Below are 72,089 nucleotides of genomic sequence, written 5' to 3' on the forward strand. Positions count from 1 at the left end.
CGTCCTATCAGCAAGTCTGCTTTGCAACCGCTTCAACTACTCGTCTGACAATCCTTCGGTGGAAGATAATAGGGTGAACAATGATGAGATCTCTGCCTCTCATTCAGTCATCTCATGAAATTACTTACAGATCGCCTTTGCAACCAAAGTTTAATATCCTTAGCTAGGCGCAAAAGCTTCTTTTGATATCGGATAGCAGTCCTGTCTTCATGAACCCTCGAAGTCCATGACCTCTCAACCATTGAATGAAAGTCTGGTTCAGTTAAGCACCATTGCTCGAAAGAAAATCGATGAGTTGATCTAAAGCCTCCTCCCCATTGCACGATCACCTGACCATGGTCAGACACGGTTGAGAGAATAATCCACCCCTTTATATCTGGGATGATTTCGAGGAATCCAGTTGAAATTAAGACTCTATCTAGCACCCTACAACATGGTCGTGTCCATCGGTTAGACCAAGTAAACCTTTCTCTAGACAATGGCATGGGGTATAGTTGATTTGCGACAACGAAATCTTGGAATCCTCTGATCGACGAATTAGGCATCACTAAATTTTTTGAATCTTTAATGAACAATAAACAGTTAAAATCTCCCAATAGAATATGGCAATCACCAGCCAAAGTGAGCACTCGATTCAGATCCTCTCATAGCAATAATCTTCTAGAAGCGCAATTTGGGCCATACACCACAGTAAGCACGACCATACGGTTTAGAGCTTGGACAGTGAAAGCGATGAAAATAAAAAACTGACCGAGGTCGACCTGAGCTGCCCCTAATGAAGACTTCCACAACATTAAAATACCCCCAACATGATTAACCACCGCTTTAAAACAGAAGCTTGCACCCCTCCACAACTCTGAAACCGAAGCAATAAAAACCTCTTGCATCTTTGTTTCACAAATAGCAATCACATCCAAATTTTTCTGTCTAATCCAATTAGACAAGAATAAGCATTTTGTCGGGCAGTTTAGGCCTCGAATATTCCAGCAAGCCATTTTCATTGGACATAATATGAAAAAATCTGAGATCTGTGTGTTCGGGTGAACGACGTGACGAGACAACATCTCTCCTTTGCATGCGAGATATAGCGGTGCTGACATCCCTTTCATTTCGTGTATACCCCAAATGAGAGGACGTTGAAGATACATCATCTTGAGAAGGCTAGTTAACTGATGAAACCACAGTTGTAGCACAGACTGTAAGATCCTTCGAGATTTCATGTAGTTGCGATTCAGATAACTTGATACCCAGTAGTTGTGTTGCCGTTGTGACATTAAAGCTCATCACTTGAGAAATCAGTTAGTCATCATCCCCCTTTTTCCTAAAGATTTCTCTTCATTGACTTCGTGCACAATGTCTATTTGCACCGCTTGAGGAGCCTCGAAAAAGTCGCGGTCCTGACCCACCTCCCAGCACAAACTAATGCAGGAGTTATATCTGCCTGATACGGAAAAACTCTTGTTCCAAAACAAGAAGTGAGAGAAAAGATGCAAGTTGTAGGAGTTTCCAAGATGATCTGAAGTGGTTCCATGATGATATACTTTATATTGTCAACCAACGAGAAAATGACATGGCAACCGACATGACATAAAAAAGAAATATCTATGCTCAGGTAAGTCACCGTAAACCTGATCCTCTAACGCAGACCTAGAGAGAGAGAGAGAGAGAGAGAGAGTATTGGAATTAATCAAAGAGCAAGAGATATGTTGGTTGGTCTTAACCGTTTTCCGAAGAGAACCCATCTATCATTTGAACTACCAAAGAGGCGAGAAGCGTGCTCCATCCACAATGGCAGCAAGAAGGCCTCTCTGACGTAGAGAGATCTTTACAGGCTCCCCCACGTCGGTGGAGTCTTATTCCCCCATCCTCCCTCAATCCCCTTCGGGAATCACCAACATCTCCCCATCATGTCCCTCACCCTTTAGACCTCAAAAGAGAGATAAAATCAAAGGTTTTTTGGTGGGTTGGGTGCTTTTCTCAATCTGGGCAGGAAGGAAAATGGACGAGAAGGCATTGGATGTAGTCGTAGAGCAGCAGGAGCCACAGAGATCAGAGTCCAATGAGAAAGATGTGCTTCAAAGCTTGTTTGAGATTGAGGAAGCCATTGATGCTTTTGGGGACTTCAGGAAAACGCAGAGGAAGGAGTGCTTCAACCTTGTTAGAAGGATGAAGTTGTTGGTCCCTCTCTTAGAGGAAGCTCGTGAGAACGAAGCCCTGCTATCGAAGAAATCGATTGCATGCCTCAGTGACTTGAAGAAGGTGTTCGTTTCCGCGAAGAAACTGTTGAAGACTTGTAACAGTGGAAGCAAGATCTATTTGGTTTGTTGTTTCTTCCTTCCCCATTTTACTTTTTCTTCCCCCTCTCTGCGAGTTTTTTGTTTATTTGTTTGTGCTTTTGTTTCGTTTTGGCTTTTAGGCCTTGGACAGTGAGGGGATCGCGGCGAGGTTACGCGCGGTGTATGAGAAATTGAACAGAGCCCTGGAATGCCTTATGATGAGTTGGGAATCTCTGATAAAGTGAAGGAACAAGTATGTTTTTATATGGATTGCTTCATTTTTTATTTGGTGTATTTATTGCAACAAGATGATGGTGGTTCATTGATTTTTAATGTGATTTTTTGTTGAAAGACAACAATGATCATATGCTTGATAGATCATCTATGCTTTTCCTCTTCTTTACCTCGTTTTAGCTTGAGTGGCCTGTTGTATCTTTCCTGCTGGATAAATTTTCTTGAACTCTACCCAAAAATGAGACTTTATGCTACTAACAAAATTCTTTGTACTTTTGATTTCTTGATGGCTATCAAAGATAAAATTGATGCTACCAATATTTTTTTTTACTTCTGTGAAATGACTGGATATCCTTGATGATAAATTGTTATGTAGGTTGAACTAATGTGCTCACAACTTCAGAGGTCTAAAAGAAGAACAGAAACTCAGGACATGGAACTGGCCATAGACATAATGTTTGTGTTCTTGAAGAAGGACGATCGCAATGCGGATAGCGCTATACTAGAAAGGCTGGCAAACAGGGTGGAGCTGCATACGATTCTAGACTTGAAGGAAGAAACAGTTGCAGTAATGTAATTTGTGAAAGGAGGTTGGGGCCAGTCTCCAAAAACGATCGAACAGATCATAGATGTCCTAAACAAGTTTAAGCAAATTGCCAGTGTTAAAGACGCAAGCGGAAGCAACAATGGGGTTGAAGTTGCTTCAGTGCCCAAATGCTTAGAAAAATGTCCATCATTAGCCATTCTAAATGACTTCCTCTGCCCAATTACTCTGGAAATCATGACAGATCCTGTGATCGTTGTAAGTGAGCAGACATATGAAAGGACAAGCATACATAAATGGTTGGATTCAGGGCGCAGGACGTGCCCGAAAACTCGACAACCTTTGTCACACATATCTTTAGCGCCAAACTATGCGCTCCACAACTTGATTACACATTGGTGTGAGATGTATAATGTGGAGCTTCCCAAAAAAGAAGCAAATATCAACTCACAGAGCTCCTCCGAACAAACACAAGAAATATCTACTATAGTCCAGAACCTCTCCTCTGATCAACTTAAGTGCAAAGAGCAGCGGTCATTGAGATAAGTAAACTTTCGAAAGAGAATCCGGATAACAGAATATTGATTGCTAAGGCTGGCGGGATCCCACGTTTGATAAGCTTGCTCTCATACTCAGACTCCAAAATCCAAGAACATGCAGTCACTGCATTGTTAAACTTGTCAATTGATGAAACAAACAAGAGAATAATTGCGAAAGAGGAAGTTATCCCAACCATAATTGAAGTATTACAGAATGAAAGTGTGGGAGCTAGAGAAAACTCAGCAGTTGCATTATTTAGTCTTTCTATGGTTGATGACAACAAGGTCGCTATTGGTTGTTTAGATGGAATTCCTCCACTTGTAGATCTACTTCAAAATGGAACAATCAGGGGTAAAAAGGATGCTGCTACTGCCCTTTTCAATTTATCCCTTAACCAAGCAAATAGAGGGAGAGCCATTAAAGCTGGTATTATAAAACCCCTACTTCAATTAGTCATTGAGAAACAATTGGGAATGGTTGATGAGGCTCTCTCCATTCTGTTTCTTTTGTCATCTATTCCCGAAGGAAGCAATGCTATTGGCGAAGTTTCATTTATTCAGACACTTGTAGAACTTATTAAAGAAGGTACACCCAAGAACAAAGAGTGTGCAACTGCGGTCTTGCTTGAGTTAGGAACAAACAATTCATCTCTCATATTGGTTGCACTTCAGTTTGAGGTATATGACTATTTAATCGAGCTAACAAAGAGTGAAACTAATAATAGAGCACAAAGGAAAGCCCACTCACTTTTGCAGCTTATGAGTAAATGTGAACAGATTTCATGAAGTAAACTTGTGGATATTTTAGGATTCGTTCAATTAGAGATGCTCAAGAGGTGTTTCTGCATAAAATTCTGGCCACTTCTGCTGTTCTATCATCTGTTTCATGCACATAAGGATGAAATTTATCATAGTTTTTGTTCTGATTGTATCCGTTTTTGCTTTTTTATTCTTTTGATTCATGTAAAGGTTTATATGGTGCAAGTCCTACAATACTCTTGAGCAGTATCTATGATCAGAGTTTGCTAAATAAGGAATTAAGGTGTAGCAATCATAATAATGTCAGATATACACAACTCTGCCCAATGGCAGGTTAATTTAATGGTTAATACTATCACGTAAGTGTATTATTTATTTGTGGTTGCAATTTGTTGAGGTAATTTTGTTTGTTCTTTTCAAGTTGTACATCCCTTTTTAACTTTTCTGACATTTCATAAATGTTATATATATATATTAACTTTTTTAATTTGCTTTAGTGTTGAGTATTGAATATACTAGTATGCAATTTTTTCTCCTAGAAAATTTGATGATTGGTTGAGCCTCATTTTCATTAAACTAGACACTTATTTCATCCAGGACACTGAAGTATATATAATTTTTTTACAAAAATAGGGGCATGAAGTGATCAGAATTTTGTTGAATCTGGTTGTAATGCCAGCAACATTCTTAAACTTTCATATGGATTTGACTTTGTATCAGGCCAAAAGTAGATGCAGATTTGAATCAGATTGCATAGCACAATAATCACATCTAGCCCAAATTTATGAATTAGTGTAAAAAATAGGAACTACGATTTATATCTTAAAATAGCATATCTAGGATTCTAGAAGAGGTTCAGATCTATTAGGTTTTAGACTAGGGTACGTAGGATCAGTGCTCATACAAAGCTAAATCTGACAAACTGTAATTGTTCTGAACTGCTTAAGACCTTACACGTTAGGTTCTTTGTATGCCATTCAATTTGAAAGCTTTAAACATCATATTGCCTTTTAGAATCATTAAGTTCATGGGTTTAAGTTGATCCAATCTTTGTCAGCATTTAATAATCAAAGTCAACCTGGTCACAACTCATTAATTCTTACTCATCAATGTTTGGAGATTTCTTTCATTGTGACAACATGTTTAGAAGTCCATCTTCATTGTTGTCATAATGGATTGCTTGTTTTTACTTTTGCAAATGACTCAAATCTGGCTTTCTACCAGTCCATAATTCATGAAGTGTAAGCTCTACAATTTTAGAAGGAACCTTAATTAGGATATACATGGCAGTGCCAAATTGCTTCTCTCCAAAATTTCTTAGGAGGATTTGCATGTGCCAACATGAACCTTGTCATATCCATTAAGGTTCTATTCATTCGTTCTACTACATCATTTTATTGTGGTATATAAGGCGTAATTGTATAAGGAGTTATATTATTATCATTATAAAATGTCTTAAACTCATCAGAGTTATACTTACCTTCTCTACCAAATCTAATAACTTGGATTTTTCTTCTTAGTAATCCTTCAACTTCATGTTTACATACCTTAAACTTTTTTAGAGCTTCAAATTTTTTAAAGATTGGGTGCATGTATCCATACCTTTAGTAGTATCTATAAATGTGTTGAAATGTGATTTTTTTTCATGTGTTTCTATTGTTAAGGGTCCACATATATCAGTGTGTACTAAAACTAATAAGTTGCATGATCCACTTCCCTTAGGAAAATATTTTTTGATCATTTCACCTGATATGCATGGTTCATATTTTTCAAATTCTACATTTTTAAGAGAAGGTAATAATCTCATGCGAATTAATCTTGTCATTTCATTGACATTTACATGCCCTAACCTTAAACAAAATTATTCTTCTTAATAAAATGTCAATGGTCAGAAATAATTATTCTTCTCAATATAACCAGAAATATTCATTACATTATTTATAGAAGGAGTTACATTTAAACAGAAAAGACCATGGTCAACATTAACATCATAGCGACCTCTTCGCTTCACTTTTCCATCTTTTTCAATAGTGACCTTATCAATCTGGAAGTGAATTTCGATGTCAGTTTTAGCAAAATCTCCTACTGCTAAAAGATTATTTCTTATAAAAGGTACATAAAGTACATTTGTTAGTAGGACACTGGTCCCTTCTACTTGGAGCCTGTAGGTCTCTATCCTGACCACATCATTATAGGTGTTATTTCTCATATACACCTTATGATTTCTAGGCTTTAGCTCCTTCAACTCCATAAATCCTTCCTTTGATTTAGATATATGTCGCGTCACACCTGAATCAATTCACCATCTTGGGAGATCATTATCTACGATCAATGATTTAGACACAATGCATACTATTTCTCATTCTCCATTTACTTGTTTTTCTAAATTCTCTTACTTGGTTCTATTTGAGCAATTATTCTTGAAATACCCAGCTTTTCTGCAAGAAAAACATGCTCCTCTGGTTGCACTAGACGCTTCTTATTGAATTTATTATTCTTAAATTTTTTGAAGAATGTGCATTTAGGCTTAAACTTGTGAGAGGTTGCTAGGAAGGATTCTTGGGTATTCATAACTCTTCCCTCCCTGTCTTTTGGCATGTGCTCTTGCTCAAGGGTTAATTGCAGAGCAAGCTCAGTTAGAATAAGGATTTTCTGGTTTAATCTCATGGCAATTGACATCATCTTTCAAGTTTGAGGAAGGTTGTTCAGTATAGTGGAGATTTGCATTCACTCAAAAATATCATTTTCAGCTATGGCTAAGTCCTTCGCCATTACCAACATTCGATTCACATGATCGACTATGTTGTCTGACTCTTTAATCCTGCATGAATTGTATTGCTCTAAAAGAAGTTGAATGTGGGTTTCTGAAGTCATATCATACTTCTTTCTAACTTCTTCTATCATTCTTTTTGTAGTGTTAAAGTCTTCAAATACTCGGATGAGGTCATCTTGCATAAATGTTAGAAGAGTCGCTCGAGTAAGTTGATCATCTTCGATAAACTTATTATGAGCTTTTATTCTCTTCTTCACTCAATTTATCAGTTAGTGAAGATTTAACATTATTCGATACATATAGAGTGTCATGTGTTAATGAATATTCTATCTTTCTTCTCCACATTCCAAAATTCATCCCATTGAGTTTTTCAATTTTTGACAACTCAACCATGGTTATTCGATTTGTCATATTCCTAATTATAAACAAATATTAGAATTAATAAAGTTTATTTCAAATAATATTTGTAAATGTAACTAGTTTTGATCATTCTAAACAAATTTAACTTGTAATAAGATACTTAAACGTCCAAGAATATGCACAAAAATGCTAAATTCTAAAAACTTTTAACACAAATAGCACTAGGTGGTTTTTAAAAACTCATGACCACTTTTTTATAATTTCAGAAAACAAACGAAGAAGCTTTATGTAAGCAAAAACATATAAACCTCTTTATGCAAATTTTTGAGTTAAACAGAAAATTTGTAACCCTCTTTCTATAATATCAGAAAAGATTAGATGCTTTGTTCTACAAAAATTCAATAAAACAGAACACTTTCTGAAATTTCTGAGTTTATCAGAAATGATAAACCACCTTTCTGTAATTTTCAGAAAGGCAAAAGCCTTTTTAAGCAAAAACAAAAACAAAAATAGAAACTTCAAATTAAATTTTTGTTTAGTTAAACAAAAAGATTCAACCATCTTTCTGTAATTTTAGAAAACCAAAAATCTGTTTCTGCAAAAATCAATAAGCAGAGGCTTCTTTTTTAAAAAATAAAAAAGTAAGCTTCTTTCTAAAATTTTCAGAAAATAGACCCTTTGAACAAAAATTTCAGAAGGGTCCTAAAAGGAATTAAGTAAAATATATGAATTTAAGATAAAAAATATATATATTTTTTACTTTATGTAATGAGAGAAGAAGGGTTCTCGACCCTTCTTTCTTCTCGAAAAAGGCCTTGCAGGTTCCCCTTTTCTGGTGATGAGGCCACGCTTCAAGTGGAACCCAGCGACCAGTCCGACGGCAGCACACCGCACCGGACGAGGTGACCGATGATCACCGCACGACCTTAGAGAATAAGGCCTCCGCCAATGAGGTTTTGAGGGTTGAAAAAATCAGGCAAATTAGTCCCCGACAACAATGCCACTACTAGGACCTTCGACGGGGAATCCGGCCACCAAATCGACCGAAAAGATGAACAGGGTTCTGGGCCCACTATTTTTTTTTGTTTTCCCTTTTCTGTTTCAATGGCTCAGCCGACGCTGATGTAGGCAATTTTTGGCAATGACCCATCGAAAAGGAGGACCCACTCGGTGCATTGCTCGCAACACTATGTCGCACCCCTGATGGCAACGATGAAGGGAACCGCCTTTTTTTTTTCTTTTTTCAGCAATGCACCCCTGTCGTGAAACTAGGCGATCCTGCCCAGGAAGAATTCTGTCGATCGACACACAAAGAGGGAGAGGAAGACCGGGCCACCACTGGTGTCCGATCACCACCAGTGGTGGTGATTTCTTCTTCTCTACTCAATAACCGAAGAGGGCCGAACCCTCTTCATTTACTCTGGGTTTATTTTATTTTTTTTGAGTTTTCGCAAATCGAGAACCCTTGGTTCACCGATTTGTCTAAAACAAAAAATAAACTGACTTTTTGCTTTTTTCTATTTTTTTTTTATGTTTCTCTTTTTCGGCGATGAGTCCCTACCGTGAAAAGGGTGTTTCGGTTTGGCATCGGTCTGTGTCAATACACCTGCACATACATGCTACTTTCGTCACTATCAGGGATCTGTCAAACCCGCTCTGATATCAATGTAGGAGCTTGGATGCTCGGATGCAGAATTGCATTGAGGTGAAAACACGCTGTTACACTCAAAATTGCCAGGGAGGTCCACACTATTAACTCACAATTTGAATGTCTTTCTAGTAACCATAATTGTACTTTTTTAATATATGTATTCATACCCTTTCACTTCATTAAGAAGTTTATGTTTGAAGCACTTTTCTAAAAGAAATTCCTTCATCCTCAAAAGACACATCTTTTTGTATTTTGAACATTATGACCGTTGGAATAACTGTCTACGTAGCCTTACACATCTTGGCATTTCCGGAGACAGGAGTGGTGTCCATGTTAAGCCCATCTCTTATTTCAACAGCAGCAGCGACTTGAATCCTTGCTGAAGCGAGAAAAACCCTGAGTAAGTCCCACGGCCACCCTGCCAGCACCAGTGTCGCTGCATAGAAATTGACCTTTATGCTTACATTAGACGTGAATGATTGGGAATGCAACTTACCTTTATAATCTCTCATACTTCTAATACTTTTAAATTGTAGAAAAGAAATTAATGCACATATAAATACAGCAATACTAAGCATTATTTATGCATTTAACCAAATACAAGGTGATGAAAAAAAAAAAAGGCCCCAAGGGGGGTTGGCGTAGTGGGGTGGGGGGCTTTGGCTGCTAGATGTCTATCAAGGTTTAATTCTCATGGGCATCGCCGTGCAAGCCAACACCTTGGGGGCAGGGGTCTTAGCCTTGGAGCTTTGCATTCCTACCTATTTTTTGAAAGAGGTTAGGCAGACCACTACCAGATATCTCTTAATCCTCATGTGGCATAGGGATTTGAACCTGGGCCTTAAGCTTGGCACAAGACCCTTTGTAAGACCTGCGTTTTTTATGAAAAAAAATGTAATGTATGAATATATATATATATATATATATATATTTAATTATGTGCAAAAACATAATAACCGTACCAAAAAGATTTATTACAGAATCACATCATACATTGCATTTTCTCAAAAAAATCACAAGTCTTACCCCCTCTTACTGGGATACGGTATTCCCACCAAAGTTTTTGCCTAGAGCAAATAACACCCAGTTAACTTCGGTCATTTATCTATTAAAATATCCATTCTACCCATGCAGTTTTGGGATAAATCTAAGGGTGTCAATGGGTTGGGTTTGACCCAAACCCGACCTATACCAAAACCTACAGGGTCAGGGACTGGTGATAAAAGAAGAGGTCAAAGTAGAATTTGGGTCAGACCCAAAAGGCCTGATTAATATATGGGGCTGGGTATGGTTCATGAAATTATATACCAGACCTGGGCCCAACCCAAGTTTCGATTAAAACCCGTGTTTTTCCAATATAAAAAAGATAAAAAAATTATTTTAGTGGTCATGGATCGGGTCTTGTTCATGTAATTCTTATAGGACCTAGGTATGGTTTTTCTTGTGACATACCCATTTGAACCCGAGTCCAGACCCGTAACCACACCTCAAAGTCAGATCTGGGTTCAGACTCACATGGGTCCAAACCAGATCCGACCCGTTGCTGCCCCTAGATAAAACTTTCTCAAATAAGAAAGCCTGATTATTAGGAAACTGGCTATGCATGGTTTCTTTGGCTTCAGGTCTTCCATGAGATAACTGTATATTACACAGACCCAATTAGCTCCACCAGTTATTGCACCTATATCTTTTCACGTTAGTCTGACCTCTACCAGTTATTATTTATAGTACTACTGGGGTTTTGAACCTGCAACGTCCCACAGCAGGGAGACATGCACTGACAGCTCCTACCAACCACGCGGAGCCCGGGTAGGTAATTTTAAGTCAATAGTTGGTTTATCTAAGATCAGACATACCTTGAATTGCAGCTGTGATTGGACTCATGAGTAATCATAATCAAGCATGGAAAAATTTCCTGTTTTGAGTTTAATTGATATAAAACTAAACTAGTAATTTGAAAACATGAATGTTAAACCCAAGGAAAAATTAACGGCTGAATGAAGTCAGAATCGGGTGCAATCACATGGCACACAATTTATGCATTAAGCACCTGATCGCTCTCTGTCAGGCCTTGGGCTCCGCAACTGACAGGCCTGTGCGCAAGATGGAGGGTGATCAGGTGCTTAATGCACAAATATTTGTGCAATCATATTGCACTTGATCTTTTCACTTGCGAATGGAAGCATTTGAGTAATAGCGATAAACCCTCAGTGGTAAATTGAAAACCCCCAAAAGTTTGGGGTGCACATGAATTAGGACATGCCATTTAGGGGGCGTTTGAATAGGATGCACGTGGACAGGACAGTGCATCTTGTCTCATACAGTTCATGGACAGGACCTATCCTGTCGATGCACCCTTAATTTTTTTTTTCCGTCAGGGGTTGTCCGTCCTCTGCTGTTCTGTGAGGGGGTACGGAACAGAAGTGGGCACCATTTTTTGCTTCTGCAGAACACATCAGAAACACTTCTGGGCGTCCGGCATTTGCATTTGAATGCACCACCATGGGGTCCACGTTTTGCAAATATGACACTACAAGTATTTTTTGATAGTATTTTTTTTAATAAAGGAATGTAAATTTTTAAGCTTGAATATTTATAAAGCATCGATTTTCAAACCTTATAAAATCCTACCCATCCGTCCGAAACGAACGGTCCAAGAGTCGGCTCCTGTAACATCAAGCATGCAAAACATATCTGTACAGTAAGATTTCTGAAAATTATGAAAAACAACCTTTAAAAGCCGGGTATGGTGGTGGTAGGCAAGTATCAGAGTTAGGGGTGGCAAAATCTGACCCGACACACCAACCCGCTTCTTAGCCGGGTTAGGGTTTGGCATAAACGGGTTCGTGTCATAAAATGGGTTGACCCGCCTAAACCATTTATTAAACGGGTCGTGTTCGTGTTAAGGGTTTGCCAACCCGCCAACACGTTTGACCCTATATATATATATAAAAACTTATCTAACCCTAACTCCTAACTTTACACTTTAGTTACTCACCTAACTCCTTCCTACTAAGCCGCAACCGAAAGCCCGAGACCTCTTCTCTCCACATCGTTGCCATCACCAAACAGGCGCACACGACCACCCTTTTTGTGTTTCTAATTATGTTATTCGGATTAGACAGGTTATTCGAGTTACTCGGGTCAGTTATCGGGTCGACTCGTTTAATAAACGGGTCGCCGTGTCGTGTCGACCCGATCCGTTTATTAAACAGGTTAAACATGTCATGTCGGGTTACCCGTTTAATAAAAAGGTCGTGTTCGTGTTTACCACATCTGACCCATTTAATAAACGTGTCGTGTTCATGTTGAGGTATTCTGACCCACCAACCCGTTAACCCGACCCATCAACCCGCCGACCCAATTGCCACCCCTAATCAGAGTAGACAGTTGCATGATTATTTATAAGGTTTTAAAACCGACGGTCAATTTTTACAAATGTTTAAACTAAAAAAAAATCACATTTTTCATTAAAAAAACATGATTTAAGTATCATTTTCTATGAAATCGATGGGAGAAATCAGATTCGCGAAAAAACAACCAAAAAACCCCCTGTTCTCTCGTAGTATGCTCTTAACTTTGGCAGACACCTATTCCCCCACATTCACTCTCTCCCTCTCACTTTCACTTGAAAATATATCATTTTACCAACTTTCAGCCAATCCATTACCACATGGTATCCGAATCCGATCCTGATAAGAAAACGAGCCCACTCATCAAATTCTAGATCCATTGTGTGAGTCGATGTTGACCTGACCCATATCCCATACGTTTGCCTTAGGCCCACAAAGATCATTTCGATTCGATTTGCACAATTATTAATCATTTAATTTTTAGAAAATTTACTTGGGTTGGCTAGCCCATATGTGCATCCTACATTACTGAAAAAAAAACAGAAAAATATCCGTACAAGTTTCCGACGAAAAAATATTAAATAATATCAAATCGATTTTTTCCTCCCAAGAGGTGTGGCATAGTGGCATGGAGCCTAGACCTTTTGACGGGCAGTCTAGGTTCAAATCCCCCCGGCCCCGGTGTAAGCCAAAGCTTGGTGACTCCTTGCGGTTGATGAGTAAGCCCTCAGAGTTTTACACTGACATGGACAGAAACCCGCTGAGCCAGCGCAGCTAGGTCTCTACGCCTGGCGCGGTTTCGCCGTGTTAAAAAAAAAGTGTTTGAAAGGGTTGCAAATGGTTCAGATTTCAGATCAAAAAATACTTTGGGGAGTCGGTTTGATTCGGATCCGAGACAGTCAAAATTTGCAAAATCACCACCCCATATCCTAACAATTTGCAACTGGGGGCAATGTTGTCAGAATCGGTATAGTCCTGAATCGGTTTTCAAAACAATTCAAAGAATCAGATCGACTCAGACTCTGAACCGAATGGGGCTGAATTAGACAATTTTTAACCAGTAGATGACACATATCAGTAAAATGCTAACATAATGTTAAACAATATTAAAAACATTTTAATTTTTTTTTGAAAATAAGCATTAAAAAAACTGAATCAACTTAGGTCGATACGATACGAATAAGCCTGAATCGGTTGATTTGCAACGATACCGACTCTTGCACCAATGAGCTCATAAGTCGCAAGTGAGAGTGGTGGTTTTCTTTGGTTACTCCCCGAGAAGAAAAGGACGTTTTTTGTGCAAAACCCATATTTTCATTCATAGGATCAGGTTGAACTGGAATTCAATTCCATCAAACACTTATGCCGATTCTAATGGAATTCAATTCCACCCAATCTCATGAATCCAAACATGCAGCACGAAAGGGTTGGGTATGACTCCATCCCAATCTCTATACATATACCGGGTCTAATAGGTTTCGGGTTTGGTAATAAAGAGGGATGTTTGAATAAGAATCAGATTGGACAATAAGATTCGATTAGTACATATATGAAGCTAGATATGGTTTCTGAAATTCCATACTAGACCTGGTCAGAGTCGGACCCTGAGTTCCGATTTAGATCTGCAATTTTTCAATGTAAGAAACATAAAAAATATGGATGATCGGGTCTGGCTGTATAAACATTGTAGGACCTGAACATGGTTCTTCATATGGTAGGTCCAGTCAGACCCAGATTTGGACCCAATATCAGCACTTCACAGTCAGTTCTGGCCCCAAATCTACCCACGTCTAGTAAGGGTCCGTCACCTTGTCAGCCTATGTCCAGGCCCGATAGGGTTGATCACATTGGATCCAAATCGGTTAATTTGAGCTGAATCAAGTTGGATATAGGCCCATCCAAACCAACCAGGCGTTTCTAAGTATAAGCTTCGATTCAACCTCATTTCCAACTTGTTCAGCATCACCATCCAAGACCAAATTCTGGTCCAACTCAGCATTGAGATTCGGTCGGGATCCATATCCAGGTGAGGACGGATCTGGAATTGGACCAATTGCCATCTGGCTCTAGGGCAGCAAACATATCGGATATAGTCGGATATCCGATCCGAGTCCGGCATGTTATTTCCAGACATGGATTGTTCAAGTAAAATCCAAATGCGCATTCAGAGTCTGTTTAAATTGGATCACTTTGGGATTTGGATCAGATTTGTGTTAGCATTTTAAGTCGGATCTGGAGTTGATCCTAATCAAAATCCCACCCAATTGGGTATTTTACATATAAAAATCTCGTTTTTGTGCTATTTTTTTCCAGATCAAGTATTATCATATGTATTTTGGAATCGGATTCAACCTTACCTCCTAACTCCGCCTGTGTAGTTATACACTGCCGGTCCCAAGCCCGGATAAAGGAGGAGGGTTGCGGTAGGCCTGTGACAGCCAGCATAAAAACTGTCATATCCTATGAAAATGAACCAATATGAGAATTTCGTTGGGGCGTTCCCTACTGAGCGACGCGCTGTACTCTCTAGGCCCGGAGGCAGTGATAAATGTGCAAGGGTTGCTAGGTCGTCGCCCAGAAGCGACGCGTCACACCGGCGCCCGGATGTGGTGTCAAATAGGCAAGGGTTCCCTCACTTTGTTGGACGGGTGGGGGTAAAGAAGTTAGTCCAAGACCATAAAATTAGGTTAGCCACTTGGAACATAGGGTCTTTAACTGGTAAGTTGGTAGAGTTAGTAGATGTTATGTGTAGGAGAAATATTGATATTTTATGTCTTCAAGAGACCAAATGGGTAGGTGAGAAAGCTAAAGTGATAGAACCTTGGGGATATAAGATTTGGTATACAGGAATAAATAGGAATAGGAATGGAGTAGGGATTGTTATGAGTCGTCAGTTTATAGATAATGTAGTTGAGGTCCGTAGGAAGGGTGATAGAATTTTACTTATTAAATTAGTATTAGGTACGGATATTATTAATATTATTAGTGTTTATGCACCTCAAGTAGGTTTAGATGATTCCATTAAGCATCAATTTTGGGAAGATTTAGATGGAGTAGTACAAGAGACATCTTATGGAGAAAAGCTTTTCATCGGCGGTGACCTTAATGGACATGTAGGCATTAGTAGGGATGGATTTGAGAATATCCATGGAGGCTATGGTATAGGAGAAAGAAATGAAAGTGGAGAAAGGATTTTAGATTTTTGTTTGTCCTATGATATGATCTTAGCAAACACTTGGTTTAGGAAGAGGGAGTCTCACCTAGTAACATTTAAAAGTGGGGTTAATACGAGTCAGATAGATTTTTTCCTACTTAGAAAGAGAGATAGGGGTTGTTGCATCGATTGTAAGGTTATACCAGGAGAAAGTGTAGCTACACAACATAGAGTCTTAATTTTAGATCTTAGAATTAGACAATGCCGCAAAAGGGATAGACATAGGATAGATCCTAGAATTAAGTGGTGGGCACTGAAAGGAGCTAAACAAGGAATGTTTGTAGAGCAGGTAGTTAAGGAAGTTGATTGGTGTCTCGAGGAGGATTCAGAATCAATGTGGAATAAGATAGCGGGTGGTATGAGAAAAGTAGCTAAGGAGGTATTGGGTGAGTCTAAAGGCGGTGCACCACTAGGTAAGGATACATCATGGTGGAACGAGGATGTCAAATTAGCTATTAAGGTTAAAAGAGAGTGTTATAGAAATCTAAGTAAGAGTCGTGATAATGAGAATTTGGAGAAGTATATGATAGCAAAGAAGGAAGCTAAAAAAGTTGTTCGAAACGCGAGGGCTAAGGTATATAAGGAGGTTTATGACGAGTTGGATACCAAAGAAGGCGAGAAGGATATTTATAGGCTTGCAAAGATGAGAGATAGGAAATCGAAGGATTTGGGTATGGTTAGATGTATCAAAGATGAAACGCAAAGGGTTTTAGTCAAAGATGAGGAGATTAAGGAGAGATGGAAAGATTATTTTGATAAGCTATTTAATGATAGTCATGCTCAAGATCTTGGAGACTTCTCCATTCCTTTTCATGAGATAAATCGTGACTTCATGCGCAAGATTCAAAAGAAAGAAATTGCAGAGGCTTTGAAGAAAATGAAATCAAGAAGGGCAGTTGGCTCAGATGGTATACCTATCGAGGCTTGGAAATGCTTGGGAGAGAAAGGTTTAGAATGGTTGACAAATCTTTTTAACTTGATTTAGCGAACAAATAAGATGCCTAATGAGTGGAGGAAGAGTACTTTGGTGCCTTTATATAAGAATAAGGGTGATATACAAGATTGCACAAACTATCGTGGTATAAAACTCATGAGTCATACTATGAAACTTTGGGAGAGGGTGATTGAGTCTAGGTTGAGGAAGGTTGTCATGATATCGGAGAATCAATTTGGTTTTATGCCTGGAAGATCAACTATGGAAGCTATACATCTTCTTAGACAACTTATTGAAAGATATAGGGAGAGGAACAAAGATTTGCATATGGTTTTTATTGATTTAGAGAAGGCATACGATAGAGTACCTAGGGACGTTCTCTGGTGGACAATGATGAAGAAAGGTGTTTCTCTCAAGTACATTAGTATAATTAAAGATATGTATGAAGGAGTAGTAACCAATGTCCGCACTTGTGGAGGGGTGACAATCAATTTTCCGATAACGGTTGGGTTACATCAAGGATCTGCTTTAAGCCCTTTCGTATTTGCGATAGTGATGGATGAGCTTACGAGATCAATTCAAGAAAATGTACCGTGGTGTATGTTGTTTGCTGATGATATTGTTTTGATTGATGAGTCTAGAGCTGGGGTTAATGCTAAGTTAGAATTATGGAGACAGACATTGGAAGCTAGAGGTTTTAAGTTGAGTAAGAGTAAGACTGAATATATGAAATGTCGGTTTAGTAAGCAACGAAGTAGTGATGGGAGTGTAGTGAAGCTTGGTGAGCAAGATATACCGGTGAATGATTATTTCAAATATTTGGGATCCATCATTCAAAAGTATGGAGAAATTGATGGAGATGTAAATCATAGGATAAAGGTTGGGTGGATGAAATGGAAAAGTGCTACTGGAGTGCTGTGCGATCGTAGAATGCCATTGCGGTTGAAGGAAAAGTTTTATAGGACGACTATTAGACCCGCTTTACTATATGGTACGGAATGTTGGGCTGCCAAGAGACATCATATTCAAAAAATGAGTGTAGCTGAGATGCGGATGCTTAGATGGATGTGTGGAAATACAATAAAAGATAAGATTCGGAACGAAGAGATACGTAAGAAGGTAGGTGTTGCACCCATTGAAAATAAGATGCGAGAGAATCGTTTACGGTGGTTTGGACATATTCGGCGAAGGCCTAATGATGCTCCAGTTAGAAGGTTGGAGAAATGGGAAAATATATTAGTTAAAAGAAGTCGGGGTAGGCCTAGGAAGACTTGGATGGAGATGATAGGAAAGGATATGAATGCTTTGAACCTCACCGAGGACATGGCGTTGGATAGAAATGATTGGAGGAAAAGGATTCATGTGGAAGACCCAAAATGAATTTCTTTTTTGGTTCATATCGCTGACCCCAATTGTTTTGGGATGAAGGCGTAGTTGTTGTTGTTTGTTTGTATTCAACCTTACCTCCTCAGATCTGAATACGGATCCTGATCTACTGTTTACATTTCGGGTTCGAATCTGGAAAGATCCGGCCGGAATCCAACCGGTTTGCACTCCCCACTCCTCTGTAGGTTTTTTTTTTTGTGGACGAAAAGAAAGTCAACGAATCGAATTCCTTCTTCGACCTTAGCTGATCCTTTTCGTCTATTTCGGTAATTTCATGCTGAGAGAATTAAAGACTCCCCCTCTGGATTGCCTTCTCATTCTCCCTCCTTTTCTCCTCTCTTTCTCTGTCTTTTCTCTTCTGCAACGAAACCCTCGCTCACGTAGATTTTCCTTTTCGCAAAGTCCCGATTTTGTCCTTCATCTTCCTCACACCTCCGGAGGCGGCCGCTGACGAGGACGCCCATAAGGTGAAGATCCGGGCGTTGCTCAATCTAGGGTTAGGGTTTCGTTCTTCCGCGAACCGAGGAGGGGAGCCATGGGGGGCGACAACGATTCCGGAGAGTCGACAGCGTTGGCAGGTGATGCCGCCAGTGATGGCGGTGGCGGCATCGTCGTCAACATCCGGTGCTCCAACGGCTCCAAGTTCTCGGTGCGTGCGGATTTGGGATCCACTGTTGCCGCCTTCAAATCGGTCGTGGCGAAGAGCTGCGAGATCCCGATGGATCAACAGCGGCTCATCTACAAGGGGCGAATTCTCAAGGACGATCAGACCCTGGAGAGCTACGGTACTCGCTGCATCCCGTTCAGTTTTTTAGGGTTTAGTAGACGGTTGCCTGATCGCTTAATTTTCTTAAAAAAAATAGTGCCTGATCATGATTTTATTTTGTTTTTTGGCTATATCTGATGTTAGATTGTTCCATTTCTTTTTCGTTCATTCATTCTTTTATCGTGATTTTACTAGATAATTTGTTTCATGACGCGTGACTCATTCAGAAAATTTGAACTAAATTTCCCGAATATTTTAAGGGTCGAGATCTGTTCGTTAAGGCATACCTTTTCCAATTAAATTGTTACATGTTTCTGGAAAATTACGTTCTTTGGAGCCTCTAAAAAATATGTTTTTCTGTTTTTTCAGAAAATTTCATCATGTGATTGCATATGTAGTTGTTGTTATTATGACATCTGGTATTTTTGCCCCGAATTGTTTAGTCTGCTTTGGTTATTTCCATGTGTATGCAGATTATGGTTTCTGCTTGTCTGCAGTGTTCATATTAGCTTATGATTTCTTCGAGCGCGTTGCATTGTTGGTCCTTCATTTTTTGTTTCCTTTCATTTCTGTCGCCTCTACCCTTCTTTCGAAGTCTCGTGAATTGAATGACTATATTAATATGTGCAAAAATTTTATGAGTTGGGCATTGAGTATTGACTTGGTACCCGTTTCCCTCTGTGTCATCGATAGGGATAGGCTCCTGATTTTGGTTGTGTTCTCGAACTTAGTCATCGTTTTGTGGTATACTTAAGAAGAGAAACATCACTCTTAAATGTCTTCTCTCACTCAGTTAGTATAATTAAGGCTACCCGGTATCGCTAAATTGGAATTTGTTGAGCTAGTGGGTGGACCTGGCTTCATTCATATGTCCCAGACTTAGCAAATTTATGCTTGAATCATCAGGACCATTTCTTCTTCATCTTCTTTTTCTTTAATCCGAGTTCTTATAGATTTTCTATGTAATCAATAATTTTTTTTTCAGTTTTAGTTATTTTTTCTCATGGTATCAACTCCTTTAGTTAGTTTTAACACAAATTCAGATGGCTATGATTGAAGATGTGGTAGACTAAGTAGCATTCTTTAATTTAGCCCCTTGGTTTCTGCTTGCAAAATTTTCAAAGGGTATCTGTGGTATGTTATCATGGTTATGCATGCTTGGAACTTCTCAATAGACCATATATATGTGGAGAGCATGCCGGTGAGTTGTGTGCCTATATCTTTACCATCATGTTGGATTGCAGCTCCGATTATGACCTTCATTCCTAATTTCATGGAGGTTCCTTCTCAAGGTCCCAAAAAAATATTATCGATGGGTGGTATCTTTCATGTTTATTATAATCAAAATCATCTTTCTGTATAGATATGACCTTTTTGCCCTTTTCAGGTTTAACCAAGACGATGAGGAGGTTGGATGGGGACAATGTTGTCAGTATCGGCTTGAATAGGCCTGTATCGGCCTATACGTATCGTATCAGCAGAAAATCAATACGATACTAGCCTGAATTGGCTATTTTTTAATAAATGTAAAAATACTTAAAATTAATTTTAAATATTATTTTAATGGTTTTAACACTTGTCACGTTCTGATTGACACAAAATATTTTTAATTATTTTTTAGCCGATTTAGAACGATTCACTTGAGAATGATTCAGGGTCAACACCGATACTGACAACATTGGATGGGGCAGCACAGTAGGAAATAAAAAAACAAGAATTATCTAAGGAGAGGTTGCATGCTATAACATGAAAGGGGCTTGTATATCCGTTTGATGGTTGAGCTTGTCAGTGGTTTCCTACTTCAGGAATATTTCTATATAATTGTATCTCTGGTGGGTTCGTAAGTAAGGAGCTTTGTGTATCTAAGCTTCTACTGCTGTATACAAAGTGTGTTGACAGTGTCAGACTGGTCCTTTTACTTCACAAGAATGCTTGAATGGCCACTTGCATGCGACCAGCTTTCCTTAAAAGGGTTCCTGACCTCAGATAATGCTTGTTTCATGTGTTCAAACTTGGAGTTGCGATGCATGGCAAGATGGTGGTTTGGCAATTGGAGCATCTCCATGGCAATGTGAAGACACTAAGATTTTTTTTTCTTTTTAATGGACACACACTTCATTATTTGAGGAGGAAGAGCTGAACTTGTTACTTTGAACACCATGAAGATGCAGCCTTGAATGGAGACATGTAAAACATACTCTCTTTATGAGTTCGAATGAATACAAAAGCCACTAGAAGGTGTGTAAAACTGTAAATTATTACAGTTTCTAATTTCTGTTTTTTTAATAAAAAAACATAGGTTATTTGTCTAATATATCTATTCCTTCTTGTACTATAATTCACTCATAAAAAAAATGGTAAATGGTGTAAAAAATGAAAACTAGTATCCAGTATGGAGCTAAGAATTTTTGTGGTGTGTCTGTGTAAATGAGTTTATTCTAACATGACGTATTTTTCTTGTGATAAAGAAACTTTGTGCTTCCTATAGAAGAGGACTGAAAGAAAGCTACTTTTTTATTTGGAGTTATGATGATCAGTGCCATGACAGCCTGGTTGCAGCATTTGCCTTGATTCTTTGTAATTTAATTAGAGTTTTACCGATATGTCTAATCTGCAATTCTATAAAACATAAAGAGGTGCATGAAATGCATTTTATTATTTTTAAGTGGTCATTTAAATTCACAAATGCTATCTTACATTTCTACAGGTGTGAATTGGATTTTGGATACTACATAAATAAATAGAAGTGTACATGAACAATCCCATGTACACATTTCATACCAAGCATGTCCATTTTGTGTCCTGAATCCACATGCCCCCGACTCCATGAGTGGAATTTTGCTGGTTTCCAGAGCCAATTGTTCATTCAGTTTCATGTATACAGGTTGTTTCTCAGGTGGATATTTGTGTCCTGAACCCGTCTGGGATGTGGGTGGTTCCCAGAGCCTATTGTTCATTCAGCTTCCTGGGCACAAGATAGGCTATGTTTAGGGATCACTACAGTAAAATTATTTCATAGTTATCTATCAGGGTTAAATGGAAAACTTGGTTGCAGAAAATTTGTGATGCTGGAAACTTACCTTCCCAGACAAATATTTTTGAATATCATTTAACACAGGTCATTCCTGATTAAAAGAATATTAGCTGCCTACCTTTTTTTTTATCCAAGACATCAACCCTTTACCCTTTGAAGTTTTTTCTTAATTAGGATCACATTCAAGTGGGGCCAGGTGGATCCTGTATTCTGGTTATTCTATATATCCTGAAAGCATTTTCACCAGGTTGGAAGTGTGATTCCCATCATCATGCTTTCCAAAAAAGTTGGAAGCAGTAGCACACTTCTTTTTTATGTTTTTGGGGCGGGGAAAAGGTATTTGTCTTGGTATTTGAAGCATCCTTCTCTGATATGAGAAGCTCACTTGCGTTCTTTCAGGAATTGAACTCCAAACGTGGGAACCTTTTGCAGTGAAGAATTTCAGATTGGCCTCCCCAATGCTTTCCTGTTTATCTTTTTAGTTTGATTCCTGGCAGTTTTCCTGTTTGCTTCTTGCGTCTGCTTCCTATGGAGTACGTTCACGCGAATATGCCTGTGATTGTATCTTGGTGGATCCTATAATGAAACAAAAAATAATACAATGGTTGCCTCTAAGGGCTACAAGAATGCACAAAAACAAATATATCACTTTATGGGTCAATTACAATCTTTCAAAAGAGTTATACAAGCATAATCAAAAGGGTCACTTATGGACCTAATACACTCTCACAATGGAGAAACCACACACAAGCACCTTTAGAGAGCAACAATGTAAAAAATATAAAATGGTATTAATCATAAAATGCTTATAAAATCATTACCAAACAATGAGGAAGAACCCCCTTTAAATGGGCAAAAGGAAGCCACAAGGGTTAGTCCAGTTGGACTAGCCCCAATGGCTAGAAATATAGCCGTTGGGGCTAGCCCAACAACTAGTTGGGCTATCCCTAATGGCTCCTAAATACAAAAATTATAAAAATAAAAACCTAAAAAACTAAAAACAAAATTACAATGTATCTTAGTTGTCAAAGGCTAGGCGGAGCCCAGGTGGTGAGCCCCTAAAAAGACTAGGCGGGGGCCTAGGCGGTAGCCCAAAAAAAAATACAAAATATGTAAACAAACTACTAAAATTAATAACAAACATGTATATACATAAAACCAATCAACAATAAGCAATAGACAAATGATAACATGTCGTCGAACACGGTAAAGAAATTATATTACATAACGTGCTCAAACAAATTAAGAATAAATTAACAGTTAAATAAACAAACAATACAACTAACAATGTGAATGAACAATGAACAAAAATAAAATCATGTATACAAAAAAATTAACAACAATAGACATAGTACAAGCAATAGGCACATAAGAAGAAGAAATGGATAATTAAATAAACAAACAAACCATAATGCAACTGATAACCTGCTAAAAAAAACTAAGAATAAATGAGCAATTGAATAACCAAACCATACAACTAATAATGTGAATAATCAATATACAAAAATAAAATCATTGTTCTAAAAAAATGATAAGAATCTAAAAAAAAGAAACATGTAATTATCGCTAAATTAAAAGGAGTAAGCAACAAATAACATAAGCTCATATATTAATATATATCATATATGTGAAAACAAATACATAAACTATACAATATATACATATACATAAATACATACACTTATAATATGTTAATATTATACAAAATCATAAACAGTTAAACCCTAAATAATCAACACAAAATATAACTCAAAAAAACAGTCAAATAGATAACTCATACACTTATAGATTATATATGAATTGCTTACACTGATATGTATATATATAGCTGTGCCCCTGTACCCTCATTTTTTGTAATTGTCGTGCCGTACCCCTCGTACCCGTACCCATGTGACATAGTTTGGGACACTGCATATAGTTTTTCCATGCCCATTTTCTAATTACCTTGGATATGGGAATTGTTTTTCCATGTCCAATTGCTAATGACCTTGGATATGGGAGTTGTTTGGATCAGGCAATAGCCAACCTGTGGACACCTGCAAAAGATCTGATTGCAGATTATTGCTGCTGTTTTTCGCTTGTTAGGGTATTCCTTGAATCTGGCATTTGTGGCTTATGCCCACTGTTTATTGGGCTACTAAATGCACCTTTTGTATCTGTTGACCTCTGTGGGGGTTTCCCTTCATTCTCACTACTATATGGATCATACAATGCGCTTTGATATCTATTAACTTTGTGATATTCTTACTATATGTGTTCTTGTTCACATCCAAACCTTCTAGTACATCATAGTAATCTTCCTATAATTGCTGATCAATTTGTTTCAAGTGATATTTTTTTACCACAGTTATCATCATGGTTGTGTTCATCCCCTCAAGTTGAAATCTTGAAAAATAGAGATTTAAGGCATTGCTTGTACTATGCTGCATGTGACATAATTTCCTTGGTGAATTGTAAGTGGTGAAATATCAGTTGGTTCTGTATTTTCTGCACAATATTGTCATTTTGACAATTGTAGTTTTTATGTGTTTTTTGGCTCTTGGACTTTATCTTGCAATTGTGACCAGGGTTCAAATATTTGAAGTGACTTCCACAAACTTCCCTTTTGAGTGTCCTCTCTGTAAGAAATAATCAGCTTATCCATTTGTAGTTTTGGTTCCTATCTCCCTTGTCTTGATCTATCTCCAGCTCTATCATGTGTTGCTCATCATGGCTCCTTTAGATCATTGTTAATTGGATTTTTTTTCTCCTTTACTTTAGAGTTCTTCCCACCGCCACCCTGTCCGTGTTTGTGAGCCTATGCATCCATCTACAGTTTAGAGTTTACTGGTGACTTTTGTCAGCAGGTTTTGCCCTAAGTCACACGAACTCGGCTAAAAGGTCGACGCACCTGCATCGACACGCCCCGAAACAGGTACGGCTTCGGACATGGGGCAGACACGATCAACTAAGTGTCAGACTCGGTCAACGCATCAGGGCCGAGTCTGTCCACATTTTGGACTCGGTCAACTTTGACCGAGTCTATTTTTTTCCATTTATTAAAATTAATTTGGAGAAGTATATGATAGCAAAGAAGGAAACTAAAAAAGTAGTTCGAAACGCGAGGGATAAGGTATATACGGAGGTTTATGACAAGTTGGATACCAAAGAGGGCGAGAAGAATATTTATAGGCTTGCAAAGATGAGAGATAGGAAATCGAGGGATCTGAGTATGGTTAGATGTATCAAAGATGAAACGCAAAGGGTTTTAGTCAAAGATGAGGAGATTAAGGAGAGATGAAAATATTATTTTGATAAGCTATTTAATGGAAGTCATGCTCAGGTTCTTGGAGACTTCTCCGTTCCTTTTCATGAGATGAATCGTAACTTCATGCGCAAGATTTAAAAAAAAGAAATTGCAGAGGCTTTGAAGAAAATGAAATCAAGAAGGGCAGTTGGCTCAGATGGTATATCTATCGAGGGTTGGAAATGCTTGAGAGAGAAATGTTTAGAATGGTTGACAAATCTTTTTAACAAGATTTGGCGGACAAATAAGATGCCTAATGAGTGAAGGAAGAGTACTTTGGTACCTCTATATAAGAATAAGGGTGATATACAAGATTGCACAAATTATCGTGGTATAAAACTCATGAGTCATACTACGAAACTTTGGGAGAGGGTGATTGAGTCTAGGTTGAGGAAGGTTGTCATGATATCAGAGAATCAATTTGGTTTTATGCCTAGAAGATCAACTATGGAAGCTATACATCTTCTTAGACAACTTATTGAGAGATATAGAGAGAGGAACAAAGATTTGCATATGGTTTTTATTGATTTGGAGAAGGCATACGATAGAGTACCTAGGGACGTTATCTGGTGGACAATGATGACGAAAGGTGTTTCTCTCAAGTACATTAGTATAATTAAAGATATGTATGGAGTAATAACCAATGTCCGCACTTGTGGAGGGGTGACAACCAATTTTCCTATAACGGTTGGGTTACATCAAGGACCTGCTTTAAGCCCTTTCCTATTTGCTATAGTGATGGATGAGTTTACAAGATCAATTCAAAAAAATGTGCCGTGGTGTATGTTGTTTGCTGATGATATTGTTTTGATTGATGAGTCTAGAGCTGGGGTTAATGCTAAGTTAGAATTATGGAGATAGACATTGGAAGCAAGAGGTTTTAAGTTGAGTAAGAGTAAGACAAAATATATGGAATGTCGGTTTAGTAAGCAACGAAGTAGTGATGAAAGTGTAGTGAAGCTTGGTGAACAAGAAATACCGGTGGATGATTGTTTCAAATATTTGGGATCTATCATTCAAAAGCATGGAGAAATTGATGGAGATGTAAATCATAGGATAAAGGTTGGGTGGATGAAATGGAAGAGTGCAACTGGAGTGTTGTGCGATCGTAGAATGCCATTACGGTTGAAGGGAAAGTTTTATAGGACGACTATTAGGCCCGCTTTACTATATGGTACGGAATGTTGGGCTACCAAGAGACATCATATTCAAAAAATGAGTGTAGCTGAGATGCGTATGCTGAGATGGATGTGTGGAAATACAATAAAAGATAAGATTCGAAACTAGGAGATACGTAAGAAGGTAGGCGTTGCACCCATTGAAAATAGGATGAGAGAGAATCGTTTACGGTGGTTTGGACATATTCGGCGAAGGCCTAATGCTGCTTCAGTTAGAAGGATGGAGAAATGGGAAAATATATTAGTTAAAAGAGGTCGGGGTAAGCCTAGGAAGACTTGGATGGAGATGACAGGAAAGGATATGAATGCTTTCAACCTCACCGAGGACATGCCATTGGATAAAAATGATTGGAGGAGAAGGATTCATGTGGAAGACCCAGAATGATTTCCTTTTTTGGTTCATATCGCTGACCCCAATTGTTTTGGGATGAAGGCGTAGTTGTTGTATTAAAATTAATTTGGACTCGGGCCGGGTTCGGATCAGGACCCGACCTGGATCCAATACAGTATCGGGGTCGGGGCCTGACCCTTAAGAGGCTACGCAAGGGGAGGGGCAGACGACAGACCCCTCCCCGCCAATCGCTCTCTCTCCCCCACCCGTCCCTCGCTCCTCGTCCCCTTCAGGCTCGTCGGCGACCCAGACCTCAGCGATCGTAGCCGCCGACGACGCCAACCATCGGCGACCCCAACCACCGGTCCTCTCAGGTATATCCCTCCTCCCTCTTCCGTTCTTCTTCCTCTTCCTTTGGCAGGGGGCGGAGCCCCCTATGCCTCCGATTGGTTTTTCGACAGGGGGCGAACATTTCGGTTTTTCGACAGGGGGCAGAGCCCCCTATCTCAGTCGTAGTTTTTTGGCAAGGGGCGGAGCCCACTGCCTTTGTTATTTTCTGTCAGGCACATAGTGAGAGGGGCAGAGCTCCTGTTACTATTTTTTGAAGTGTTTATTAACTTTATTTACATATTTTGGTGGGTACTGCATACAATTTTGTGTTCAGTTTTCAGTTTCACTTTTCTTTTCAGTTTTAAGATATAATGGCGAGTTCTAGTGGTAGTGTCAATAAAGTTGGTTCAAGTTCTAACTCTGAATTAGAAGTTTCTCAACCACTTTGGATGCTTGTCACAAAAGGGATAAAAGCTAGTGGTGGTGGTGGAAATGTGCAATTTGTTTATAATCTATGTAAGACTGCTTTCATGGATTCTTATACGCATGTGAAAGCACATCTTTTGCATATTCGTGGTCAAGGAGTTAGGCCATGTTCTAAGGTTGACAAAGACTTGTTAAAGCAATTGAAGAAAGAACAAGAGGAGGTTGAAAAGAAGAAAATTGCAGAGATGAGCAGTGATTCGATTAATATGCCTTTTGCTATTGCTATTGCTAGTGATGAACAAGAAGAATTTTTGAATAAAAGAAAGATGAAAAGCAATAAAACAATACAGGGGTCATTCAAAAATATGGCAAGAGCTGAAATTGATAAAAAGATTGGTCGATTCTTTTTCTCAATCTCAATTCCTTTTAACGTAGCTAGAAGTCCATACTGGAAAGATATGATTACATCTTTGGCTAATTGTAATTTGAGTGGTTATGTGCCTCCTAGTTCAGAAAAACTAAAAGCAATCATTCTTGCAGAGGAAAAAAATAGAATTGAAGACTTGTTAGAGACCCAAAAATTTGCATAGAAACGACATGGAGTGTCTATTGTTTCTGATGGATGGACTGATATACAAAGGTGACCAGTGATAAACTTCATTGCTTACTCACTTAATGGGCCAATCTTTTTTAAGACTGTTGATGCATTTGAGAAGTATAAAGATGCTGAATATTTAAAAAGATTATTTGTCGAAGTAATAAAAGAAGTGGGTGAAGAAAGCGTGGTGTAAATCATTACTGTCAACGCTCCAGTTTGCAATCGTGTAGGAATGAATTTGGCAAGTGAAGATACATATTCACATATTTTTTGGACTCTTTCTGTAATACACAGTTTAAATTTGACACTTAAGAGTATATGCAATCCATCAAAAGATGATGCACATGCACGCGAACTGTGTTTATAGATTGAGAAAATAGTGCATGATGTTCGAAATATTAGAAATTTTGTTGTAAACCATAATCATGCCCTTTCTATATTTAATAAGCATTCTGATCTCAAGTTACTAAAAGTTGTTGAAACTCGTTTTGCTTCTTTCATTGTTATGATGAAAAGAATTAAGCAACTCAAGAATGCATTGATGATGATGGTGGCTGATCAAGATTGGGATTTTTATCGTACTGAAGATGATGTTAAGGCTCAAGCTATCAAAAAAATGCATGTGATGATTTTTTGTGGAATAAAATTACATATTTTGTTGAATTTACAGAGTCTATTTGGGAAATGTTGAGAGAAGTTGACAGCGATGTACCCATGCTTCATAGAATTTATGAAATGTGGGACAATATGATTGAAAAAGTTCAAAGTATCATTTTCAAACATGAGAAGGAAGATGTTGCACTTGATGATTCCGAATTTTACAATCATGTACATTCAGTTTTAGTGAGAAGATGAGATAAAAACAACACAACTTTGCATTGCATGGCACACTCTCTCAATCCAAAATATTATGCAAAAAAATGGTTGATAGAAAGTCTTGGTCGTGTTTCTCCAAGTGAAGATCTTGAGATATCAAGGAATAAAATGATATGTTTGGCAAGACTTTTTAATGATCCTCACATGTTTAATGTTGTAAATAGTGAGTTTGGAAAGTTCTCTACTGGGAGATTTGATTCTTTAACAGTACTTATGGTAAGGGACGAGAAAGATTCCCTTAATTGGTGCGCAACATATGGATCAGAGATACCAAATCTACAACATCTTGCAATGAAGTTGTTATCCCAACCTGCTACATCATCATGTTGTGAAAGAAATTGGGGTACATATGCTCAAATTCACAACTTTAAAAGAAACAAACTCAGTAGTAAAAGAGCAGAGGATTTGGTTTATGTTCACTCTAATCTACGATTATTTTTTCGTTGCACCAAAGATGAGTATAGGTACTTTTTTTTTTGTATTTAAAGTTCATATTTAAATATTTGTATTCAAAGTTTGAAGTTAGATACTAAGTTAATCATATTTTGATGCAGTTGTGGACCATCCAAGTATTGGGATGTAAATCCAAAAGATTTTGACTTAGAGGGAGAATATGATTTGCATACTCTGAACATGGACTACCTCGATCCTGATTTTTCCTCTAATTCAAATGATGAGGCAGATTTATGATAAATTTTGTTGTTATCACACTCACAAGCTTCTTTATTTGTTATATTTTGGCAAGTTTGTGTTACTTCAATAAAATTACTTTTTTATTTTTGCTTTAAAATTTATAATCTTATTTATATATATATATATATATATATATATATATATATAGCCGTGTCCCTGTGTTCAAATTTTTTAATATTGCTCATCACCTGTACCCGCACCCATGTTACATAGGTTTTGCCCCATAGAAAGTAGGATTTTGGGGATATGATCCTTTTAGGTTCATATTCTTCTGCAGGGATGACATGTCAAATAAGGTAGCATTTTAATCATGCAACTTTCTTTTTGATATTCTTTTGACCTTGAGTATATCCTATGTCACATGAGTGCGGGTACCGAAGCAATTTTAAAAATTTTGGACACTGGGACACGACTATATATATATATATTTAATATATATATATATATATATATTACAATAATAAGATTGTAAATTTTAAAGCAAAAATAAAACAATAATTCTATTAAAGTAACAATACAAACTTGCCAAAAAAAACATATAAAGAAGCTTGTGAGTGTGATAACAACAAAACTTATCATAAACCTGCCTCATCGTCTGAATTAGAGGGAAGAACAAGATCAAGGTAGTCCATGTTGAGAGTATGCAAATCATGTTTTTCCTCCATGTCAAAATCTTTTGGATTTACATCCCAATACTTGGATGGTCCACAACTGCATCAAAATATGACTAGCTTAGTATCTAATTTCAAACTTTGAATATAAATATTTAAATACGAACTTTGAATAGAAAATAAAAAAACACTTATTCTCATCTTTGGTGTGACGAGAAATTAATCGTAGATTAGAGTGAACATAAACCAAGTCTTCTGCTCTTTTACTAGTGAGTTTGCTTCTTTTAATGTTGTGAATTTGAGCATATGTACTCCAATTTTTTTCACAGCACGATGATATCGTAGGTTGGGATAACAAATTCATTGCAAGATGTTGCAGATTTGGTGTCTCTAATCCATATGTTGCACACCAATTAAGGGGATCTTTCTCGTCCCTTGTCATAAGTTCTGCAAAAGAATCAAATCTCCTACTAGAGAACTTTCCAAACTCACTATTTACAACCTTAAACATGTGAGGATCATTAAAAAGTCTTCCCAAACATATCATTCTATTCCTTGATATCTCAGGATCTTCATTTGGAGAAACACGACCAAGACCTTCTATCAACCATTTTTTTGCATAATATTTTGGATTGAGAGAGTGTGCCATGCAATGCAAAGGTGTGCTGCTTTTATCCCATCTTCTCACTAAAACTGAATGTACATGATTGTAAAATTCCGAATCATCAAGTGCAATATCTTTTTTCTCATGTTTGAAAATGATACTTTGAACTTTTTTAATCATATTGTCCCACATTTCATAAATTTTATGAAACATGAGTACATCTCTGTCAACTTCTCTCAACATTTCTCAAATAGGCTATGTAAATTCAACAAAATATGTAATTTTATTCTACTAAAAATCATCACATGCATTTTTTGATAGCTTGAGCATTAACATCATCTTCAGTACGATAAAAATATCAATCTCGATCAGCCACCATCATCATCAATGCATTCTTGAGTTGCTTAATTCTTTTCATCATAACAATGAGAGAAGCAAAACGAGTTTCAACAACTTTCAATGACTTGAGATCAAAATGCCTATTAAATATAGAAAGGGCGTGATGATGGTTTACAAAAAAATTTCTAATATTTCGAACATCATGCTCTATTTCTTCAATCCATAAACACATTTCAGGTGCATGTGCATCATCTTTTGATAGATTGCATATACTCTTAAGTGCTAAATTGAAACTGTGTGCTGCAGAAGGAGTTCAAAAAATATGTGAATACGTATATTCACTTGCCAAATTCATTCATGCATGACTGCAAATTGGAGTGTTGTCAGTAATGATTTGTACCACATTTTCTTCACCCACTTCTTTTATTACTTCGACAAATAATCTCTTTAAATATTCAACATCTTTATACTCCCCAGATGCATCAACAATCTTAAAAAGGATTGACCCACTAAGTTAGTAAGCAATGAAGTTTATCAGTGGTCACCTTTGTATATCAGTCCACCTATCAGAAGAATACTGTTCTTTGTTTTTCTGAACTAGGAGACACATAACCACTCAAATTACAATTAGCCAAAGATGTAATCATATCTTTTCAGTATGGACTTCTAGCTACATTAAAAAGAATTGAGCTTGAGTAAAATAATCGACCAATCTTTTTATCAATTTTTGCTCTTGCCATGTTTTTGAATTACCCTTGTATTGTTTTATTGCCTATCATCTTTCTTTTCTTCAAAAGCTCTTCTTGTTCATCACTAGCAATAGCTAAAGACAGATTAATCAAATCGCTTCTCATCTCTGCAATTTTCTTCTTTTCAGCTTTTTCTTGTTCTTTCTTTAATTGTTTTAACAAGTCTTTGTCAACCCTAGAACATGGCCTAATTCCTTGACCACAAATATGCAAAAGATATGCTTTCACACGCGTATAAGAACCCGTGAAAGCAGTCTTACATAGATTACAAAGAAACTGCACATTCCCACCACCACTGGCTTTTATCTCTTTTGTCACAAGCCTCCAAAGTGGTTGAGAAACTTCTAATTCAGAGATAGAACTTGAACCAACTGTATTGACACTACCACTAGAACTCACCATTATATCTGAAAACTGAGAAAAAAAGTGAAACTGAAAATTGAACACAAAATCGTATGCAGTACTTACCAAAATATGTAAATAAAGTAAATAAACACTTCAAAAAAATAGTAACAGGAGCTCCACCCCTCTCAATGTGTGCCTTACAGAAAATAACCAAATTGAGGCAAGGGGGAGCCCCCTACTGAAAAACAGATCCGAGGCAGGGGCAGAGCCCCCTGCCGGAAAAGAAACTGAGGCAGCGGCCTCCGCCCACTGCCGAAAAACACGAATGACTGCCCCCTGCCGGAGGAAGTGGAAGAAGAACGGAAGAGGGAGGAGGGATATACCTTAGAGGACCGGTGGTTGGGGTCGCCGGCGGCTACGATCGTTGGGGTCTGGGTCATCGGCGAGCCTGAAGGGGACGAGGAGCGAGGGACTGGTGGGGGAGAGGGAGCGATCGGCAGGGAGGGGTCTGCCGTCTGCCCCTCCCTCCCCTTGCGTAGTCTCTTAAGGCTCGGGCTCCGACCTCGATACCGTCTTGGGTCCGGATTCGTACCCGACCTGAGTCCAAATTAATTTTAATAAATGAACAAAAATAGACTCGGTCAAAGTTGACCGAGTCCAAAATGTGGACGGGCTCGGCCCCGGTGCGTTGATCGAGTCTGACACTTAGTTGACCGTGTCGAGGCGTGTCCTTTTAGCCGAGTCCGTGTGACTTAGAGTATATCAATGGCCAAAGCAGCTATGGTACTGCTGTTCCATTTCAGTTAAATGTTTGTTCAATCTTTGTGTACGTGGAGTAAGAGGTTGACGCTGTCATGCCTTCCCTAATGTTATGATTTTCTGCAAATGTGTTTTTAATAGAAGCAAATCTGGTCTTTTTAATAGAATTTTGCTCTCAAAGTAGGGGAAGGTTCATTCGGTTCCTCTGACCTTTCATTTGTTTCCATCACGTTTGGTAGCATATGTTTGTTGATTTGGCAGGGCACAATCACCAGGAATACTACCTCCGACAATTTCATTTTTTCAGGATATCCATCCTTGTATTGCATTTGAATTTATAAAATGCCATGTATAATTGGTCCATAATTCCAAGTTACAAACTTATGCATCTAATTACATGGGACACACACATCAAGGTGCTTGCTTACTGGGTTTCTTTTTGCAAGTGTCTTTGTCATGTTTTCTTTATAATATGCTATGTCTGACACTTCTGTTAATTGCTGGCAGGTTTGCAAGCTGATCACACTGTTCATCTGGTTCGTGGCTTTGCAACACCTTCATCAGATATCACCAATACTTCCAATAATAGTGTTTCAAATAATGGCACTCAGGGTATAACAAGGGAGATTGGTTCTGTTGATAGTGGAGGTCTTGGTGGGATGGGTCTTGGGGGTTTTCTGTTCCCAGGAGTTGGAGCCAATGGGCTTGGTGGAAATGGAGCATCTGGTTTGTTTGGAACTGGATTTCCAGAGTTTGAACATGTGCAGCAACAACTTACTCAGAACCCTAACATGATGAGGGAAATAATGAATATGCCTGTCATACAGAATCTTATGAACAACCCTGATTTAATGCGTAACTTAATCATGAGCAACCCCCAAATGCGTGAAATAATAGACAGGAATCCGGACCTTGCTCATATACTCAATGATCCTAGTACTCTTCGACAAACATTGGAAGCTGCACGGAATCCTGAACTGATGCGTGAGATGATGCGGAATACTGACAGGGCTATGAGCAATATTGAATCTTCTCCTGAAGGATTCAACATGCTGAGGCGCATGTATGAAACTGTTCAAGAGCCATTTTTAAATGCAACTATATCTGGAGATGGTGGAAACAATCTTGGGTCAAACCCTTTTGCTGCTCTGCTGGGGAACCAAGGAGCAAACCAGGCAAGTGATCGATCTCTGAATGCTTCAACCACTGGGTCAGAAGCTACAACTGGGTCTCCTTCACCAAACAGCAACCCACTTCCTAATCCTTGGAGTAATGCTTATAAGCTTTATCCCTTCCGTGCAACTCTTTCTTTCTTTTCTTTTTGTGCGTGTGTATGCATATGTCCGCGTCTTTTGGTTCCGAACATGGATCTTCAGCTTTTAGAACATTTTATTTATTTATTTTTATTATCCTCTTTAAGCAAATACAGCAGCTGGAGGTGCCCAGACCAACAATGCAGCTGCAAGGACTGGCTCTGTATTGGATGCCAGGACACCTGGGGCAGGTGGGCTTGGTTTGCCGGAACTTGATCGGATGCTTGGTGGCTTTCCTGATTCCTCAATTTTGAATCAAGTGCCTCAAAATCCTGCTGTTTCACAGATAATGCAAAGCCTTCTTTCTAACCCTCAGTATATGAACCAGGTGAAACACCAGTTGTTTTTTATTGAGTTAATTGAAGTCCTCAGAATGAAAACATTTTTTAGTTGAGTGTTCTACTGCTGTGTTTCTAGATTCTTGGTTTTAATCCCCGTCTCCGCAATTTTTTGAACTCCAATACCCAGTTTAGAGAGATGATGCAAAACCCAGAGTTCCTTCGTCAACTTACATCTCCTGAGACCATGCAGGTAATTTCATGTGATTCATGCTTTTAGCTTGTTTGGGGATCCTGATATTCATGGAATATCTGCATTTTGTGCAGCAATTTATGTCATTTCAGCAAGCACTTTTGTCCCAGCTCGGTCGCCAACAGACAAACCAGTAAGCTATTGAGATGTTCTCCATTTTTTTATTATAGTCAAAATTTGCTGTAGTAAAAATGTGATTGTCACTAAGATCTATATTGAGCTATTGAGATGTTCAGCAAGCACTTTTGTCCCAGCTCGGTCGCCAACAGACAAACCAGTAAGCTATTGAGATGTTCTCCATCTCCATACCAACTGTCATTAACTAAGATTTATCTCTTATTTGGAATTCTCCAGTAAATTTCTAGTTTATCTAGAGAGAATGTTTTCTGTCCCGTCTCAGAAAAAATAGAGAATCTATGCTACCTTAAGCGTCACATTTCCCCATTCCTTTTGCCTACTCTCCCCACTCTTTTGTCTGTGTTTTTTATCCAGGATTGATAGGATTTGGTTCTATGTGCAGTTTTCTTGTTAGTCATTCACAGAAAAGAGGATTTTTATTGGCTACTAAATTGGAATTTCTCATTGGAAAAAGAACCAGGATTAGTTCTGTTACGTTGGTTGTTGGCTTGTAAAAAGACTATCCTATGGATATGAAATTATGAATACAATAGTCTGTGTTTTTCCTGCCTCCTGCTGGTAGAATTTGCTAGGTTTTTTGAATCAGACATGCCAAGTGGCCTTAATGTTGCTGATTGCGTTGAGCTGTATGCTGCCTACTTTCAGGGAACAAGGAACTGGTAGTGGTGCTGGTACTTCCAACAATCTGAATCTGGATTTGTTGATGAGCATGTTTGGAGGACTTGGGGGTGGTGGCCTGAACGTTCCCAACACATCTGATGGTTCGATCTCTCTCTCTCTCTGTCTCTCTCTCTCTCTCTTTTCTTCCACTGAAAGGTTCTTGTTTCTTTATTACAGTGCCTCCGGAGCAACTTTATGCAACTCAGCTATCTCAGCTTCAAGAGATGGGCTTTTTTGACACCCAGGCTAACATTCGAGCACTCACTGTGACGCGGGGGAACATTAGTGCAGCTGTTGAGCGCCTCCTGGGGAATCTCGGTTAGTGGGTTTATCGCGAAGTAATGGCATTTTAAATAATTAGTCTGCTTCTCTGTTGCCTGTGACATTTACTCAGTTCCTCATCGACCCATCTATCTATACCTGGTTAGGAAATACACCTTGAAGGCGGCAAAACTTGCACACATCTTGATTTCTTTTTTGCGCATGAAAATAAGTATTATCACTATATAGCTGTGAACAATATGATGTAGCTGTGATTCGTTAACCGACCCTTTCTCTCTGCGGGCATCTGAAGATCACCTATGCTGTACATACAAAGACTTTGGGTGGCCCTTGGGTCGGTTGATGGAATTATTGGTATAGATAAAATTGTAACCGCACATGTTTTGTGGTGAATATTAATTTGTCATGGAGACTAAAATTATTCTGAACTGTTTGTGATCATGTTTTGCTCCTCCATCTCAGCTTTCTTTTCATTTTTTTATTTGGCTGGGAGTTGAGTTACACGGTTTTGTTGGCAACCTGAGCTGCTGAGAGAGTTTTTCGGGGTTTGTTTACCTTTATATTCCGGTCTGTGTGATGTAACATGAACCAAATGAACTGTTTGATTTACATGGATTACTCCAAATGTGCCAGTGTGGTTGTCCTGGTTCTGCTTTCACAGCTAAAATCATGATAATTGTGATATTCTCAAGACATTACTCACTATGTCACAAATATTTTGTTGCGATAATATCACAATATTAAAACATTCTTTTAGAATTTCAATTTCTTAACTTTATGTTTTTATATGTTTATTTCAATTGTTAGGAATTGGTGTTGGATTAAGATTTTGAAAATCTTATTCCAATATTTCCCCAAAACAATTCGTTTGTCTGGATGGGCATTTATTGAATTTTGAAAGTATTGTATGTGCTAATATTTCCCCTAAAAAAGTTTCTAAATTTGTCATGAGATTTCCCCTTGCCGTGAAAGCTTGGTACTGAGATTTGTGAATTGTGACATTGATTAGTGGTTTTTGGACATTATGCAGGGCATTGAATTCCTCAACCTTGTTTTCTAGTGTTTGGCTTGCCTTGTTTATTTCATTTCCATCTGGTAGGTGTCTTTGTACTTCCATTTTTTAATTATCTAGTGTAGGGACGCAAGTGGGATTTATTTATTTATTTTTTGATTGGCAAACTGGGGTTAGGCAGATACCTATCAGTTATACAACTATACCATTGGATTTTGAACCTGCAACGTCTCAACACAAGGTGACGTGCACTAGGTGATCCTACCAGACAAGCGGAGCCCCCCCACCCCTCTGGGCGTTGGTGGTTGCCTTCAAGCCTTGGTGCAAAGCTATGTATTTCTGCCTCGGATTCAAATTCTTTGGCTGACATTCTGCGGCCGAGATGAGCAAAAACTATCATGTGACCAACCAGGTTTATGTGTTTTAAGCTCTGTTTGGTGAGCCGGTATTCGGCAATGAAATGCCAAATCCTAGATATGCGAAATGGATGATTCGTTTAACTTGTAACAGTTTTAACATCTTGGGAAACACCTAAGGACAAGCATTTTTATCAGATAATGGCCACTTAAATGGCGTCTCCCATCTTAGGCTATTTGGATGAATGATGTGGTGGTGGATTAGGCCTTCTTGCCTGAGCCGTCGTGTAACATTGTAGTGGTCCGGTTCCCCTTCCATCTCTAACAACAAAACCGATCTGCTACCAATGGGAAGGCTCTGCTTGTCTGGCATCATCAGTTAGTGCACGTCACCTTGTGTTGGGACGTTGCAAGTTCGAATCCCAGTGGTATGGTTGTATAATTTGTAGGGGTCTGCCTAACCCCAACTTTCTCTGTCAAAAGTTAAAAAAACAAAACCAATCTGCTCTATAAAAAATGGATGTCTTAAGATCGATTAACCTAAACCAAAAATCAATTCCACACCGATTTAAAACTGTCAAAAAAATCTGCATCCCGGGTGGACCGAGGTTGCAAACCAAATTAAAAACCTGCCAAGACGCCCCAGATGAACCGATCAATCTGATAACAAATTCAGAACATGAAAAAAAGCCCCCCAGGACTGATCAAACAATCAAAAAACTCAATTTATGAACCTAAGAGAGGAGGTGTGGGTGCTGGAGAGGGTGAGCCGTGTCGGTGTTGGGATTTTGTCAAAAGCCACCTCTTAAGGTGGTGGTGGGAACACGAAAACAGGAGGGCTCAGGTGAGGTCCTTGGGGGTTTCCAGAAATCCCTCTTGGGAGCCTATGATGGAAGTTGTTACTGAAAAGCTTTGGACTAGGGGTTGAAGGTAGGGCTGTCGATGGGACCCAACCTGGACTAAAATTTCTGGGCATGGGCATAAAAAAGTGCTGACCTGAATAATATTCAGATCGACTCTAACCCAAACCGAGTATTATGTGGGAGGGGTTTGGGTTATGATTTTTGTTGGGTACTCTATTTGAATAGTGTTTTATATGTATTTTTAGTAAAAGTAAACTTAAGTTGTGACCGAGCCCAGCCTGTTGCCCATTCCCATGTACTGCAACTCTGGAGCGGATCCTGTACAATCTCACCCAGCATTTTACAGGATCTGCTTTCCCACAACTCAAGTTGTCAAGCTTTTGGCGAATTTGGCTATATGTGGAAAGCTTATCAAAGTTGGCTGTTCGGAGAGGTGGGGAACATGATTTTTGGACATTTTATGGAGATTTAAAATATGTTTAGGTTATTTTGAGAACTTGAAAATTTTTCAAGGCTATCACGAAAAAATAAGACTAATCCAAAAAATTTGCATATTTTGAGAGTATACCACATATTTTGGGGCTTATTCATATATTCTCATATTTTGAGAGAAAAATTGCAATTGTGTGGGAGAAAATTTACATATATTTTTATGGTTCACTTTAACTTCACATATATTTGTTGATATGTATGTATTAAGTAGGATATTTACGAAGTTATAAGGTTCAGTTTAACAGGAGGTTCACACATTTTTTATGTGAATTTTATATTATATATGCGAATTTAATAAGGTATTTAAAAAGTTTTTGATGTTTGGGTTTAACAGGATGTTCACAAATATGATTATGCGAACTTCATGATGTTCACAAAAAAATTTGTGTGGACCTCCTTTTAAGAGTTTGTAATATCCAATGAGCGGAGTGATATATCGTGCAAACTTCATGAGTTTCGCATATGCAAAGAGTAAAAAGGTCCTAAAAATTCATGTCAACTCAGCCTTCCCATGAGAATAATTTCAAGGGAGGGATTTTTATAAAGATTCACACATGAAAAGTGGTAGGTTTTGAGAAAAACCAAAGCTGTGCCAGCTTGACATTTTCTCACCATAATGATTTGACGTTTGTTTCATTCACGGTGAGAAAGTAAGCTCAACATTTTTCCAGGAAGCATGAAACAAATCATGCAAACAGTTTGTTTCATTACAAGGGACAAAAATGACATGTTTTGTTAAAGTTGGTAACCCAGTGAGACGGGTAACTTGATAAGCTGCTATCCAAGAAAGTTGCAAAAGGTTTTTTCAAGCTTATCCAATTAAACCAATATTCGTTATTCCTTCCTTTTGTGGGGTCAAGATTATCCTTATCGTCATTTGGCCAGGTGGCCTCCCTCATCTTGCTCTTACATTTGTATGCATTTATTAGGCTTACTAAAAACACTATAGGACTTGGGGAAGCACGCTTTCTCAAAATACGTTTTGAAAGTGTTAAACTCATCGTTTTTGAAATGTGTGGGAAAGGGATCTTATTAAATGGGAAAGGAAATGCACTTTCCATTATTGGGAAGCTCGCTTCTTATTTGGCTTGCTTCTCAATATTAGGAAGTGAGTTTTCTTTTTTTGAGGGCCTTGCCTTTAACAAAAATTTTTGCCCAATATTAGGAAAACTCAATTCCTATTTGCTTCTCACTTAATCCTAGGTTGCTTTCCTCTTTATTTTAGGTTTGCTTCCTAGGTCGCTTTCGGTTCACTTCATTCTTTTCTCACTTTCAAGATGATTCTCGGTTCTTAGAATTTTAGAAGTGCCTTGCTTCTTGCTTTCGCTTCTCACCGATGCATTTTTTTGTTCTTTTCAGATTTTTTCCATTGGTTATAATATATATAAAGAGTCGATCCTCATTAAATCAATAATATACGAAAGAAACTTTTCATTTAACTTCATATGGTATTAGAGCAGTACCATTGAGGTTGCTTATGCGTTCTATCATTCTTTCTTGTCCTTATTTTTGCTCAATCTTTGATCACGGTAGAGAAGGCGACAACTCATAATGTGCCTAAGCTAAGTAATAAATCTATCGATCTATTCTTTCTTCATCACTCTGAGGAGTTGTCTTAGTATCTCATGTTCTGAATGGTGACAATTATGTCACCTGGAGTCACTCCGTGGTTGTGTGAAGAACAAGCTTGACTTCATTGATGGGTCAGTTGACAAGTCTGAATTGAGTTCTCTTGAATTTGCCGTGTGAACTCATTGTAACCACATGGTGTTTTCATGGCTTCTAATCTCCATTTCTAAGGAGCTCGCCAATACGTTATATACGCAGGTATAACACAAGAAGTCTGGGTCAATTTGAGAGATCAATTTTCTCATAGTCTTGCACTGTAAATATATCAAATCCTGAGTTCGATCACCCAACTGCAACAAGACTCAATGTCGCTTGCAGCTTATTATACCATGCTGAAAGGATACTGGGATGAGTTGGGTTCCCTCTCATCCCTTCCCACTTGCTCATGTAGAGCGATGAAGGTTCTAGTGGAACAACAACAATACGAGAGAGTCATTCAGTTTTTGATGGGTTTGAACGACTCATATAATTCGATGAGGACAGATCTTGCTTATACATGATCTTCCATCACCTACAAAAATCTATTTCCTTATCATTCATTAGGAGAATCTGCGTGAATCACGTCCTCAACTCGTCTGATCAGACCGTTCAGCCATGATGGTCAATAGTTATAGTAGAGGATCAATGACGCTTGATGTGAGGACTGCTAAGAACAAGGGAGGAGGAAAACGTCATATTTGTTGGAACTGCAACAAAAAGGAGAAGTGTTACCTATTGCATAGATTCTCATTTGGGCACATACATCATATTCCCAAACAAAATTCAGCATCAGCCAACACAGTCATACCAATTCAAAATGTCAACACTGTGCCTGCTGAAAGTGTGACCACCGAATCAGATTCTGTTGCTGCACCAACCCTCACAGTGAGAGAATACAGTCAGCTCATGTCCTTCATCAAAGATACAGATGTGTCTTCCACCTCTCTTGCTGCAATGATAGGTAGGTCCCTCTCAAACTCTACTACTAGTTATCCTTTCTCAAAATGTTGGGTTATTGATACAAGGTATAGTAGTCACATTACATCTAGTGTTTATGCTAACCCATGTATCACCGAATTCATGTGTGTTGTTACCTAATGACAGCTCTGTGTCAGTATCCCATGTTGGTTCAATTGATGTCACTCCTAAATTCTGTCTTAAAAATGTTTTGTGTGCACCCTCATTCAGATTTAATCTTTTATCAGTAAGTCAAATAACCAAAGACCTAAATTGTGTCATTCAGGACCATATTTCGAGGATGACAATTGAAGCGGGTAAGGAGCATGATGAATTATATTATCTTCAACTAGCTGATTCCAAACTTCGTTACCCATAAACTGATTTCAATATGTGGCATTGGCTGTTGAGACATCCATCATCTTCTCGCATGAAACTTTTCAATAATTATAATTATAATGTTTCTCTGTCCAGTAATTGTGAATGTGACGTGTGTCTTAGGGATAAGCATGTGTATCTTGTTTTTAGCTCAAATGATATTTGGGCTACTAGACCATTTGATATTATTCATTATGATATTTGGGGTCCTTATTCACAATCTTCTTTGACCTGTACACATTATTTTTTAAGTGTCGGTGACTTTACTCAATGCACCTAGATTTATCTCATGCGTCATAAGCATGAAACTAAGTTTATATTGAAATCATATTTCCGTATGGTTCAAACTCAATACCAAGTTCAAATCAAAAGGCATATGTTCGATAATGGTGCCAGTTTTTTTTTTTCTTATAAGATGCAGTATGTTTTATCGAGTCAGGGAGTGAACATCAGCACAATTGTATGCATACACCTCAGCAGAATGGAGTCATTGAGCGAAAGCACAAGCATATTTAAAATTTGAGGAGAATGTGTGCTCATTGTTGTCTATCTAATTAATAGAATTCCCACTCCTTGTCCGAATGGGCAATCATGTACTTAATTAGTCATATTAGAATGTTTGGTTAGCTATGTTATGCCACCAATCTTTACACTTAAAAGTCCAAATTTGACTCTAGAGCCAAGAGGAGGGTTTGTTGAGGGTATCTATTTGGTTAAAAAGTTTACAAGGTTTATGATCTTGAGACACACACCTTGTTCACAAGCCGTGATGTGGTCTTTTAATAAACCGGTTTTCCTTATTATCCTATGAAGAGGAGGGATCATCAACTTTCTTGCCAATACCTTTTCACGTGGAACCTGGTGAACCAGACTTGAACCAAAATATGACTCAACTTGAGTCTTTGAATCCTGAACCTACTTCCAATGAAGAGGTCATTGAACCTCAAACTGAAAGTAGTTGAATCTCAAACTGCTGATCCTCAATCTAAGGCCTAAAAATGATCCTCAAGTATTAGGAAACCATCGATTTTGTTGAAAGATTTTTATTGCTCTATCATTTACAACTCGGATAGCTCCAAGTTATTTTAAAAAAAAAAAGTTCATCCAAAGGTACCTGTTTTTGTTTAGCAAATTTTATATCATTTGATAGATTCTCACCTTCTCATCGTGTCTTTCTAGTTGATATTTCCTCCCACTCAGAACTTATGTTGTTTAGTGAAGCTATGAAAGAGGCTTGTTGGTGCGAGGCCATAGCTGCAAAGATTTGATCATTGAAAGAAAACAACATTTGGATTGTTACCACATTGTCATATGTGGGTGAAAATGGATTTTCAAAATAAAATACAATGCAGACACAGCGATTGAAGTCATGACAACTACTCATAATTGGTTCCTACATTAGACATGTTCATCACACTACTTCATGGAGATCTTGGCGAAGAAACATATATGTCTATTCGGGATTTGACAGTAAGGGGGAGAAATTAGTATGTAAGCTAAACAAGTCACTGTATATACTTAAGCAATCCCTAAGGAATTGATTTGCTAAATTATTGTTTGCCCTAATAAGTTATGGTTTACCCCAGTCAAGCAGATTATTCCATATTCACTCTCTCACAGGGTTCATCATCTGTGGAGATTCTATGTTGATGACTTCATAATTACAGGAGAAATGAAGGAGCAATTTTCTAGCTCAAAAACTATTTGAATCATCAGTTTCACGTGAAGGATCATGGGGTGCTAAAACATTTCTTTGCCATACAAGTGGCCCTATCCAAGTCAGGAATATGCTTGTCTCAGAGAAAGTACACATTGAAAATTTTAAAGGAGACATGTATCTTGGAAGCTCGGCCTTTGGATATTCGTATGAAACAAAAGGCATAATCTGCATGGATCAGATGGTGATATTATGGAGGATCCTACTATGTATCATCGTCTCATAGGTCATTTGATTTATTTGACCTGACATTGTATTTGTTGTTCATGTGCTCATTTGCTACATCCATTCTCCCTACAAACGTGACTTAGATGTTGCTCTCCGTGGGGTCAAATATCTCAAGAAAATCCCTGGTCAGGGAATATTGTTATCCTCAAATTCCACACTTCAATTAAAAATATTCTATGATTCTTACTGGGCCGGGTGTCCAGGATTCTCAGCATTTTATTAGATGATGATGTGTCTTCCTTGATGACAGTTCTATCTTCTAGCAATCTAAAGAACATAACACTGTTTCTCAATCGTCAACAGAAGCCGAATATCGTGCTATGCCAATGCAACTTGTGGCAACCAAGCTGCGCTTCACATTTCAGCAAACCCAATTTATCACGAAAGAACAAAGCACAATTGCCACCTAGTCAAAGAAAAAATCACTTCTATAGCAATATCCCAATTTATCTATTTACTCTCCAGTTTGAGAGGGAGTGTTAAAGTTGGTAACCAAATAAGACCAGGTAATTTGGCAGGCTGCTATCCAAGTAAGTGGCAGAAAGTTATTTCAAGCATATCCAATGAAACCGATATTCGCCCCTCCTCCTTTTTGTAGACTCAAGATTATCTTTATTGTCATTTTTATCTTTATTGCTCCTACATTTGTGTGCATTTAATGTTGTACAATTGTGATGTGTTTTTTTTTTGTTCTTTTCATATTTTTTCATTGGTCAACGGATAGGGTTTACCTGGACCCGGCCCAGACCAAACCCTATGGGGTCTGGGTATGGGGACAAATAAGAAGACCCGATTAAGACCCGAAGGTCCAATTAATACATAGACCCGGGTATAGTTTGTGAAATTTTGTACCATACGCAGGTCTGACCCAAGTTCCGATTATGACATGCAATTTTTCAATGTAAAATGATAAAAAATATTATTTTGTCGGGTCTGATTCATGTACTTTTTATCGGGGCAGGTATGATTTCTTTTATAACAGACTCGATTAGACCCTGGTCTAGACCCAATACCATACCCAAAAATATGATCCAAGTCTGGTTTCATCTGGGTCAGAACCAAATCCCACCGGTTGACACCCCTAGTTGTAATATATATAGAGAGCCGATCCTCATTAAATCAATAATATACGGACATTTAACTTTACATGTTTCCCATCCCTTGCGGAGTTTGGAGGTGCAACTAAAATAATGCCATAAGAAAAAGGGTGAAGGGCGAGAAAAATGGGGCCCATGGACTTTTCTGTTTGTTTCAATTAATGGTGGAAAGGGATATGACTTTCCTGCCAGCACAGCTTTTTTCCATAGTCTTGCACGGGAACAAACGAGCCCTAAATAATGCGAGTAATGTAAATTGAAGCTTGATTTTGAGGTTCTTCTTGTTGCATTTTCTATCTTTTTCTTCCACCAAGAAACTTATTTTCCTTTCTTTTCCCATTCCCGTTTTGCACGAGAGACCGATCCATCAGTCATATCAAGAATTCATGAAGTGTCATTCGTTATCTTATCATTATTAATTTGACAAGAGTGTTCATTGAAACAATATGGATATCTGCATTTATTTGCTAAGCGATATGGTTAAATGGGATTACTGGATTAGAAAGTCTACCCAATGGAATCAGTTTTTTTTTAATAAATGAGGAAGACCATTATATATATATATATATATATATATATATATATATATATATATATATATATATATATATATATATATATATATATATATATATATATATATTAGGACAAGAAACCTGCCTAATGGGGTCATTTGATGGGCCCCTCCTCCCTAGATAGTAAAGCCCGAGTGAGTACCCTAACTCGCAAAGGACACTCACCAGGGGCATAAGTGCACAGTAAAAAAAAATCAAAACCCTAAATTCTAATAACATGATTCATAGATATTATTTGAAAAAAAAATATATAACCTATGAAATTCTAACAAAAATAAAACATGTGTTCATGGAATCATGTTTAATGTTCATTGAAAAAAAGACAAAAATGTCTAATTAAATATTTATGACATTTAAGAAACCAAATAAAAAACTGAAATTCTAACAAAAATCAAAGATTTAGAGGTTTGATAAGTAATAACAAAAAATCAAGCATGAAATCTTGCTTAATGATGTATAAAAAGAAAAAATAACACAAAAAACTCAAAAATTATAATTAAACATTTACATCGTTTGAAAAAATGCAAACTAATACCCTAATCTCTAAAAAATAATGGATTTACGTTCATTGAAAAAAAACCTTAATATTCTAACTAAAATGAATCACTCGTTACATGCCTAATGATAATTAAAAAATATACAAAAAACCTTAAAACTCTATTTAAACATTTATGCTATTTAAAAATAAATTAAATAAAAAATAAGAATCTATCATACATTATGCTAAAAAAACAAATAAAACCCCTAAAATCAAAATATTCATGCCATTATCAGATAAATCCTAAGAAAAAATCACAAAAAAAACTGAAACTCTTAATTAATTATTTATGTCATTTGAAAATTTCCAAATCAATACCTTAATTTCTAAAAAAATCATAAATTCATGCTAACTGAAAACAAAACAAAAAAATTTTGTCTAACCAAAATCAAAGGACTCAGCTCGGGGGCTTGGGCACGAGTGGTGCCCACCCTGACCCAGGGCACTGCCCACCTGCAGTTTGGGTCAAGGTGGGTACTGCCCGCCTACGGTCCATTTCAGGGTGAGGGTGGGCATGTGCCCACCCTACCCAGAACGTGGCTCCGCCCCACCCACTGGTATTATACCACGGGTAAACAATCTTGAGCAAGATGGGATTCAACTATCTTCCCAACGCTGCCCTAACCACTTGGGAAACCCGAAAAACCACTTCACCAGGCTCGGGCCATACCTGGTAAAATAATATATTTTTATCATTTTTACATTGAAAATTTGTGGGTCTTAATCGAAGCTCAGATCAGGCTCGGGTGTGGTATAAAATTTCACAAACTATACCCGGATCCATGTATTAATTGGACCTTCGGATCTGGGTCTTCTTATTTATCACTGTACCCAGACCCTATAGGGTTCAATACGGGTCGGGTCCGGGTAAACCCTACCGGTTGACACCCCTGATCGTAACATATTAATAATTTATTGAAACACAACGTTTTCTAAATTAGACCTGCCTCATAACTTCTGCTTTAATATCAAAAGATTTATCTAAGATCATGAAAATAGAATAGCTAGCTTTTAGAAATGTATGGTAGTTGACTTATAACCAAAGCATCATAAGTTATGAGATGTAAGGTTATGGTTGAAGCCTTTAAGAGCTAGTCACTAATGCCTCGGAGGAGACTTGAGCTTCTTTGGCTGGTAGAAACCTAAGCCTCTATGAAAAGCTTAATCCTATAGAAAAATATGTTTAAGTCTTGCAGAAATGAGTTTCTTCTTTAATAAAATAGCATAATCTAGTTACTTTTAAAGTTTTCTTTTCACTTTAAGGTGAAATTTTAAAGATTCTTATTTTAAGCACTGTAAAAAAAAAGAAAAAGAAAATTTCTCATTAAATGTAGAGGAAAGAAAATAAATTGCACTTTATTGTAGTAGATAATTCTTCAAATCATCGATCACTTCCATTTTCTTTTCTTTTTTTTGAAAGTCCAAAGGAAAACTGGTTACTTAGATATAGGTTAGTATTATTACTAATGAAAGTCCGAACAATTGAACTGAAAAATCATAGGTGCAAATTGTATCAACTCAATTTGACCGCGTAGATATGTTCAACATGATTAGTTTGTTAAGGATAGAACCTTGTATCACGTTCTTCCTGATGTGCGAATACCATTGTGAGTGTATGAAAAACCTACTTACATATCATAATCACATAATTCAAAACCTATTTCCCACTAAATGAACCATGTAAATCATATTTGTAGGGTTCGACCTACAAAAAAGAAGAAATAAATGTGATTTTTACTCAATAGGTATGTACCTTCATTAGTGCAAAGTATTTACCTCATAGATATGAGGCATTACTCGTCAACAAACATCAAGGCTTGTCCCCAAAATGGATTATTTTGTATTTATATTTTTCCAAAAATACCTCAGCCATCACTCATCAAACGAACCAACCTAGGGGGTTGTTTCATGTTCTTTCCTATGTAAGAGAAATATATGGTGAGACCCACATAATAAATGCAGAAAAGCTTTCCTGTCAAAATGGATTCCTACTTCGTACCTTTGGAGAAGCACTTTCCCTCCAAAGTGGCTCTTTCAAAGAAAATAAACTTCCTTTGAGTGAGTGTATCAACCCTCTCTTAAGGGGGTTGTTTGATCCCTCGTCCTTGGGCGATTTCGGATGAAAATCGTGTTGGGAATGTGGGGATGCAACCAACCTTGGATGCGGCAAACATGCAAAATGCTACTGTAATTTTCACTTCACCCCCTCTTATGTTTAGAATGGGGATGCAGGGAACGTTATTTAAAAAAAAATCAGGGGAGAGAGAGGCGATGAGGGTGAGGCAGTGCCGGGGTCACCGGCACTGGTGGTGAGGCCGACGTTGAGTCTCACTTTTCTTCTTTCTTCTCTTTTTATTCGTCAAAATCTCTATTTTCTCCTTTTCTTCTTTCTCCCCCTTCTTCGTTCTTATTTTTCTTCGTTTATCTTTTTAAGGCTTTGATTATTTTTTTCATTAATTCGAGTTTTTTCTTGGATTTCTATTGATTAGTTTTTTTTCATTGATTAGAGTTTTTTTCTTTGATTTTCATTGATTAGGGCTTTGCATCAAATTTCTTAAATTAAGATTTTTTATAGTTAATTTGATTAAGGTTTTTTATTTGATTTTCTATGATTAGGGTTTTGAATAAAAAATTTTAATTTAAGATTTTTTATAGTTAATTTGATTAGGGTTTTCTTTGATTTGATTAAAGTTTTTTATTTTATTTGGTATGATTAGGGCTTTGAATAAATTTTTTTTAATTAAGGTTTTTATAGTTAATTTGATTATGACTTTTCTTATATTTGATTAGGACTATTTTTTATTAGCGTTTGAATTAGGATTTTTTTAATTTAATTTTATGGTTTGTTTTTCTTATAGTTTAGGATATTTTAGTTATTTATGATTTATTTTCTTGTATTTTAAGGTTTTATGATTTAATAAGGTTTGTTAATTTGATTTTTATAGTTAATTTGATTTTAGGGTTTGAAAATTTTATGATAAACTTTCATAATTAAATGTAATATGATATTGAATAAAACATTTATATATCAAAAATATTAATTTTCATTTTTTTCTTAAATTATTCAATTTTTAAATATTTTTTAGTTTTTAAATCTAATCTGATATCCATGTCCAAGGCTAAAATCCATAATAAATATATTAAAATACTCACATGGATTAGCAGATTGAGCCCAAAATGAAGTTATCCAATCCATTATCTGAGTGTGTTCATGTTGTCCTCACTCAAGAAGCATGTCTTGTACAGTAGAAACAAACCTTGGTCTATTATAGTTGTTGCATAACAGAGTAAAATTATGTTCTTTTTCTGTCCAATCTTAGACGAGGCATCAAACAAGCCCTAAGTTTCAAGAAGGAAGTGTTGCTTAATTAGATTTCATTCATTGGCTAAAGATTTGGTCTGATTTTCCTGTTTCCTATTTTGCATGTAAGAGACAGTAGATCGGCATTAATGATCAACCAACTAATCCCTTCCCAGCTGCCTGAATTTAAAGGTCACACGTGTGGATTAAATATTCCACACGAGTGTCATGAAAGCAACCCCCTTTTTCCCGCCAGTGTCTCCTGCAAGTTTCGATAAATAGACGTTCTTTTTTTCTTCTCCCCAAGAAAAAAAAGGAAACTCTTTGCCAGGCGAGGGGAAAAAGTAAGAAAAAAAGGCGGTGTCTCGATTTGTGTTAGTGTTTCCATTTTCCATGCTAAAGAGAAACATATTTCTTAAAGGCTATATAGTTCAGACCACCTTGCTGCAGATTCCGAATACCATCCTTATGATTGGAGGTAATCTGTTGGCTCTTTGTTCGGAATCTAGATATTGGGTTCCTCTGATTATTCTTGTACTTTTTTTTGTTCTCTTTTTGAGTGTTTCTGGGGATACCCAGTTGTTTTTAAGGTGTTTGGTGTGCGGATTGATTGTTGGGTAGGCAAGAATCCTTTTCTACTAGGGTAAAACGATGTGAGTTTTGTGGGTTTTGGGAAATTCGATTGATCTGATCCTCTGTTGAATGCAACATAAAGATTGAGTTGGTTTTTTCAATAATTTCGCTATGTCTTTTGTTGGGGTTTCTTGTTTTCTCATGGTGGCGCTAAATCAGTTTGCCTTTTTACCTGTGCATTGTGTTAGAAAACAATTCCTTTTAAGTAACTTGGATTTCTGTTAGTTGGGTGACTGGACGCATGCTGGATTCAAAAGAATGGCCAGTGTAAGTTCCCGGGATTTGTTGGAATAAGGTGATAGTTGTTGTTTTGTTGATAGCCAAGTTGGGGATGGTTCAGCTTTACCCGTCAAGCTATCTCATCCGACTCCAGAATAATTGGATCATGCTGCTCTTATTTTTTTTTTTGAATTTGGTTTCTGTAAGCATACTTAAAGTTCAGGGAGAACATGTTAGAGGGGATTTGTTGAGCTCTGTTAAGAAGAGTTCTTGTCATATTTCTGGTTTTTATAGTTCTCAATTTGAGACGAGTTATAGTCATATTTAGCTTAAAAGTATATGCTGTTTTTGTTTGCTTGATAAGTTGGATATGGGGTTATTTGTTCTGTGCCTATTGGAGTGTTGCGCGCTTTTTCGCAACTTGGACGTGCTTGCGTGTATGGATATATGAATGAAAAATGCTTCAGGATCCAGGTTACTTTTAGTGTTGTTTGATACACATTTTTTTCTGAATTGGTTTTGTGAGAAAGGTTGCAGACGAAATTCAACTTATATTCCTTATGAACTTAGAAAGGGGAAGCTTGATGATGTTATCAAAAACAAATTAACACATGCTCTGTTTGAACTTAAAGCAAACAAGTTATGGCGATAAGTACTCTGGCTAATGAACATAATCTTTACATAGAACTTTTGATACTTCAGGGTACTGTTATTTCTAATGTATGTAATGCCTTGAGATGATTTTAGTGTGTATATATAGAAAATGATGCAGATGAAGCTTGATCTTAATGCCATTTGGTTTTGGAAGAGGTGGTGAGGAGGGGTCAGGGGGTTTGAGTTCTACATTTGGTGTAATCATGTAAGCAAATGTATCAGAAAGGAACATCCAAGATCTTTGGGCACAATCCATTTTGCTTCATTCTCCTCCAACCTTATACTGACAGTGGAATGAATAACTAGGCTTCCACAAATGAAGGCCTCTTCAATATTCATATGCTTTGTTTGAAGGATATGTTCCTAAATGCAATCTCATAATGGCCATTCAGACTTGCTTCTCTTTCTTGAGGCAATCTTCTTTATTTAACTCTTTTTATAACTTCCAAATCAATGTTGCAAGCTTGCTAAGCAGTGATAATTTGAGGAAATCTATTTGATCTTCCCCAACTTAGATGCCTACTATATTTTTATCCTTTTTGAGCGATCACGAAAATGCCTTTTGGCTTTATTACTGTACCCATAGGCGTTGAGTACTAAACTATGTCATATAGATACGGCTTGTGGATGCGAGGATATGACTGTTAAAATATGTGTACTCGTACACATATATGTATGTTGAAATATAATCCTTAAATGTACATATATATATTTATATATATATATATATATAAAGATACGTATACATATATATGTATACGTATCTCTATTTATATATATATATATAAATATATATATTTTCTCTTCCTAAAATACCCTCAAGGGTATTCTTGTAATTTGTCATTTTACGCATATTCCAATTGGAATATGCATTGTAATATTTCTTTTATTTTCTGTTTTTTTATTTTTGTTTTTCGTACCATATTGGGGGCCTCCCAATAGAGACGTTGGGAGCCCCCAACGGTCACAAATGTGACCGTTGGGGGCTCTCCAACGTCTCCTTTGGGAGCCCCTAAGGTGGTCCCTTTGAGTGTGTATAAATAGGGGCTCTCCCCTTTGTATTTACTACTTGTTGGAGGAGCTTTTGCTCCATGTAATGGGTGTTACACCCTTATTTTCTTCAATGATATTAACTTATGCCTTATAGACATTTTTGCCCCTTTGTGGGTTTATGTGTTAGCACATTATGTGCTTGTGCTTTCCCTTTAGTGGGTATATTCGCACTTCATGTGCATGTGTATTGGTTCATTATTGAACCTAATATATTCAAAGCAGCTTCTTTACAATGACTATTTTTATGAAATTTTTAATATGAATAACATATAAGTTGATATGAAATGGGAGCCAAAATGGATATCTGTGTAACTGAGGTACTAAATAATTTCTTTCAGTGTTGAAGTTGAAATAAGGTAGCTTCATGCATATCCAGCTATATTCTAATTTATGTAATGCCTTGAGAATTTTAATGTATGTATATCTATACGGGCACATACTCGGTGAAGCTTGGTCTTAATGCCTCTTTTGGTATTAATTCTACATTCAATGTAACCAAATGTATTGTAAAGGAACATCTGAGATCTTTGATATTGATCCCTAGAGTCTGAATATCGTTCCTTACATTCACTAGAAATCCCTTTGATATATGGCATTCACCATCTTTGGAAAAGGATTGGCTTCTGGCTAGACTGGCTACTGTAGTTTTTTTTTTTGATAGGTAAGCTGGGGTTAGGTAGACCCCCACCAGTTATACAACCGATACCATTGGGTTTTGAACTTGCAATGTCCCAACACAAGGTGATGTGCACTAACTGCTCCTACCAGACAAGCAGAGGTGAATCTAAGCTAACCTTCTCCTCAGTACCTAAAAGTTCTGGTAATTGATGGGGTTAGGTTATGGATGGTTGGGTGATGGTCAACCTCATTGTCTTGGTTCTGGTTGGCAGTTGTGGCCTTTTGTTAAGTTCATCCATTGTAAAAGAAAATGAAGAGCATTGTAGATGAAAAATAATAAGTGGAGATATGCATAAGATAATAAATTGATACTATTATCTGTACTTGGTCATGAACACAGTGATGAAAAGTAATAAGTGGAGATATGCATAAGATAATAACTTGATACTATTATCTGTACTTTGTCATAAATATCTCCAATATTCTAAAAATTTCAGAACCTTCTAACCGATATTCTCCAAGTAAAAGAGTACGTTGATATTTTAAAAATGTCATTGAGTTTGAATTCATCACAACTGCCATAAGTCATGACCTTTGATGAATGTTCATGGACTCTGAATATATTTTTCTATAGAAACACTCACTCAAAGCTGCAACTTTTGAAGTGAAGGGCTATTTCTCTGTGAGACATGTCTTTATCTCGGCCCCTCTTCGACGTCTGTATAACATACATGCAGTGATTGGTAACAATGAAAAAACAAGTAGAATGACTATAAAGAGAAATAAGGAGAGCTTTAAGCCTTGACTACTCAGCATCCTTGATGATTCATTGGGTTTTCCCATTAGGTTGTTCCAACTTCCAACATCAAGTTCTTTTAAACAATTTGCCTTAAAATCTTCTGAGATAAAACATTTTCTTTTACAATTGCCTATGTAGAAAATCACTTAATGGTCTTGAAAGAATAGTGCTGAGTATCCTTCAAGCTATGGAGGCTATTACTATAAAATGTAAACTACATATAAATCATTGTCACTGATATTTTGAAAATATTGTGATATTATCAGCTATTTCAAGGTAGCCGATAATATCAGGAATATATCATGATATTTTCAAACTATCACTAGAAACCAAATATCACAATATTTTTTGAGGAAAATTCTTTTATTTATTTATTTTAAGTTTGCATTTCCTGTTTTTTTGTTTCTTTTATATTTTAAAACCTTTAAAACATGTTTCTTTATATTTTTGAAAGAAAAATAATACAAAGCTTATTATTTTCTTAGCTTTTTTGTTGTTGTTTATATTTTTTTCAATTTTTTTAAACTCCCATGATATTCCTAAGATATGCCCAAGATTTATCAACTTTTGAAAATCTCTTCGAGAAATACCCTCGCTGAGAAATTACCTTTAATGATACAGGTGACTATGATATAAACCAGTGTCACCCAACTGATATTTTGAATATATTGCGATATTTTCAAAATATCGCCAAAACTCAACATATCGTGATATTATTTCATCATAATATTTTTGGAAAACTCATTTTTTTTATATTTTAAGCTTATATTTTCTATTTTTTGTTTCTTTTATATTTTAGAACCTTTTAAAACTTGTTTCTTTATATTTTTGCAAGAAAATAATGCAAGACTTATTATTTTCTTATTCTTATTATTTATATTTTTCTAAATTTTTTAAACTCCTGAGATTTTCCCGAGAAAAATCAACTTTTGAAAATTTCTCTAAGAAAAACCCTCAGCAAGAAATTACTTTGAACGAGATAGGTGACTGATATAAACATAAGGAAAATATAAAGTTCATAGAAAATAATAGCATGTGGATGCAAATTGATACCTATGTCACAGATATTGCTGATACTTTGGAGATGTCATGATTTTGTCTTGATAATAATTCAATAAAAACATATTATTTAATAATCTAATAATTTAATCTTAAATCCTTTTAATATTTTCTTTACAATTTTAAATATCATATAGTTTTATATTTACATGCATGGATATTTACCTGAAAAATAAAAAATTAACTTTGTAATAAGATGATTTTCCTTGCTGAGATTTTCTGAGAACGATATCTGTGACATTAATTGGTACACTCAGTGTCCATACCAAAATTCCCAACAATATCATATGAGTTAAACAGCTGGATTGCTTTGTTTCAATTTAGTCAAGAGTCTGTTCTGTAATACCAACTATTATTAGAGAAGTCAACGAAATATATTGCAATGATGGTTTTAGATAGAATCTTGTTGCATATGTCGGTTTGTGAGTTTTTTATTTTCGTGTCTGGTTTATGATTTTTTTGAATGTTATATACTTTTTCTTGCTCTCTCCCATATCTTACCTTGATAATCCTTTTGCCTCCATCAATTCATCATAAACAGGTAGCAAGTTTGTCCTCACTATTTACTGATCTGAGAACTTCTATAAGTGGCACAATGGTGTTTAAAAAGTTTATTCTGTCATTCCAAGTTCTTGAACCTATATTTGCACATGACCAACTCTTTTAGCTGCAAATCACAGTTTTTCCAATTAGATGATGTTGTCATTTAGCTTTGAGAGACCATTTTTTAATCTTGATAATACTTTTGCAATGTGAAAAAATGTGTACAAATTTTTGTAATACCTGGGGAATTATCTCTTTCTGTGTAGTATATTCATCAAATTTAAGGAGTTAACTATAAATAAAAAATTTATACTCTTCTATATTAATTTTTCCTTCAAATATGACCTCTTTTGTATGCCATGAAATATAAAATCAATGCAGCGAGCTGCACATAGTCTGCAGCATATGTGCAAACACTTCTATATTGATGATTAACCAAATGCTCTAAATTTAGCAGCATATGCATGATAAATTATTCTGGGCCAACATCATCTACAATGCTAGAAGGAAATTTTTATAGTTTTTAGAACATTTAAATTCATGTTTGTACGCTGAAGCTACCATTGGTTGCATTAACTCTATTTAAGTATCAATACGAGCACAATGGGTTCAAAAACTTCCAACAGAATGTCTTACTACATTTGGTTGCATTCTTTTGCACTGCATACAGTTCTGAGCATAGGAAGAGTTTGGCATGATCATCAAAATTTCCTTACTGCAATGATTGTTTGGACTTGTTTCAGCTATCTGTTTTGGTTTTTTAGGTGTCCTTATGCTTCATTAGAAAAAAAATCAAGTTGCATGGCCATTACACAAGTGCATGATGCCAAATTATATGTTGTCCCGAGGATATCAGAATTTTGAATCATTATTGAAATATCATACATGCAACAACAATATTTTAGATGAAAGCTTTCATTTCAAAGGTCTCTTTTGCATTTGTAGGTGAATCTTGAATTTTTGCTAGATAGAAAATGAGATCCATGGTTGTTAAACAAGTGGCTGATGCCAAATTGTTTGAGTACGGGTTGAGGAAGAATGGAACTGGAACAACTGTCTATGACAGAAAGCAGCATTTGCAGTCAGGGAAAAAAGTAGCACTGAGAGAATCACCAAACAGGGTTGGCAATTTGTTTCCCAAGCCTCAGCCAGATTTGCCCTTGGAAAAAGATGAAAATGCAAAGGTCTCTGGGGCGAAGAGAGGAAAACCTACGTGCTCAAATCCTCAGTGCCAACTATCAGCTTGCTGTAGCTGTTCAAAAGGGAACCCTGTCTATGTCCGTAGGAAATTAGAGACTGTATCAATTGATCTAAATGTTTCTAGTGATGAAGGTTTAGAATCAGATGCCCTTACTGAAGAAAGGAATTCAGGCAGCTTGTGTTATGAGCCACTAGGGTTGAGCATTGCCCAAATTACATTGTTTGGTGCAACTTCCTTGGCCTCCTCTCAGTCTTGCTCGTTACAGGAACCTTCATTTTCCCATTCTCTTGGAAAGCTAAACGGTGGTGCAGCTTTAAGAGAACTAAGCAACACTACTGTCTCTCCAACTTTGGTTGATTCTCAAGGGGCATGTATTCAGCACTGGAAGGAGCGGTTTGTTCGGTTGCAGATGTTCTTGAAGCACTGCGATGAAGCAAATCGTGATGAGTATGTTCAGAGTAAGTATAACTTTTTATTTAGCCAAATTAAGACTTACTCGTAGTGCCCTCTTGCACTTGGTTATTTTGTTAAAAGTTTTATGTAAATGCTTCACTTTGTATTGGTGTTTGTTCAGAACATTCAACAAAGATTCCATGATATTAAACCAGATTGGTAGCTCCTTTTAAATAGCTGTATGGTTCAAATGTACAGAAGCAAACACTGAGGTCTCTTTGGGTGATTTGATAGGTTGGTCATTAGGCAGTGTCAAAGTCCCTAAGACAGTGTGCTAGAACCCAGTAGGGGTGAGCACAGCCAGGTAAGCCCGTGGGATGGCCCAGCCCAGCCTGAACATATATATATAATCGGTGTGAATTTATATATACACTGTGTCACATAGGTGTGGATGCGGCGATGCGGCACTTTAAAAAAACTTGGGTGCGGGGAGGGTATATATATAATTTTTAACAGTTTTAAGTTAACTGTGTGCATTTATGTATTTATATATAATATTAGATAAAAATGGACTTGATTAGGGTTAACTGAATCTACTTTTGGATAGAAATGGACCTCAATGTGGTTAACTTCACCTAACACGAGGGAAGCTGTGTCCAAGTGTTGCACCCACCTGGGTGTGAGTGCGATGCGGGTGTGGTGCCCTGTTAGAAGAGTCCGTGTTACATAGCATATACATATATATATATATATAAATACTAAATATATATATTTATGTAGTTATATTTATAACATATAACTATATATAGAATATATTTTTGTATATATATCCACGGGACAGCCCAGCCTAGCCTGGCCCAATTAGGCCCATGGGCCTAATGGGCATTTGGCAAAGGGCTGGGCCTGAACCAGGCCTAAGCCCAGCCCGTCATTTAATGGGACCGTTGGCCTGTCAAATTAATGGGCTGGCTGGCCCATTGCCCACCCCTAGAATCCTGTGCCAAAATCCCTCAAGACAAAGTGCTAGAAGCCTAGCGCACACTGACATGGAAACACATCTCAGTTATTGGTGCCCCTCTTTTTTTTCCTTTTCATTTTTAATAATGAACACTGACTGCTGGTCTATCGTTTGTGCACATTAGTGTTAAGATCCTTATCATCAGTCAGCCGAAGCAGACATGCTGTTGAGCTGGAGAAAAGGGCAATCCATCTTTTGTTGGAGGAAGGTAATGATATCTAGAAATATTGGACGTGGCTGGGAGTAGTTTTCTATTTTTGTCTTTAAAAAAGTTGCTGATTTCTAGTATTCCTTTTTTTTATTAAGTTACTGATTTATCTCCATTTTTTATATTCAGGGAAAGAATTGCATCGCATGAAGACTCTGAATGTTTTGGGAAAATCTGTACCGAAGAATTTGGTGTCTTCAACATCTCAACCTCATTCTGTGAAATCAGTTTCAGAAAAATAACATGTTTTACTAGAAAGATGTCCTGGGCTATAACCCTTGGTTTTCCCCTGAGGCAGCTGTGCTTGACTGAATGATTTTGGTTTGTTGTATCTTCAGTTTGAGGGGAGGGATTGGTGAAGGGGGTACTACTAATAACAGGACCAAAGTACTGTTTTTGTTTCCATTTCAATATATTGACAATTCCCATGTTCATTACACAAGTTGCCATATTTTGAACAGGCTGTAACAATCTCTTTTGAACAGAGGACAGAATGATTCTGATTATTGGGCTTCTATAGAGCTTTTGGGATTTGTCAATGATTGAATTAATCTTCGATGTCCAAAATTCTGAACCATTATCTTTGTTTCCAAGAGCGTGGTCTGTTAGGTCCAAAGTGGAATGCATTTTCTTTTTAGGGACTTTCCTGTGGTTGAGCAGAAATTGTATTAAAATTTAGTAATTAGCCCTAGTTAAGTTTAAATTGGATAGGTGCTCCTTGGCTAAGAGTTGCAGTTCTATCTCTGTCCTGTTAGAATTAAACAAAAAAATAATTTGAATTACAGCAATTTAACCACAGTGGTGACCGATAATTAGCCCTAGTTAAGTAAAACTTGTCTTAATTTATTTACTTCCGTACATGTTAATTAAACAATTACAGGTCAGATGCATCCTTTCTTTACTGGATTTACTTCTGCAGCTTTGAAGACGTGCATTTGTGGTGCTTGTTCAGTGGTTTTCATGCTACGACATATATTCTTATAACCAGGACGTGATTATGTTTCCAGTCACATTACCAACTCATTCTTGGTGGTTCCTTCTTTGCCTTTCACTATATTTACAACCAAGGTTTACTATCGCCCTCGTGGCCAGCGGGGTGGTTATGAGGGTGCTGAGATGAAGGCACCATATCAAACCCTGCTGGCACACGGGTGTGTCCATAGCTTTTAGAGGTGGGCCACGTAAGGGAGGGTGGTCGTGGGGCCCCACCTGGGGGACAGCAGCTTCTGGGTCCCAATGTCTGTCGTTCGTCTCTTGTCAGAAGAGTCCAGGTGGTTGGTTGTGTTTCTGAACAACCCACAGCCAACATGGTCAGTTAGAGTAATCACAGCCATGTGTTATGTGATGCTCTAAAGCATGGCACTTACACGTACGTGCACGAGGCTATATGTCCGTAACATTCTGACTCGCTGACACATCTGAGTGCCTTGAAACTGGAGAGTTAGAGCCCATTCATAACGGGGTGGGTAAAGTAACTTCCCCCCATCAGTTACCCATATATGGTGGTTAGTTTAACTTCCCTAATCCAATTTTTGGTTGTTAACAGAATTACAGGTTAGGACATCCACCAAGAAAAAGTTTTCCAGCAACAGATCATTTGATAAGATAACACTATGCAATCAAATTGACTAAAGGATGCATATCTACAGTTCCATTCAATAAAACCACTATCAATATATGACTTTGTACTGGAAGAAAAAAAAGGGAAAAAGAAAAGAATGAGTTCATGGTACAATATATTGAACATATATACACATCCCCAGAACATAAAAATGCCCCCACCCCTTCCCCCAAATCATGGCCACCTTCAATAATACAGGCGCCACTAACCAATATCTCTCTCCCATTTTGACTGAATTTAGTGCCAAAAAGTAAAAAACAAAGTATATTACAAAAGCCCCAATCCTACTCAAGAAAAACCAGAAGTACCCACAGACAACCAACTTGAAATGTCATCGTTTTCCTTGGCCCTCTTCCCATCCAAACAGCTTTGACCAACTTCTGATCCATATCCCAACTTCAGATCCAAAGCAAGACCACGACCACCATCCATGCAACTCTCTTCCATATCCACAGAAGCAGGCAGGTTCAGATCCAAAACACAAGCTCTCCCAACACTTCCTTGCTGTTGGTGATGACTCTGCTGCTGCGCATCCCCTACCCAGTGGCACTTCTTGTGCTCGCCAAAAGCCTGCCCACTAGGAAACACCCTCCTGCCATGATCATCGTGATCAACCCCATAACCATGACCATGACCATGACCACCACCAGCAGCAGCAGCATCCATTTTCTCATCATGGTCATGGTCACCATGCCTGGCAAAGCACCCCTTCACATTCTTATGGCTGGCCCTGTGACCACCCAGAGCCTGGTGGGACCCAAAAACCTTGTTACAAGTGGAGCACTCGAATAGGAAATTGGGCTGATGTGGGTCCAGGCTAAGGGATAGGAGCCGCCCATCAGGGACCATTGCCTGTGGGCCACAACCACCAGCAGCAGCAGAAGAATTTGAAAGCATGATCAGGCACCTTGCAACCTCCTCTTCCTCAATGCCGATTTGAGGAACACGGGGCTCTGGTTGCGAGTCCGGCGCCCGCGGTGGGTGGCAGAGATTCGGTGGGGGGTTGATCCCGCGCCATGGCCGCTCCGGGTGGCACCGCATATGCCCGAACAGCGCCTTCGATGACCAGAATCGCTTGCCACACTCGGTGCAGGGATGAACCCCCGAGCCCCCAGCAGGGGTCTTGCCGGCAACCGGTACCACTTTCATCCGGTAAGGCCGCCTCGCGGGCTTGCTCTCTGCAGCGCCGGAGCTCCCTGCTGCGTCCAAGACATCGCGCCAGGGGGATAATTGGGTTGTAGGTCGAGGGAATTTTGATCTCTTTCTCCCCCTGCTCTTCTTGGGATGTTGGTGTTGGTCGACTGGTGTGGAGACGATGATTTCTAGGCTTGGCCGGCTATGGAGTTCAGGAGAATTCATGGGCTTCTTTCCTTTTCTGGGAATTTGAATTCCAGAGAGAGACAGAGAGATTTCTTCTTCCTTGCTTGTGCTTCCGTTGTTCTGTGCTTCCAAAAGAGAAAACCGTTTCCCCAACCGCCTCTTTATAGATTCAAGAGAAAACCTTTTCTCCCCCCAAATCAATATTTGAACTTTCTACTTCACCCTTACTTCTTTTAAGATATTACGGCACACTCTTTCTTTCACCTTTACTTCTTTGAAGATATTACATCTCTCTCTCTCTCTCTCTCTCAGGGATGGCAGTGGACAGGGGAAAAGCGGGCCCCGCCCCGCCTCTCCTCGCCCCATTTGGACCGGGGATGAAGGGTATGAAACGGGGATGAAGGCGGGGATGGACTTACACTTTTCCCCACCCCGCCCCGATCCCTGCCTAGCCCCGCCCCGTCCCCAGTCCTTCTGAAGGATGGCAATAGACTACGGGGAAACGGGCCCCACCCCGCCTCATCCCCATTTGAACCGGGGATGGAGGACATGAAACGGGGATGAAGGCGGGGGTGGAGGTTAAAATCCATCCCCGTGCAGGGATGGAGGTTCTAATCTTGAGACGGGGGGTGGGGGTGGAGACCCTGTCCCCCGCCCTGGCCCATTGCCATCCCTATACTCTCTCTCTCTCTTGGTCGTGTTAGTGTGGGCTAGGTTAGCATGGGAGCAGTTAAAAGGGTATTAACTGCTTGGATGGGGGCTACATGATAGGACGGGCTCCACCACCTGAACCGGACTTTTCTCTTGTTGAACATAGAAACGAAAAATTTAAGAAAAGAAAAAACTTTAAAACACACCCAAAGTTTCGAGGATAATAAAAAGTATACTTAAATTTTTTTATATTGTTAAAAACACATCTAAAGTTTTGTTTCGATTAATAAAACACACACACTTCTGTCAATTTACCGAATCCACTTCTAAGCCGGCGAAGGTAGCGAGGCAATGCTAGCTAGGGAAAAAAATCTGGTTGTTCAAGCTCGGCTCGAGGCGGCTCGAGCTTGAGCCAAGCTTGAACAACCTTTGCCAGAGATCAGCTAGAGTTGAGCTCACCTTTAATTTAAAAATGTTTTTACAATTTTTGAAATTTGTGTAAAATGATTTTTTTAAAAAGAGAAAAATGGTGGGGTTTGAACCCATGCCACTTCAAAAAAAGACCAAACACTTACTCATTAAGGTAAGACCTCTTTTTCTGAATATTTTATGAAAAAAATATTTACATATATATAATCTATTCTTTTACATAACTATGTGAACCGACGAGCTGGACTGCCTCTTCAAGCTTGACTTATTTATTTTTTCTAACGAGTTCAAGCCGAGCTTAGACGGGTCGAGCCCAAGCCTTGTGCATCCCTAGTGCTAGCTAAGCAACTCCTATTTGTTGTTTATGGAGAGCTTACCTTACCATTCATTTGCCCCCTATGGCTTATAACTCAAGTTGAGTTAATAAGATAAAGTTACTAATTTACCTTCAAAATAATAGTTTTTAAAAGAAAATTTACAAAAAATACAACAATAGTTTCGACAATAATAAAAAGGGTAAAATATACCTTAATTTTGGTAATTATAGTACACATTTAATGACAACTTTAACAGAAGTAATCTGTTTATTAGGACCCAATAAGAGCCCAACAGGCCCGACCCAATTAAAAACGGTCTGAACCAGGCTCAGGTTGGACCGGCCCTTTTAAGCCTGACTCAGTCAATGGGTTGGACTTGTCGGGCCCTATACATTTTGCATATGGCCCACTCCAACTTTATTCGGGTCTGAACTACAAAGTGCAGCCCGATCTGATTCGGGTCGGGTACCCAAAGGCCGAATCAAGCAACCTATTCCCTGTTTTCTATTTTTATGGGGGTTGAGACTTGTTCACGTAGGGCGCATACAAAAGTGTAAAGCTTCAAGTGGAGGCTCAATCTCATGGCAGACTCAAGGCCTCCATTTGCTGTCTTAAACCTGATTCTGCTTCACATGCTAGTGGAAGCCCAGAACGTTCTAGATCATTTTGTATCCTATTCCTAACACTTCAATATGTTCCTTTATCCATATTTTAACAAATGATTTGGCTCCATTAATTAGGAGTTCAGGTTCGAAAACATAAAAGGTCTGGAAGCTACGGACTTCTCATCTCTCTCTCTCTCTCTCTCTCTCTCTCTATATATATATATATATATATATATATATATATATATATATATATATATATATATATATATATATATATATATATTGAGAGAGAGAGATTGGAGAACTGAACATATTAGGCCCTTGTTTTTGTTAAGTCTCATTAGGCCTCATACCTTTAAGTGTTTTATGATAGATCTGAACCATTAGATGTGTTTATCATGCTTGATTTAGTAGGAATTGTCTTTTGGATCATGTTTTTTTTTTATAAAAAATATATTTTTATGAGCAAAAAAAAATTTGATGCCTTCTTAGCCATTCAATTTTGAAATACCAGAAAAACCTGTATACAGGTCAGATTCCGGCTATCCAAAAGCTAGTTCTCACTAAACAAAACCTACAAATCATATCTATGGTGTTAGATGTGAGAAAAAATACCGAAAACTCTATTTTTGAAGGGGCCTAATGGCTAATGGGGGGCAAAACAAGTGCATTACTATATACATATAGGGTAATTAGAGTACGTAAACCAACAAACTATGTTTGCTGATTTGCACCAACATGAGCCGTCTGATCTCCAGATTGGACGGCTCCGGTGAAATCCCTTCTTTCTCCTTCCTTTCATTCCCCTTTCCCCTCCCACCACCTCTACCACCACCCCCTTCCTCTGCCTCTCCACCGCCCCTTCTTTCGTCTCCCCGCTGTCCTTTCTCGCCGAATGGCCTCCCTGCCTCGGAATGACCTCCCCTCCCCTTCCTCTAGTTCAGCTTCTCCCTCCTGCACTCCTGCAGTGGTAGGCTCCTCTCCCCCCCCCCCCCAAAAAAAAAAGAGCTTCTCTACCTTCCCGTCGTTGTCGCAGGTGAGGTTTGAGAGCACGTCATGCACCACCAGCCGGTCATCCCTTTCTCACCGCCCCTTCCCTGCCTCCCCACCTGCTCCTCTCCCTCTGTAATGAGAGGGTGGTGTATGTTCGCCCCCGATGATTCACTGAATCCCATGTCTGTGTTCGGGGGTCTGAATGAGCACCACGTATACAAGCACATGGGGCTCGTATTCTCGTGTATGTTGACATCACTTAGCATTGGAGTCTGGTGTGGTTGCAAAGACTTAAGTACCCTTTCTTGCTATTCTTCTCATAAAGCGATGGTTTGAGAAAATGACAAAAATGCCCTTCATTCAAAAAAGAAAAAACAAACAGTTCAAAAAAAGGACAAACATGTCCTCCATCCAGAAAGTCAAGGATGATGTTGACTCTTCAAAGTCTACCCAGCGAAACGAACCTTAATCGTTTCGCCGATGGTAATCCGACGAAACAATGGTGAGCCGACGATCCGATGGTCATCCGACGAAACAAACTTGAGCCATCAAAAATGTCTGTTTGAACTTTTCATCGTCATCTTCTTCTTCTTCGTTCTCCGTAAAACACTGTAAAACCCTCTCTCTCTCTCTTTAGAGAAGAAATCAAGGGAGGTAAAGAGTTCCCCCTGGAGAAGGTCATGAACATCAACCCAATCACTCTCTCTCCCTTCTCTCTCTACTTCTGTGCATATCCAACAGACGATCCTACATTGCTCCATCAAACACCGACTGACCTGCACACTGACTGTAGCATCGTTCAACTTGATGAGTTGTGGAGCCTGATTCATAGTTTTTGCCCTTACAGGAGGAGGTTTGGGGGCTCCTCCCAGCGTGGGTAACATCATACAACTTGATGTATTGTGGAGCTTGTTTTAGAGTTTTTGCCCTTACAGGAGGGGGTCCGGGGGCAGCGCTCTCCGGACCAATTTTTTTTGGGCCTTCCAACAACGATTTGTAGTATTACAGGGCTTTTCTATAGCGATTTGTAGTATTTTCGGGTCTCCAACGAAACCCTATAGTGATTTGCAGAAGACACTACAAATCGTTATAGTGATTTGCGAAAGACACTACATAGTGATTTGTAGTGTCTTCCGCAAATCACTATAGCGATTTGTAGTGTCTTCTACAAATCACTATAGCGATTTGTAGTGTTATTCAGTAAGCAAATCGCTGTAAATCGCTACCCGAATTAGGACCAACTTGTCAGGACCATATCTCCATAATCGGAGATCATATTCCAAATCCGTAAAAAGTGGTGTCTTTGTTATTGAGTCTAGTTTATTTTTTGTAAAATTTCAGCGATTTTTATTGTCATTTCATTCTCTATTTTAGCTAAAAACCAGACCCCTATTATTTTGTGTTATTTGAGTTGCACAACACCATTCTCGCTTGACATCCACATCTTGATTCTGGCATGCTCCTTGTTGGATTTTCAATTGATTTCTTCCAACCTTGCTTGGAACAAAAATATGTCTTTCTCACCACGATACCCTGTGCATTTTTTGAACACGACACCCGGGACCTGTGCCGGGGGGAGCCCCCGAACCCCCCTCATGTAAGGGCAAAAACTCTAAATCAGGCTCCACAACGAATCAAGTTGAACGATGCTACCCACCCTGGGAGGAGCCCCCAAACCCTTATTCTATAAAGGCAAAAACTCTAAATCAAGCTCCACAACGAATCAAGTTGAACGATGCTATCCACGCTTGGAGGAGCCCCCAAACCCTCTTCCTATAAGGGCAAAAACTCTGAATCAGACTCTACCACTCTTCAAGTTGAATGATGCTACCCACGCTAGGAGGAGCCCTCAGACCCCCTTTTCTGTAAGGGTAAAAACTCTGAATCAGACTCCACAACTCTTCAAGTTGAATGATGCTACCCACATTGGGAGGAGCCCTCAGACCCCTCTCCTGTAAGGGTAAAAACTCTGAATCAGGATCTACAACTCATTTAGTTGAATGATGCTACCCACACTGAGAGGAGCCCCCAAACCCTCCTCCTGTAAGGGTAAAAACTCTTAATCAGGCTCCACAACAGTCAATGTGCAGGTTAGTCAGTGCTTGATGGAGCAATGTAGGATCTTTTGCTGGATGTGCACAAAAGCAGAAAGAGAAGGGGGAGAGAGAGAGTGAGAGGATTGATGTTCATGACCTCCTCCAGGGGAGATTTCTTTATCGGATAATCCTGCAGTGCAGAGACTGGGTCTTAAATAATCATATTAGGGGCACTTAAGTCTTTACAACCACTCCTTTTCAAGAATCGTCATTTTTTTTGGCACCAATGGAGGAGAGGGTACTTAAGTCTTTGCAATCGCATCAAACTCCAATGCTAATTAATGCTGACAAACATGGGGATACGAGACACACATGCTTACATACGTGGTGCTCTTTGGGACCCCCGAACATGAGATGTAGCTAACTCCCCTGTTCGGGGGGGGGGGGGGGGACATATAACCTGCTTCGCTCTGCAATGGCCTTGTCAGGCACACGCTCTGCAGCGGCAAGCCAGCGTGGCTCTCTGACATCGACTGCCTCATGATGACGTCCTACGACGGAGGTGGTACGAACCTCAGCTTTGGTGACTCGTTGGAGCTGAAGATAGCGGTGCCAGCAATTGCAGTGGATGAGAAGAGTTTTTGTGGGAGAGAGTGCCAAATCTCACTGTCACTAGGTTTTTGAAGAGTTTTTTTCATGTTTTCCTTAAATCTCACTATACACGCATGCTCTACATACTTGATTTTTATAAGAATCAAGTATGTAGATTTTTATAAGGTTTAAAAAATCAACGTTCTAAGATTTTCTTAAATATTTGAGGCTTAAAAAATCTTAACTTTCATAAAAAAACACGATCCAAGTGTCATTCCTAATAAATCGATCATGCCAAACACCTGGTGAGATTTAATTAATACATGGGAAAAACCCTTCAAAAGCCCTGTTAACACAACACTTCATTAAAAAAGTAGTTAGTAGCTGCCACCTTCTCATCTTGGCTGATGTGTACGCAATTTTGATCGCTATGTTCTTCAGTTTTTATGTTTTGCCTTAGCAGCCTTTTGTTTTGGGTCTGTTGTTGTTTTTGTTTTTTGTGGGCTCAACTTTTTGTTGATCCCCCGCCTTATTAATGTTAGGTTTCTTTCGTCTCTCTCTCTCTTATATATATATATATATATATATATATATATATATATATATATATATATATATATATATATATAAATGTAAGTTTTTTTTACTGGGCATCAAAATCTTGTATTTCTTCTTATTTGTTTTGGTTTGCATTTAATAAAGCAACCAAAAGCTGCCTGACCGTAAAATCATCGTGTTTAACAATGTTTATTGCAAATCCATCAATAACGCCTCTAAGCATTGGTCACTTTTTCTTTTCTTCTTTAGAAAGAAAACATTCATTCAATCAATTGTCAAAAGATGGTCACTTACGTCGCTTAAATAGGGGACGAGATGTCATCCTAGAGCCAATGAAGAAAGAGAGAAAAAACAGTAGTTAAAATTCAAAGTTGTCCGCGTTAGCGGAATCATCCAATCCTCTGAAGACTGATCCAGTTCAGATCAGTCTCAGACCATTTCAGCTTGCAGCATTGCCTGAGTTCCCATTGAATCGCGCCCAGAATGAGCCCTTTCTCCGTGTGATGACCTTCAAAGGTTCTGTTGTTTCTCTCTATCCATATTGTTCTCTAAGCAATCATCAGCTAGCAACGTTTTACAAAGGCTCATTTGGATCGAAACTCCCTGGCTAGCATCTTATCTATAAAAGAATGTGAATTCTCGCCCAACGAACCAGAGTCTTCCCAGGTGATTCTCCTTATGTCCCTGATAAACAAACAGTCATGAAAAAGATGTGTGGTCTTCTCTTCCTTTGCTTCACATATTCTGCAATTACTTGCCAATTGGAAGCCTCTGGAATTTGGAAATATAACCATGATAACCTTTGGTTGATCTTGATTCTAGTTGCTACGCCATGGTGCTATATGCAGCCTGTCTTGGCAAACAACAAAATAGCAAGTAGTGCAATGTGATTGCACCACTGTTGTCAGTATCGGCCTGCATGTATATCGGCAGAAAATCAATACGGTACTAACCTGAATTGGCTATTTTTTAATAAATATAAAAAATGCCTGCATTTAAAATTTTAATATAATTTTAATGGTTTTAACAAGTGTTATGTTCTGATTGACACAATCTTTTTTAATTGTTTTTTGCCGATTCAGTACGAATTCACTTGAGAATAGGTATAGGCTGATTCACCTGAATCATTGGCCAAACTATTCAAGGCCGATACTGACAACATTGGATTGCACACTTTTATTGTGCTGCTGCACCTAATCACCCACCATCTTTGGGATGTAGCCTGTCGTGGGGCTTAAAAGCAGATGATGAGTGATGAGGTACAACAGCACGCAAAAGTGTGTGATCACATTGCACCTGATCTCAATTCCATCCGTCTCAACCTACTAAATTATCACTAGAATATGGGTGCATAAAAATCTACATCCTCATGCAGAGCTGTAAGCTATGAGTTACTGTTCACAATGACTCGTCAACAAGAAAAAGACGTGAAGCAGACGGATCACTGTGCATGACTTTTCAAGAAGGTACACCCTTGTTCTATGTGGAATCTAACCAAGTTCACGATCTATAACATTCTCCACATTTCATTTTAGTTTGCTTTAAGTGATAGTGAAACATGCCCAATTTCATGAAATTGTACGTTGCCCCATGTGCCAACAGCATTATTGTCCGACTCCAATAATGACTTTGGCTACCATCTTAATGTCCACTATTTTCAGTGACAAAATACATGCAGCAGCATCACCCCATCAGCCCACCATACCGCCCCCTCCACTTGATTAGGGAGCCAACACAATTGTCCATGGCTTCCCGAACACCCAAAGTTTTTTATTCAAGAAAAAAAATCACATATATATATAGTCACTAGAATATGAGAACTAATGTGTGAACCACGATTTTCATGTTTTTTTCTCTTAATCTAACCATACGGATGTGATCTACATGTTTGGTTTTATAAGAACTCTCTCTTGAATCATCGGATTTTGATGCATAAACAAGATTTTTAAGGCTTTAAAATCAATGGTTCATAATCTTTATAAAAATTCAAGCATTCAAAAATAACATTTTTCATCAAAATACAATATTCAGTTGTTGATTCCTAGCAAATTTACCATGCCAAGCTTCGGTGCAGGTGGCCAACCTGCATGACCTCTCATCCTCATTTTTCGGTATCAAGATCGGATCTTGTTGGGTGCCGACCTCTCCGTCGCCCTCTGCGCCCATGTCTGCCGTCGGGAAATCCTTCTTCCTTCAGGTCGGCCAATCTGCGACCAGTGCCTCTGGCGCTTCAAGCGGCAACATTTGCCCCTCTAAGCCCAATCTTCCTCATAGATTTGTGTCGACCCAATCAATCAGATTGCCTTCTCTTGGATTACCTTACTTCAATCACTGCTGCCATGGGCCAGCGTTTCTTCCCCCTTACGTGGTTGCCTCTGTGCAAGGTTTGCGTTCCGCCTCAAGTAATCCACCGCCATATCAGACTTATACCTCTAGCGCTCCTTCCCAAGGCATGTTGGTTGATGACTGCCGCTCAATCAAGTGCTTGCATCGAATTTTGTCCTGGCGTTGGCAAAGGTGGCCCCTCGTATCTCCCATGTGCTTGCCGCCGCATTCTGCTGTGGAGTGCTCTCTCACAGAAGTTGAATCATTGAGTCGTGCTTCAATTCTCCAAGTTTTTGCATCGGGCATCCGCGCCTCTTTTAATGACCTTCGGCCCATGCAGTGGCACCCCTTCGTTTGGTATTCCTTCCACGAAGGTGTGTCTTCATTGTCTCAAAGATGGCTTCTCTTGTGTTCCCTCGCCGCAATCCTCGTTGGCGGGGTGCTCGATCGAGGTCTTGGGATATCTCTACAATGACTCAGTTCTCCAAATCTATCCATTGGCTCCAGGCGCCTATTCCAAGACTCACGTCTGTCTTCTACCCTATTTTCAAAATTTTGGCTCATCATTGAGGACGGGCTACACCACATCGCCTGACTTTTCAGCTTACTCCTCCTTTGCATGGGACTTTAATTCCTTGAGTAGTGGGGTCTCGAAAGTTCATCTTTTCCCATGCACTAGCCATCTTGGGGGTTCATCTACGGTAATGGCTATCCTCGTTCATAGCGGCTCTTCTGCGATCTGCATCATCTTTCCCATACTAGGCCCACCACCTCCATATCTTGTAATTTCTTGGCCATCTTACCCACCATCTGGTTCAGCTGCCTGCCAGGATTCGAGAGTTGAAATAAACTTCGACTCTCATATCCCACCATCCACTGTTGATGTCGCTTCACCGCCGCCACTTAGTCCCATTTTCTCGTTAATGGGTATCAGTGTCGGTGAAGCCACTCAGATTCTTGGCGTCACTATTTTTCAAGAGCAACTTTAGTTCACCAAGGACTCCATGCTACATTCCATCAGCCTCTGTGCTGACCTAGTGGCTTCGTCGGTTTCTTTCGAGCAAGATCAGGCATCCCTAATCTCACCTTCTAATATCGTGAGGTCAGCTTCCTATACTACACCGAGTGGTTCCTGTCGAGGGAGCCATCGTCACCGGCCTCAACTAACGGTTGCCGCATCCGATTTCTCTTCAAGACGGTGAGCGCGTTCGCGTACCATGAGGCATTTCCCTGGTTATCAGTTATGAAGCTCCTTTGTTGGAATATCAGGGGTCTTAACTGCCCCTCTAAGCGCCTCATCCTGGCAAACTAGATCCGTCAAAAAAAGCCGGACATTATCGCCATTTGCGAAACCAAGATGGCAGAGGTGTCACACTCTGTTGTATCTGAGATTTAGAGAGATGCTGACTTCATTTTTAAGCCAGCTATTCGCTTTGCTGGAGGTATCCTGGTTCTTGGCAAGTCCTCTATCGACATCTCTCAAGTTGACATCGGCCTTTTCTCCATCTCGTTCTCTTTGCCTTTTCATGCGAGGTATATCTCGGCTGCAGCTGTGGTTACTATCGTCTATGGCCCAAATCGTCAACACCTAACGATGACCTTTTGGTCTGACCTGTCTAGGGTTTATCATTATTTCGAAAACATGCACATTTTTATGGGGAACTTTAACTGCTTTCTATCTACCAACAACTCCAACATGCCAGTCTCCAATCTTGCCTCCATGCACGGTTTTCAGGCATTCAACCAACTGCACTAGCTTTACCCAGTTCCGCCCGTGGGGGAGGTCTCCTCTTGGTCCAACCGCAGATTCTGTCTGTGCTATCGGCTTCTCGACAGTGTACTGGTATCTATTGATCTTTTGGCTTCTATTCCGGACATCTCCTATCGACTGCTTCCCCAATCCGTCTCTGACCATAGCCAAGCAGTTACTTGCTGGGGAAACAATTCATTCGTTTCTCAAAATTTTTGTTTTGAGCAATGGTGGCTTAAGTAACCAGATTTCTCTTTGATCGTCCATCAATCTTGGTCAAAATTGTGCTTCACAACTAGGGCTACGTCGCGTAAGTGGCTTTATTTAAATAGGATTAACAAATTCAGGCATCTAGGTGATTGAGAATCAGAGTTGTCGGCTATCCACCAATCGTTGTCTCTTAAAGAAGCTCCATCGAATTTTAGTATTGAGGGCTTAAAAGCAAGATCCATTGAGTTGTCTCTTCTATTGCATTCTTGGAGGCTTAAAGATGAGATCCGTTGGAAGCAAAGGTCCAGGGTGCTTTGGCTTCAAGCGGGTGACGCAAATACCTGTTTCTTTCACTCTTTCACCTCGCATCATCATCAGAGACACGCCATCCCTTCCATCTCTATTGAAGGGGTTTCCTACTCGGTAGAGCATGTCCTTCCTGCTATTACCAGCTACTTCAAGGATCTCTACGCCCATAACCTGTCCGCAGGTGGCTCTATCGGCAGTCTATTGGTTCGATCCATGAGATGCACTATTTCCAAATCCCTTCAGGTCGCTTTCGCTGAATTTGAGATTTTTTCTGCTATTCAGTATCTGTTTGGGTGGAAAGCACCCAGTTTTGATAGTTTTTCGATTGATTTCTTTCACATCTTTTGGCACTGAGTTAAAGTTGACCTGCTTCAAGTCCTAGCTGAATTCCATCGCAATTGTCGGTTGCCGGTTTATTCTCATCTGGCTATTGTCTCTCTTATTCTAAAGGGCGCGTCATCTTCAGACATATTCAGATTCTGTCCTATCTTCGTGTTGGGAGGGATATACCGTATCATTGCTAAGGTGTTGGCTAATCGGCTACGTAGCATCACCCCTCAGATTTTCTCTGATTCTCAATTCACATTCATCCCTAGCAGGCGGATTTCACATTGTTTCATTCTAGCATCCGAAATTATACACTCTTTAAAGCACAGCGGTCAGCCATTCTTCACTCTGAAGCTCGACTTTCATAAGGCTTTTGACTCGGTTCATTGGCCCTTTCTCTTCCACATGCTAGAAAACTTTGGTTTCAGTAGTCACTTCACTAGCTGGGTGCACAAACTTGTCTCTAATGCCCACTCTCAAATTAAGATTAATGGAATCCAAGGCCAGCAGTTCAAGCTCGAGCATGGTATCCGGCAAGGGTGCCCCCTATCTCCTCTTTTCTTTAATGTTGTCGCTGAAGGCCTTATGATCCTGTTAAGGAGGGGAGCTCTGCACTAGATCATTGATCCTATCAAAATCGAGGAATTCTTTT

General features: G+C 38.5%; 2 protein-coding genes and 1 pseudogene across 14 annotated transcripts; all 3 read left to right on the top strand.

Annotated features, from left to right (window-relative positions):
* The first annotated feature begins 1,998 nt into the window (after window positions 1-1,998).
* On the top strand, window positions 1,999-4,379 carry LOC149832980 (U-box domain-containing protein 15 pseudogene; annotated as a pseudogene).
* Window positions 4,380-18,339: 13,960 nt separating this feature from the next.
* LOC149832981 (ubiquitin domain-containing protein DSK2b-like) lies at window positions 18,340-55,652 on the top strand. 13 transcript variants are annotated; one of them, XR_016433384.1, is made up of 9 exons: window positions 18,340-18,808; window positions 33,456-34,217; window positions 34,369-34,589; window positions 34,730-34,792; window positions 34,867-34,925; window positions 35,576-35,691; window positions 35,768-35,908; window positions 36,903-36,967; window positions 37,066-37,437. XR_016433384.1 is itself a non-coding variant. In XM_090014821.1 (8 exons), exons 1-8 carry the CDS (start codon window positions 18,559-18,561, stop codon window positions 36,030-36,032), a joined length of 1,626 nt encoding a protein of 541 aa, XP_089870947.1. In that variant the 5' UTR covers window positions 18,424-18,558; the 3' UTR covers window positions 36,033-36,310. The 13 variants fall into 13 exon arrangements, 6 of the variants coding, with proteins under 6 accessions (XP_089870947.1, XP_089870948.1, XP_089870944.1 ...); XR_016433381.1 differs by lacking the exon at window positions 37,066-37,437 and adding an exon at window positions 55,518-55,652 and having other exon boundaries at window positions 18,424-18,808; window positions 34,679-34,792; XR_016433380.1 differs by having other exon boundaries at window positions 18,424-18,808; window positions 34,679-34,792; window positions 37,062-37,437.
* On the top strand, window positions 55,556-57,907 carry LOC149832982 (uncharacterized). The gene is made up of 3 exons (XM_090013348.1): window positions 55,556-56,231; window positions 57,309-57,392; window positions 57,522-57,907. The coding sequence occupies exons 1-3, from the start codon at window positions 55,556-55,558 to the stop codon at window positions 57,632-57,634; spliced, it is 873 nt and encodes a 290-aa protein (XP_089869474.1). The 3' UTR covers window positions 57,635-57,907.
* Window positions 57,908-72,089: the final 14,182 nt, after the last annotated feature.

The sequence above is a fragment of the Nuphar pumila genome, chromosome 7 (genome assembly GCF_984573655.1).
Source record: "Nuphar pumila chromosome 7, dmNupPumi1.hap1.1, whole genome shotgun sequence".
Taxonomy (NCBI): Eukaryota; Viridiplantae; Streptophyta; class Magnoliopsida; order Nymphaeales; family Nymphaeaceae; genus Nuphar; species Nuphar pumila.

What these genes read in the sequence shown, in the direction of transcription:
- LOC149832981 (XM_090014818.1), top strand. Translation starts at nt 18,559, where the DNA reads ATGGGGGGCGACAACGATTCCGGAGAGTCGACAGCGTTGGCAGGTGAT. An exon ending in ACCCTCAGTATATGAACCAG is followed by an intron (nt 34,590 to 34,678) that starts GTGAAACACCAG and finishes CTGTGTTTCTAG; the next exon opens with ATTCTTGGTTTTAATCCCCG. An exon ending in GGTCGCCAACAGACAAACCA is followed by an intron (nt 34,926 to 35,575) that starts GTAAGCTATTGA and finishes GCCTACTTTCAG; the next exon opens with GGAACAAGGAACTGGTAGTG.
- LOC149832982 (XM_090013348.1), top strand. Translation starts at nt 55,556, where the DNA reads ATGGTTGTTAAACAAGTGGCTGATGCCAAATTGTTTGAGTACGGGTTG. An exon ending in TCGTGATGAGTATGTTCAGA is followed by an intron (nt 56,232 to 57,308) that starts GTAAGTATAACT and finishes TGTGCACATTAG; the next exon opens with TGTTAAGATCCTTATCATCA. An exon ending in CCATCTTTTGTTGGAGGAAG is followed by an intron (nt 57,393 to 57,521) that starts GTAATGATATCT and finishes TTTTATATTCAG; the next exon opens with GGAAAGAATTGCATCGCATG.